This window comes from Ascaphus truei, chromosome 14 (assembly GCF_040206685.1).
Source record: "Ascaphus truei isolate aAscTru1 chromosome 14, aAscTru1.hap1, whole genome shotgun sequence".
Taxonomy (NCBI): domain Eukaryota; kingdom Metazoa; phylum Chordata; class Amphibia; order Anura; family Ascaphidae; genus Ascaphus; species Ascaphus truei.
The window spans coordinates 23,246,075-23,312,070 of record NC_134496.1 but is presented as its reverse complement, the minus strand read 5'-3'; the positions used below and the strand labels follow the sequence as shown (position 1 = coordinate 23,312,070).

The 65,996-nt window shown below is 46.5% G+C and overlaps 1 protein-coding gene across 1 annotated transcript; it reads right to left on the bottom strand.

The window, feature by feature from the left end:
- Positions 1-6,201: 6,201 nt before the first annotated feature.
- Positions 6,202-49,038, bottom strand: PCOLCE2 (procollagen C-endopeptidase enhancer 2). The gene is made up of 9 exons (XM_075570096.1): positions 48,721-49,038; positions 44,459-44,567; positions 32,307-32,562; positions 31,132-31,256; positions 29,619-29,755; positions 22,653-22,807; positions 11,277-11,360; positions 8,143-8,310; positions 6,202-7,083 (listed from the first exon to the last, which is right to left on the bottom strand). The coding sequence occupies exons 1-9, from the start codon at positions 48,795-48,797 to the stop codon at positions 6,953-6,955; spliced, it is 1,242 nt and encodes a 413-aa protein (XP_075426211.1). The 5' UTR covers positions 48,798-49,038; the 3' UTR covers positions 6,202-6,952.
- Between the last annotated feature and the right edge of the window lie 16,958 nt (positions 49,039-65,996).

Genomic DNA, 65,996 nt, shown 5'->3' with positions numbered 1-65,996 from the left:
TGATGCCCCCTACCGGGGCCTGTATCTTGGGAAGCAGGGGGTCCCTAAGCCAGAAATCAAGGCGGTTCAGCTCAGGAGACCCCCTGCTCCCGTACACTATTAATAAAAATGACATTAATGCAGCTTCATTACCATAGCGGCTATCTGCTACGGTAATGAATGATTTTTTTATTGATATGTGTGTTTTGAGACTAGTGTAGATGTGCAGGGGGTCTCCGGAGCAGAACCGCGTTGGTTTTAGGTCCGGGGGCCCCCTGCTTCCCGAGATACAGGTCCCATTACGGGGTGCCGGTATCTCCTATGCATGTAAATGTCCCAATCACGTGATTGGGGGATTTAAATTCTGAAGGGGGATACCGGCACCCCATAACGGGGCCGATATCTCGGGAACCGACGCGGTTCTGCTCCGGAGACCCCCTGCACATCTACACTATGAATAACATTTTTATTTTTTTTAAATATTTTTATTCCCGGCGATATTTGCACAGAGAGAGAGGCGGATGTCTCTGCAGCAGACAGATCTCGGCAGGGGAGCCCTTCTCGCAGGGCAGATCGTCTCGCCACCGGCAACTCGCCATGTTTGCTCAGGTTGCTCTCACTGGTATTCGGGTCTTTCTGCATACCACGAGAGAAAATCGGCAAAAAACATGGCGAGTTCAAACCCCTGGCGATTATTTTTTTTCAGGAACTCTCTGCATAGGCCCCTAAATCTCCGGCACAGATCAACAGATCTTAAAAATAAAAGCAGCGTTGGAAAGGGCAAGAAGAGATCGTTTGAAAAAGAACATGCAAATCATCCCAGACTGCTCATTAAATAATGTATGTAACACAGGCGGAATTTAGGGATGGATATTTTAGATGTCCTATAGCACCACGGACGAGATCCACAAAAGGGTGCTAAGCGTTAGCACGCCTAAAGCATAGCACCGTCTTATAGATCGGGGCCCATGTGGGGGAGCTTTCTGCTGCAAAATTCTAGGTGGCTGCACCTTTAAACATACAATCGTTAATAGCCTTTTTTTGAAGAAAAAAATACTTTGTCATCCATAGTGATTTTTGGCTGAATTTTTATACTGCAGCTTTCCAGATCTTCCCATATGTATATTTGATTTTGGGGAGTATAGAATTGATCTAACAGTTGTGTTACGAGAACGGAAAATTTAAAAAAAACTTTTCCGTCTCAATATCGCAAACGCTTCAGTGGAAATGTCCGGAATGTTTTATAGGAGATGAAATGCCATTTAAAGCAGGAAAAGTGGAAGGACTGCACTGGCTTTTTTAACCCTTTTGCAGCCGGAGGGCTAAGCAACGCACAACCCTAAAGAAGAGAAGTGGTGGAAAAAGGAGGTTAAACCCCGCAATACTAAAAGGAGACCCGTGAAAGGGTTAAAATGCCTGGGGCCTAAACGGGGTTAACCCCTTCCGCGCTAGAGGAGTCAGACACTCTTTGCAGAGTACCGTGTGGCTGACTTCTCCAGCACGGAACGAGTTAAACACGGCAACCCTGTACATTTCGCATACTTTCTTTATTTGACATGACTCGGAACCGAGGGGAGGGGACGGCCTTCTGTTTTACATGCGCCCCAGATCGTCACCACTCACGGCAAGACCTGCGGTTCATCACTCTTCATGGAACGTGTAAATCTGGGAGCAGGGGAGGCCAACGCCAGTCCTCAAGAGCCACAAACAGGTCTGGGGTTAAGGATATCCCTGCTTCAGCACAGGTGGCTCAATCAGTGGCTCAGCCGGCGGCCCTTGAGGACTGGAGTTGGCCGCCCCTGCCTTGGAGTATGAAACATTTACGCCTGCTCCTGGCATGCATATAGCACATCTCAGAACGGGCCTCTCTATTGCTGCACGCAGACTAAGCATTTCTTTTCAGCAGACACAGCAGTCGTCCACCGTGGCAAGTCTGCCGGCTTGCCAACTCGTCTGCGCATCGTAACTCCGCCACTGCAATGGTCTGGCGGAGATGATCTATGTGGATTGTTGAGTTCCGCGTGTGATTGATGCTGGCGGGAGGTGCGAGATTGGGATTGGGATAAGGGGTGGGGGGGGGAGGAGCGGAAATGGAAACAGTTTATAACATTTCTGAAGAAGAAATCCGGGTCGGGAGGGGGGATTAGTTGGAAGTGTTTTGGGGTCGTTCCAAACCGCAGTTAAATAAAAGGGGGGTGGTTTTCTTAAGAGCATCGTTGATATTTACTAGGAAACCCATCTTTCACCATTTTGCTGGTGCAGGGAACTGCTCTCCATCTGTAAGGGAAAGGGATAATGTCATTGTTTTTTTATTCGCTTGCAACACGGGCTGTATGGACGTACGGTACTAAGCGTCTCAAACAGCTTTGTTGGTGCAAAATTGGCATAGGGAAATCTCATTTTATATTGCACCTGTGTGTTGTGAGCACCCGTGTGCTAACCTGAAATGTCTCAATCTGCCGAAAAAAAGCCATAGCAGAGGGACTTGGTATAAACAGGGAAATGTTTATTGTGGGATCCGTATTTGGACTGAAATGTTGATCCTACAATAAACCTTCCGTTTTCACCAAGTCCTCTGCAGCGCCGGCTACGGCTTTCCTCGTCCGAACACCGCTCCTTGTGGCGGTCGGAACACCCATTGCAGTTAGCTGAATTTATGCGGGTGCTCCTTTTGAATTCATCATTTTTTTTTTCAATCTTCTCCAGTGAGTGTAAAAATGATGTATTTCTTTGGCGCACAGAAATGTACTTACTGCGCCGGGCGTACAGATGTTAATGGGATGTACTAAAAAAAAACCCAGTGTTTTGTGGCAAAAAATGTATGTGTTTAACGTGGCATGAACCCCAAAACCTCTGTTGATGGTGTGAGCGCAGAATGACGTTGCTGTGTATCAACCCAAAAGTGTTTTGCAGCAGAAATGCTTTGTTGCATAGGTTAACAAAATGTGCTCTTTGAACACTAGGCCTATTATAAATAACATGGCATTAATAATTGTTATTTACTAGAACTAGCTATAAATAAAAATGCACAATTCTGTTTTAATTTAAATGGTATCGATCAGGGAATTCAACACACATCGTGTGCTCAGAGAAACCTCTTGTGGGTATTAGAACCACAGTTAATGGTGTTGAAACCAATATATAGTCAAGAATTATACAGTAAAACAGATATGATAACAAATAGAATATAGGTGAAGTAATATAAAGAAAAATTCGTCATGATCCGATGTTCAACAATTCTTCAAAGCAACAAATTCTGCATCGTACTGTACGTGTGAAGTCTTCATACCTAGGACACATTATATGAACGTTTACATGACTTTTTAGCGCAAAAATGTAGACGCACAAATAATCTTAGTAAAGAGGCACTTCCGTGTGTTACAGAACCCAATAGCACTAAAGGAGCATGACCACAATCTCACTGGGATACATTTAAAACAAACCTGTATTTGCTATAGGGACGTCTTCCTCTTTCACATGTTGAATCCACTCTTTATATTTAGAGGTTGCTCATCTGTTGTAAATATTTAATTTATGAATGTCAATGGTATGTCAAACAGAAGAAGCTCTTTTTCCTTCTGCGTTGTGACAGTGACTATCATGGGTAGAGAGCGTCTTATCTTAAAGGATTGGAGCAGGTGGTCTCCTGAGCTGAACCCCATTACTTTGGGCTCTGAAGACCCCCTGCTTCAAACCTATTTAAAAAAAAAGAGATTAAAAAACGCATCGCCACACAGCGATTGCCGCTATAACATGAGGTTATTTGTAAGGCGCTCGTAGGGGACGACGCATTCTGCAATATCTCCTTTAAGAGCAGATTGTGTTACAATAGGGGCTTGTGTATGTATCAGAGTGTGCGCCGCTGCGTCACTTTCAGTGTGTAAACCTCCTACCTTAGCAAATCTGCAGGAGATACAAGACACATGAACACACTTGTTACATACGTGCAAAATCTTGTAAATGTGTTCTGGGTCATTTTGATAAACGACGAGGTATTATCTGGAATTCAGAAGCCGTTGTTAAAAATGTAGGATTTAGATGGCTAAAAAAAAAGGACTTTGCTTTGTTGTCCCGTGATATTATTTCCATAGAATGAAAATGTTGACATATCTGAAAAATAAAATAATATTGCTGAAGTAATAAAGCATCATCGCGGCTTTTTACTTTATTACGATTATTGTCTTGTTGACCGGGCCGACCTGCGTCTTTCCGACTTCAGATTGTCCATCGTACTGACGTAGCACTTGTTATTCTAAACACACACATTATCGGGCTGGAGCCACCCGTTGATTGCGTAGATTTGCATGCAGGACGTACAGCTGGAACGCCCGTTATTCTCGATCAAGTTAAGAATAACCCTGTACTTCTTCCCTCTGTTTAACCAACATTTCCCTCTGTACCAAATCCATAGCCAAGATTTGCAGATTCTGGCCATTTGTACAGAAGCTGCGTATGTGTCCAAAAATAAGTGAGTGCTTCAATGGTATGTGATGACTTTTTTTAATTGAGACCAACCGTAGCATATTTGTTTTGGTGCAAGCCATGTTCTCTTCTTCAAGTCAAGAGAGATCATTTTAATGGAGGTTTTTTTTGTGAGACGTAAGAATATTGGGGATAATTTATTTATTTATAAAATATTTTACCAGGAAGTAATACATTGAGAGTTACCTCTCGTTTTCACGTATGTCCTGGGCATAGAGTTAAAATGACAAATAGTACATGGTTACAAATACAGTTACATAAGTGAACAGGGTATACATTATATACAAGACATTGCATGCACAGTTAAAGATAATATATATTATGGGCGTATGTAACAGTTACAGACCAGATTAAAATGTGAGACAGCTTTGGCTTTGAAAGAACTTAAACTGGTGGTGGATGTGAGAGTCTCCGGTAGGTTGTTCCAGTTTTGGGGTGCACGGTAAGAGAAGGAGGAGCGGCCGGATACTTTTGTTGAGTTTTGGGACCATGAACAATCTTTTGGAGTCTGATCTCAGGTGATAGGTGCTGCATGTGGTAGGGGTGAGGAGCTTGTTGAGGTAGCTGGGTAGCTTGCCCAGAAAGTATTTGAAGGCAAGACAGGAAAGGTGAACTTTGCACCTAGACTCAAGTGATGATCAATTTAGTTCTTTGAGCATTTCGCAGTGATGTATGTTGAAGTTACATTGGACAACAAAACGGCATATTGAATTGTAGAGGTTGTCAAGTTTGCTAAGGTGGGTTTGGGGCGCCGAGCCATATACTATGTCTCCATAGTCGATAATTGGCATTATCATCTGCTGTGCGATACGCGTTTTGACCAGCTGGCTTAGGGAGCATTTGTTCCTATAAAGTACACCTAGTTTGGCATAGGTTTTGGATGTCAGGGTATGAATGTGCATCCCGAATGTTAAGTGGGAGTCAAACCATATGCCCAGGTATTTAAAACTAGTAACATGAGTTAGGGTGGTGTTAGCGTTGGTTCTGATCTGGAGCTCAGTCATTGGAAGCTTTTGAAATTTAATCTTGGTCCCAAATACCATTGTTACAGTCTTGTTAGTGATTAAAAACAGTTTGTTTTGGGAAATCCCATTTTCAAGTCTCAAAAAGTCAGACTGAATTATGTGTTCAAGGTCGGAGAGGCTATGGCTGTGTGCATCATGTTTTATGCATACTGTTTTATGGTGTTAAAAGAAAGGAATCATTTTAGATTACATGGTCTAGATTTTCCAGCCCTCCTTCAGGGTGGGTTTTTTTCTTGCCGGATTATTGCTATGACTTATAATACTGTTAAAACAGCAATCCTTTGTCCCCAGGACCGGATCAATGGTTTTCTGATCTCAAGTTCTGGAGATGTTTGCATTTGTTTGTCATCTTTAGACACACCCAAAAATACCACAAATATGGCCATGGTTTCACCATTAGGGAGTCACAACATCATCGCCCAATGACGTTGCCGCTCACGATTGGGCGCCAGAGCAAGGCTGGCCCCATATTGTGCCAACTGGACAACCATTCCTGCAATAAATGCCAAATATCTCAGGAAATGGTGGTTCCTCCGAGGGAACTGTAACATTTTCTCTGGGGGGACCCCAGTGCAAATTCCTACTTTAACCCCTTGACTGCTGCAGGATTATTTGCCAGCATCCCAATCTGCTACATTTCAATGTCTTGAGGAAGCATAAAGTTGACTATAAGCCAACACTATGTGGCTTATTTATAATAATGGATGACCCCAAAAACATTTTATATATAGATTTTATTAAGCATAGGTTACACGCAAGAACCCGCATTAGAAAAAAAAAAAATATTCCACTGGAGAAAATGCTCAACAGTCCAAAAAAGAAAAAAAAAAAAGAATATTATTATAAATATTGCACTTTGAAATTCCTTACGTTACACCACATTACTCATTCCTAAAACAAATAATATTTTTTTTCATGATTTTAAGAAGCGTATAAATAAACAGTTTTAAAGTAGTCAGAACCTAGAACAGTTCAGTTTATAAATCAAATAATCTCAATGTAGTGACAAAGGGGGGAGAGGGAGGAGGAGGTATGATACCTTTTATTGGGCCAACGAGTAGTTGATATGTTACAAGCTTTCCAGCCTCTCAGGGTCGGGGTTACCCGATGCAGGACCCGGAGAGGTTGGAAAGCTTGTAACGTAACTACGTATTGGCCAAATAAAAGGTATCATACCCACTCCTCCCTCTCCCTCCTTAGTTACTACATGGAAGAAAGGACCAACACGGCTCCCCACCCTTCTTGGCTTACTATGGAAGTAATCTCAATGGGAAAAGTTTTATATGGCAGCACATTTCCTACTGGAGCTGCGTAGAATTACAATGCACTGTATTATATGCCCTTCAGCAGTGATTGCTTCAGCACAGCCAAATGCTGCTAATGGTTTTGATCATGGGATCCATAACATCTACCTTCCTGAAACAGGAGAAGCACAATCGCGCTGGCTGAGAAGAGGGAAGGGTGCTCTAACATCGCTTGGTTTTCAACGTGTTCAGCATCTTCTGATTCTTCATCTTGAAACTCATGACAAAACTGCCGGGAAAAACCTTAGCTCGTCCTTCTTCATCAACTTGCCCCATGAAGATGTAATTTAATCCTATGGGGAAGAAAGCGACGGCAATGCAAGGTGAGCTTCACACTCCAAACCGGATTACTTTAATTATATACTGTACTGCATATGTTGCCAGTAAAGGTATAGTTTTATACAAAGTGTGTGATTACTGTTATTGGGTCCTGTGAGGGACTCCTCCCACGACACTGGGATCCCTCACAGGTGGAGGCGCTGCACAGAGAGTAGTGTATTATATCACCCCGGGCTCCCCGTAGTGGAGGGTTAGGCCCCTGTGAGCCAACAGGTAAAGGCAGCACCAGTAGCATCTTTACAGTATACCCCCAATCTCACTTAGGGGGTGGGGTGGGGTGGGATACAAGGGCTACACAGACATAGACACAAAATAAGGTATGGGGAGTAAAAAAAGTGCCCAAAAAACCTCCACTGTACAGTGTGGGGGGCTTCTGCCACTTTAACTCGCCATAACTTATTTTGGTGTCCGGTTGTAATCACTATCAGCTTCACATTGCAAAGCTAATAGCCAACCTCACACTGAGACTCAAAAGGTAGAAATAGCTGTCTGTGAGTAGGCTTACTGGCTCTGCACTTCTTTTACCCAGGCTGTGCTGAAAAGCTGTGTAATACGGCAGGCATAAGCTTATAGGGGTCCCTGTTAAAATGGACAAGAACAAAAGGTTATACTGTGTGCTCATTTGCATGTCATCACCCAGAATCCCTGGCGGCAGTGGAAGCACTGTATGCTAAGAGATAATGGGGAAAAGTAGGTTGCACACCTGTCTGAGGTGCGTGAATGTGCTCACAGGTGGTATTATTTGCTGTACTTAGAAACATAAAAGTTGACGGCAGATAAAAAACACTTAGCCTGCCCATTTTCTTATCTGCTGTAACTGAATCTATCCCTTAAAATGCTCCCTGTGTGAGCAGGTACTGTCAGAATTGTGGAGATATCCGGTGGCATTCTAACACGAACGTGTTGAAAATAACATGTTTCTCTAAATCACTGGTCCCTTTGGTAGCAAAGAGGATCCTTTCACTATTAATATCACAGCGATTGCTTTTCCATAGACCTAGATCATTACTGACCTCTTCTGATGAGCGGACACTGTTTGCAAACCACAATGATCTTGGCACTCATAGTCTTGCCAGCCTGCTGAATGGCGAGCGTTCCTTCCTTGTAAACATTGATGATCGACACTGTAGCGTACACGCTGCCTCCTCTACTCGCTGTTGTAATCACTGTGCCAGTTATGACTAGAGGAAGAAAAGACGGTATTGGTATTGAGAAAAGGACACCGGATCTTCTTGTACTATAAAAGTTCCTGGCACCCATCCTTGTTCTATCTGCATATCCACACCCGGCCTGCACCCACCCAGAATCCTGACCAGGCCTGAGAGACTGAGTCCAGCCTGCACCCACCCAGCACCCTGACCAGGCCTGAGAGACTGAGCTCAGCCTGCACCGACACAGCACCCTGACCAGGCCTGAGAGACTGAGCTCAGCCTGCACTGACACAGCACCCTGACCAGGTATGAGAGACTGAGACCAGCCTGCACTCACTGACCCAGCACCTTGACCAGGTCTGAGACTGACCCCAGCCTGCACTGACTGACCCAGCACCATGACCAGGTCTGAGAGACTGGGCCCAGCCTGCACTGACCCAGCACCCTGACCAGGTCTGAGAGACTGAGCACAGCCTGCACTGACCCAGCACTATGACCAGGTTTGAGAGACTGGGCCCAGCCTGCACTGACCCATCACCCTGACCAGGTCTGGGAGACTGAGCACAGCCTGCACTGACCCAGCACCCTGGCCAGGTATGAGAGACTGAGCCCAGCCTGCACTGACCCAGCACCCTGACTAGGCCTGAGAGACTGAGCCCAGCCTGCACTGACCCTGCACCCTGACCAGGTATGAAAGACTGGGCCGAGCCTACACTGACCCAGCACCCTGACTAGGTATGAGAGACTGAGCCCAGTCTGCACCCACCCAGCACCCTGACCAGGCCTGAGAGACTGAGCCCAGCCTGCACTGACCCAGCACCCTGGCCAGGTATGAGAGACTGAGCCCAGCCTGCACCCACCCAGCACCCTGACCAGGCCTGAGAGACTGAGCCCAGCCTGCACTGACCCAGCACCCTGACCAGGTATGAGAGACTGGGCCCAGCCTGCACTGACCCAGCACCCTGACCAGGTATGAGAGACTGGGCCCAGCCTGCACTGACACAGCACCCTGACCAGGCCTGAGAGACTGAGCCCAGCCTGCACTGACCCAGCACCCTGACCAGGTATGAAAGACTGGACCGAGCCTGTACTGACCCAGCACCCTGACCAGGTATGAGAGACTGGGCCCAGCCTGCACTGACCCAGCACCCTGAGCAGGTATGAGAGACTGGGCCCAGCCTGCACTGACACAGCACCCTGACCAGGCCTGAGAGACTGAGCACTGCAATGTATATCGTCAAATCTGATGTAAACTCATTAAGAGCTGGACAAGGAGGGGTTACAATTGATTAAAAAAAATAAGATCAACCTTGTTATCCATTCTTTAACCTTTTTTGTCAAAAGGTTTATTGAAAGACCACAATGAGGGGGGGGGGGGGGGGAATGTGTTTGTAAACGTTAAACCTACTCAAAAATCGTTTTTTATTTTTATATTCTAAATTGCTTTTACTTGATTATATATTTCATTGTGAAATCTTTCTCCCACAGAGGTTTACTTAGAGTTGGCACAGTGAACTTAGCCATGATACAGATTTCCTATAGCGCAGAAATGCAAAGTGAAGAAACAGACGATACAGGTTATTGGCTCATATTTTTAGAGTCTTTTTTCGTGTGTGGAAAGTATATGCTGCAGGGTGGGGATTTTTATTATTCCTTAACCCACCATAAAAGGTATTGTCTGGTCCGCAGTCTGCTTCCAGTTTCACAATACAGAGCCAGTTCAACCAGGCCAAAAGGATGAAAAAGGCTTTCCTTGAATCTGTTGCTAGCTCTATACTTTTAAAAGCCTAACTTGGCTGTACAAGATGAATGCAGAATAATGTATTTAGGGACATTTCTATGAAAGGGAGGAAGCCAAAGAAATGATAAGAAATTCCTCTTTAACTTTAAACTGCTGAAGTGGCTTTAGGGTCAACAGCATAATTCATAGGAGCCAATAATGACTTTTGGGAGTCTAGTCTTTAAAACAGGAAGATTACTACAGCCGTGTATTGACAATGTGTATTGAATACAAGAGGATAGATTGTACATCTTTTAGGGGACAAACATTAAGGTCCTTCATAGATTCAATTATAGTGTACAGAGTTTTCGAAAGATCAGACGTTTCTCCAAGTGTTCTGTGAAGACGAGACCTGTGAGGTCTCTGTACACTCTAATTGTATGTATGAAGAACAAAAATATTGGTTCCCTAAAAGGTATCACAAACTGCAATTCATCTTCATTTGTCCAGGAGCAGTACGGCTACTAGAACGTTTGACTACATCAACACAACAAGCTCAAACAGAGGTCCTTCACTGAAGCAGTGGGAGAGACCTGTAATGCAGCAGCTAAGTCACGGATCGTCAACTACAGTTCTCAAGGGCCACCAACAGGCCAGGTATTAGGGATTTCCCTGCTTCAGCACAAGTGGCTCAAGCTTTGACTGAGCCACCTGTGCTGAAGCAGGGACATCCTGAAAAGCTGACCTGTTGGTGGCCCTTAAGGTCTAGAGTTGCCTGCCCTTTATCTAAGTGGTTCATTAGTTCAACCTACAATGCCGACTCAAGACATGGAGAACACGTCACTCTGACCTGCCAAAACGTTCGTTCCATTTTTAGCAGTATTTAGCCAAATATTTAATCAGCAATCTGAATTGTGGGACTGTGTGGACTGGCTTCCCCATGACAAACCCGTCCTTGTAGCCCAAAAATACACAGTGTTCCAACAACACAACATGCCAGGAACAGGAGTCTGACTAGAGACCTGTATGAAGCAACAGTTCCCCTTCTGTTTGGCCGTTTGTGTTTACTTGTTTACTTCGGACACATGTTTACCGTTCCTCTACTGAACATCTCAAGGAATCCTTTGAGTTTGCAGATACTAATGCAAGACACAGCCGGTATGGGGTCCAAACATGGCCCAGTATTAATGGCACCTTACAATGACATGCTTTGTCATTTCCCCGAGTTTAAACACGCAGCCTCGGGTCGTTGAAAAAGTCATTTTATTGAACGTACCGAAGTTACTGGAACAGTAATTGCTCTCCAGGGTCCCAGTCCTTTTGCATTTTTGTTGGCAAAGTGCGACCGTTGGTTTCAGACCTTTAAACCAGAAAAACAAAGTATTTTAATATAAGCGTCTCTACTCACAGATATTATAGCTGGAGCACTGCATCAATTTTGGCAAGAAAGCACTGGTATATGTGTGTGTGTGTGTACCATTGTATTAATGTGTGCATCATTGTGTCTTTCTATCAGTGTTTTGTGTGTGAATCATGTCTGTAAGTGTATTACTATGTGTACATAATTGTAGGTGTGTCTGTGTGTGTGTGTGTGTGTGTGTGTATACATGATTGTTTGTGTGTGTGTGTGTGTGTGTGTGTGTGTGTGTGTGTGTGTGTATGTGTGTGTGCATCATTCTGTGTGTATCCTTATGTCTGAATCCGTGCAGGGCCGCAGACAGATTTCCTGGGGCCCAAAACTAGAATTTATACTAACCATCCTTCCCCCCCCCCTTGCGAGACCCCCCATCTCTCACATCCCCCCACCCCCCGCCCCCTCCACTCTCTTGCCCCCTCCTCCAATCCTAACATAATAACAGTATTACTGTGTGTGTGAATCATTGTGTGTGTATCCGTTCAGGGCAGCAGACAGATTTCCCAGGACCAGAATTTCCACTGCCCACCCCCTTTCGAGACCCTCCATCTCTCATATCCCCATCTCCCCCCGCCCCCTCCACTCTCTGGCCCCTCCCCAATCCTAACACAATAACCCAGGTGTATTGTAAGTCTTTATTTATATAGCGTCATTAATGTACATAGCGCTTCACAGTAGTATGTGTATTACTGTGTGTGTATCATTGTGAGTGCTAATAAATGTGTGCGGATAACCAGGTGCGGCACTATCAGTCGCTGTTAACGGGAGAATGCAATATTAACCCCTTCACTGCCCGTGAGGCCAACACCACAATACTCACTGGCCACTGGGGTAACAACGGGATTAAGATTTGTGCTTACAACATATTTGCCTCTAGTCTGTGTACATATTATCTATCCATAAACAATGTTATCGTAGACACATCGGGGCACAATTATTCCCTGTGCAATCATTCAGTGGTTTGGATCCTGTAACTGAATGTTGCTTTGCAACTATAAATGTCCACCAGCATCAGCCCCATGCTCTGGTGGGAAGGAAACTGTATCAACAAGAGTCTCCATCACCCCCTGTCCTGCTCCAGGCAGTTCCCATTCTCCCCTTGTATCTTAACCTATTGATCTGTTTAGCCACACTGTGGCTTATAAAGCATGCTCAGTATGGCTTCCTGCAAATGGGTTGCGCTCAACATCCCAGTATATTCCATTTCCCACCTAGAGAAACCACCATGGTATTACTCACTGCCAACCCCAATAGACTAATGTCTAAACTTGTGTAAATTTTCTGACTGGTAACAGTTGTATGGAGGTAGGTGGCACCTCCCCCAGAGCTCACTCCTCCTCACCTTTTTAACTTGGGAGGTCTTTTCACTTTGCTTCAAGAACAGGATCTACTATGGTTCTTTCCCCTCATATAGAGGTTTAAGGGAAGGGGTCACAGTGTAGTGTGGGATCTGCATTTTTGGTTATACATTGACGTTTGGTATGCAGGCTTACGACGCTTTGGCCAAAGGGTTTAACTAAATAACCAAGTAATTATTATTATTATTATTGAAGTATTTAAATGCTATACTTATTACCTTATATGTTTTGTCAATTGGATGTAGCATTGGGCACCCCTGTCTTTTGTTGTATGTCTAAACTTGTGTGACAGTTTCGCTCATGTCTACTCTCCCTAGGAGCCAGCAATGTGTTGTGTTGTAGGCCGCGTTGGCAGCAGAAGGGTTAATATTACACAATAGCAGCAGCCAGGAAGGTAACAGACTGCTGACTGCTTATTGAACATGATTTATTTACACTTGTTAATATGGCCTTCCATACTTTCCATGACTTCACTTCAGCCCTGCAGTGCAGTTACAAAGTCCCACACATGCTGAAAACGATGTCAGTCATTAAGCACCGTGTCTGGAGTGCGCACTTAATGACGTTTTTCAGATGGCTCAATTGAAGTCCATTTTACTTGATGAGAGGCAGAGAGAGACAGAGAGAGGGAGAGGCGCAGAGAGAGACAGAGAGAGGCGCAGAGAGAGACAGAGAGAGGCACAGAGAGAGGCACAGAGAGAGGCACAGAGAGAGAGGCGCAGAGAGAGAGACAGAGAGAGAGAGGCACAGAGAGAGACAGAGAGGCGCAGAAAGAGACAGAGAGAGAGTGTGTGTGACGGGCTCCATCATTACAACTGCAATTAAATAATCTCTTAAAGAGACACTCCTGTTCTGTTTTTTTGTTTGAAGCAGGCGGTCTCCGAAGCTTAACCGCGTTGATTTCAGCTTCGGGGACCCCCTGCTTCCCGAGATCGTTACCTACGTAGGTGCTGCTAGTATCTCTGCGCAGTTTAAAGCTCCCGCATCACGTGGGCCAATAGGAAGACACAAAGGGATGACGTTGCAGCTTCCTATTGGTCTGCTGGACGCTGGACTTATAAACCACCATATTGTGAACCCAGCCAGTGCTCCTACTGACAGCACCTATGGAGGTATTATCTAGGGAACCAGGGGGTCCCCGTAACTGAAATCAACGCAGTTCAACTCGAGAGACCCCTAATTCAAACCTATTTAAAAAAAAAAAAAACAACACAAAAAAGTGCCTCTTTCAGAGATTATTTAATTGAAATTGTAATGATGGGGAAAACCTTACACAGATGGGCTCCCTTAGACATTTCCTTGTACATGCCTCCGCTATGCGGTATACACTGAGGAATGTGTGAATAACAGGGGCACTCCTGGGAGATTATCCCACTATTATCCCAATCCAACCCACAATCTTTTAGCTGCAGCATTTCACATAGAATTTCCAATGAAACGCTCAAACTCGCAAGAAATACACTGACAATAGAAACAAAACAAGCTCTGGTTACATTACAGCTGGGACGCACGGTTTAACCCCTCGGCTGCCAGTAGGGTTTGCAACTCGCTGCATTCCTATTTCAGATGTGGGCACGCATGCAGGGTAGGCTCCGTTCACATGGGGGGGAGGGGGAGGGGGAATGGAGGCTTTGTAAAGATATAGCCATACATTAAAACAGTTTCCACTGCAGCCAGGGATTCTGGGTAATAACATGTAAATGAGCACCCTGTGTAACCTTTGGCTTCTTGTCCATTTTAACATGTACCCTTATAATCTTATACACAGCCTGGGGGTGTAAGAAGTGCAGAGCCAGTACACCTACTCACAGACAGCTATTTCAACCTTTTGGGTCTCAGTGTGAGCCTGGTTGCTGGCTATTCAATGTGAAACTGGTACTTGGGTATAACCAGACATTAAGATTATGGGGGTAAAGATGTAGCCACATTCTGAGTGCTCTGGTGGTGAGAACACACCTTACATTTTTTATCCCCAAGTTATATACAGATGTAGCCAGACTGCGGCCTTGGGATCAGTAAAAGCTGCAGTCCCCTGCAGAGGGTGGGGGTCCGTTTTGCCAAATAGGAGCCCCTACAGAGAACATGATGCACTGTTTAATGGTGGTGAGTATCATTGTACTCTCAACTCCACAGATAGACAATCTGCAGCCTGCCACAGTTTCTGAAATGTTGGTATTGCGTGGCGCCCCCCCTCGTCCTTTCAATGCACTGTAATACAGAACACGAGAATCTCCTGTTCCCCCTTCCTCTACGAAGGATTAAATGCAAGGGCCTAAGAGGTTGTCAGTGGGAGATTCCAATCACAATTTGTGGAATGCCATATGAAGGTTTTTTTTGGGGGGGGTCGTCGTTCTTGGAACAGCGCTTGCTGGCTGCAAATGTGAAGTCATATTTATAATTACTTAATACTACGGCATGGAAATCTTAAACAACTGACGCTTTTACTCGGGGGAAGAATAAACAGACTACGTTTGGTTCTGCTGCCATCCAGAATCCTAATTGGAATTTCATCATTTTTATACATTCTAGCACGGCCACATGTTACTAAATATTTTCAAATACATTGAAAGTTGAAAACAGCTCAATGAGACTGGGGAAAAAAAAGCCCACAGTAAGTATAGGAAAGTAATGTTTACCAGGCTGAAATGGAGCTGCTGAATTTGGTAAAACAGATGTGCTTGTGCAAAGCAGAGACGGGATGTCTGTATATACACAGGGCCTAAAAAGCTCAACCTGTTAAGGTTTTGCTAATGGGGTCTTGGAATTTCTAGCAGAGATTCCAGCTATTAGATACAAGGTTCCAGAAATACTGTAGACCAGAGGTCCCCAACTTCAGTCCTGAAGAAGCACTAGCAGTGCAGGTTTTACAGATACCCCTGCTAGAGCACAGGTGGTTCAGTCAAAATGATTGGGCCATCTGTGCTAATGAGAGGCTATCCTTAAATGCTGCACTGTTATAGGTCCTTGAGGACTGGAGTTGGGGACCTCTGCTATAGACAACCACTCTTGTGTCCGTTATGAGAGCTATAGTGTGCCAATAGTAATGGAACCAATTGTGTGCAACTTGTAACGTTGTGGGTCCATCTGGCAGTGAAACCCGTTGATGTACCTGGTACGTTATCGGCCCTGGCACGCCAGAGTATGAGGAGCCATGTACATCCGTCGGAGGGGGCACCAGAAATGGCGGAAATACAGTAACACTCTGCTACCTCCGGCTCTACAAAGGTTCAACTCCAACATGAATTGTGAAAGAGCTGTGAATAATATTCAACCGGAGTATTTCTTATCGGAAAGTTAACCCCTTGGATGCCAGAGGGGCCCAAGACGCATGGCTGAGCTGCCCCTCTGTCAGTGAAGGGGTTAAGTTTACGAGACAGCTGGGCTCCAGTGGTAAGGTAATAAGGGGACGAGCTGTTGGTAAATGGCTATTCCGGTTAATCTCACTTGACCTCTCGTTTCAGGTTCTCCTTGTCCTGCGTTTACTCCTGTTCTTCTCTGCGGTATGCTCCATTAACTGAACGCTAAGTGGGACTTTCCTTTAGATGTGTCTGCGTTTCATTGTCTTGTCTGTGTATCTTTTGAGCACAGACATTGTTACTTTGACTCAGGTTCTGTTCAAACACGCTTGGGAAAAGGGTTGCCTAAAGCATCCCAAATCCTGCAGATCTCATCTCAGAACCACACATCTTATTCAGATGTTTAACTGAGGCTACTCTGTGAATATCACGGTTTGGAGGCAGGCTACACCCCAACTGTGTACTGTATCCTAAAAGCGGTTTATGTCAAATAATAACTAAGAACCGTTTGGGTGCCCACTGACGTTGTTGCTGCTTCATGGGGTCTGGCATTTCCGGGGTCCCATGACGCAGTAGCTACGTCCTAATACCGGTTGTCTCAAACTCAGTCCTCAAGGGCCACCAGCAGGCCAGCTTTTATGGATGTCCCTGCTTCAGCACAGGTGGCTCAATAAGGGACTCAGTCGAAGACTGTCTCTTCAAATTGCGGTCGCTCTGTCGTGGAGCAGACTCGTAGGCATTAGGCAATTTGTGTTTGGCGAGCACCATCGCGCGCTGTATAATTGTGGTCCAAGAGATAATGGGGAAGGGCAGGGCGGCAGACCTGTCTGGGACACGGGAATGTGCTGAAATAATAGAGAAGTTACCCACAAAGAGGAGGGGTTTTTTTTTCAAGCATGTGAGGACTTATTGTAGGGTGATGCATTAATAAGTCACGTGTAGTAAAAAAAGCCATGTGGCACATTGTTATCTATTAGCCACGCTGCAGGGTCTCGTGCAGTTGTTGTATTAAGCAGGATTGCAGCGCTCATGCTGAATATGTGGCACTGATGTGAGACTTTTAAAAGGGGGAGAACGGAAGCCTCCTACTCTCTGCTGTCCTCCGAAATGAACGTGTAGGTCAGGGGAGGCCAACTCCAGTTCTCAATGTCCAGCAACAGGTCAGGTTTTAATGATATCCCTGCTTCAGCACAGGTGGTGCAGTCTTCGACTGAGCCACTGATTAAGCCCCCTCTACTGAAGCAGGGATAGCTGTAAAACCTGACCTGTTGGTGGACATTGAGAACTGGAGTTGGCCACCCCTGGTGCCGGTCAAGGTCATCTATTGTCTTGCAGGTGGAGGGGATTTAATTTATACTATGCCAAGTCCCTGCGGGCACCCACTCTGAACAAAGGGCAGTCTCGCCTAGACGAATGATTGAATTAATCGGCATTGCTGGGGTTGGGAGATTAACCCTTTGCGTGCCGGAGGTGTCTGGGCTCCAGTGATCGCCCTGTCGCTGGTGACGGAAGGTAAGGTGCCCTCCCCCCGCCTTCCCTTCCGTGTATGTAGAGCGCGTCAGGACACGATCTCCCCTGGTAAAATGAGCCGGCATTTTTTCGATGTGGCTGCTCCGTCACAGGGCTCCTGAAGTACCAGACCCTACAATGTAGTAACTATGTCTCGGGACCCAACGAAAGCCTTTAAACTTGATGGTTGATGCCTTTCAGATTTTCAGTCACGTCCAATTTTGTGCTTTTCATTATTTATTGATGGTTCTGGCAATGTTTGCAAACACGGTCATTTCAAGTTTAGGATTTACTGCCCTTATCTCTGCTTTCTGTCCTCTGTCATTTATTTATTTATAAAATATTTTACCAGGAAGTAATACATTGAGAGTTACCTCTCGTTTTCACGTATGTTATGGAACGTATTACCTTACCACTGAGGCAGGACAAACATACCCTTCCTTTAGAGTCACTTCTGCTTCTTAAAGGTTCAATCCGGCCACAAAACATACGTTTGTACAGTCTAATTGGCTTCACTAAGTAAATGTAACCATGCTAATAGCAAAGGTTTGGCTACTTTCATTTGGGGGGAATTAGTTACATGTTGAATTTCTGACAGGCCTCTGGATGGGGAAGTGTTGTGTTTGTCAATGCAGTGTTTTCGTTCACCGTATTGTATGTCTTTATTTATATAGCGCCATTAATGTACATAGCGCTTCACAGTAGTAATACATGTGGTAATCAAATAAATAACAGATCATGGGAATAAGTGCTTCAGACATAAAAGTAACATTAAGGAAGAGGAGTCCCTGCCCCGAGGAGCTTAAAGTCTAAGTATCCCACCCTGTCCTTATCACAGAGCCAATGAAGAGATGGGGAGGGGAAACCCTGGCTGTACAAGCACTCCCTGCACACACTGACATCACACACTGACATCACAGTGACATCATACAGAAGGGAGCAGCCTCGGGAAATCAAACCTCTCCCAATTCTAACATTTACACAATATTTTAAAAAGTTTATAGATGTCACATTAGGATAAATAAAAGTACCAATAACCCAGGTGAGACTCCTTCTACATGTCCCTGGAATTAGTTCACTGTGGTCCTAGAAGGGGCTGCCCCTTGAAAACAATGTCCATACTGAACCATAAATCGATTTCAGAATACTTGTCTCATGTTTATTTTAACTGCACCAGTCACACAGCACAAAAGCGGCAATCCATGGCCATGTTATCTTCCAGTTTTTCCCCATAGGTTTGAAGCCAGGGGTCTCGGGAGCTGAACCCCATTCCTTTCAGCTCAGGTACCCCCTGTTTTCGAAGGTACTTACCACTGTAGGGGGTTCCGGTAGCCGCTCCGCTCGGCTACCAGGGTTCACATATTGGCAGAGCTTCAAAGCTCCCGCGCCCTGCGGACCAATAGGAAGCCGTGACGTCATCAGGTTCGGCCTGCGTGACGTGAGCCTGCGTAGCTCAGCCGCAGCGGCTACCGGCGCCCCCTACAGAGGTAAGTATCTCCAAAAGCAAGGGGTCCCCAGAGCTGAAATTAATGGGGTCAGCTACGGAGAGCCCCTGCTTCAATCCTGTATTAAATATATAAAATTAAAACGGCATGAATTGTTCCTTTAACCTATTACATCACTGTTACTATTTCTATTTGATCCTACATAATGAACTTTGCTCCTAGAAAGGAAGGGTCCGTCTTAGTGTCATGTGTCCGGCAAAATGAAACATATTAACTCAAGTGCTGTACTCATTCACTGTGCTGCAATAATCCATTTTCATAGGATTAGTGAAACCTATATATTTATCAACACGCTCACTCACTGGATTGCTGAAGTGAAGAGGGCAAAAGTAAAGCTAAACCCTTCTGATCATGACTTAACTTTTACAGTGCCAGGGGTCTCCAAACTCAGTCCTCAAGAGCAGTCAAAGACTGAGCCACTGATTGAGCACCTGTGCTGAAACAGGGATATCCATAAAAGCCGGCCTGTTGGCGGCTCTTGAGGACTGAGTTTGGAGACCCCTGGTCTAGTGCCACTGGAGACCTCTGACCCCTCATGTGATCGCTGAGTGATCATATGATGGGGCTGGGTGCCACATCTGTTTTGATCGGGCTAGCTGTCCGACGGAGCAGTCAGTCCGATGTGCCCCTAGAAAACAAGCAAATGCCCGTGATGTACTACGTCATAAGGGCCTCGGCCGTCAAAGACTGTGCCACTGATTGAGCCACCTGTGCTGGAGCTGGAATATCCTTAAAACCCAACCTGTTTTGGGGTCTTGATGACTGGAGATTAGCAGCCCTGCCCTAGAGTGAGGTTGACCCTGGTGGGTAAAACAGGGCAAATATCTCGGGAGCTAGGGGAGGCGGTGGACTGAGGATCGGCTCCGGGGGTCCCTCGTGGTTCAGATAATACAAAATAAATAAAGTGGACGGCGGCTTTAGGACATATGTTCCACTTGACTTATAAAGCTACAACCGACCATTGTCTCACTGTAAAAAGAGACTGAAAGGTAACACGTGGGTGTCTCAAATAGAAAAGTAACTTGAACTCCCCCAAGAATTGTTGGTGAATAGAACATTCCTTAGGAGTGTTTTGTTTGTGAGTAGTTGCATAGGTCCACTGTCACCATGACAACTACCTGAGCCAATCAGAGTGCTATATCTGTGAGAAGTAAATGTATAGAGTACATATAACTAGAAGGGTAGTGAATGGAGCAGTGTGATTGGTTCAAGTTTAGCGCTGATTTATAATATACTTAACAGTTAACAGCTTCCTTGCTGCATACTGCTTTTCCATCCCTGACCGGGGAGCGTGACAAAAGTCCTACTGTTTTTTGGAAGAAGTCAATTCCTGCTCAGCATTATGGGAATATGCTTGAAGTCATTGCTAATCATTTTAGTGGCATTTGTACCCACAGTATAATGTCAAACCATACACAATCATTTACACAAGTGTGCTGCATAAATATTCAGCAGTTCGTGTATAAATACATGCATTTTTATTCTGTATTCCTGCTTTCCCATTTCCATCGGCATGAATAATTAACCCCCTGCTGCTTGCCATGACACAATCCCTGCTTGTCCAACCACTCACATTACGGGGGGCCCCAACTGAACTCTGGGATGGAATTGCCCACATTACAACGTTCCATCTAAGGCCGCACGTATAGTGCCCGCGACGGGCGACGGGACGGGTGACGTCACCCGTTGCCGCTAGCGAAAGTTATATTTTGCTTTGTGGCGGCGTTGCGGGCGTACTGGCATTTGATTGGTTCAGGGGCTGCCACATGAGGCGACAGCCCTTGAAAAATCAAATATTGTCAGCTACCAATTCGCGACGCGATGTCACATTGTCGCCGTTGCGCTTACTATAAGCGCACGCGGCGGCAATGCATTTGTTTTTCAGTGGAGTCGCTGGATATAATGCAGGTTCTGCTATAATTGAACCAATGTACCTCCCCCTCTCGTATGTACTGTTTTTTGTTTATTTCTGTACGCCATACCCATGTCTTTAAAACTATTCTGGAAAAAATTGTCAGATAACTCCAAAGTATTTAAAAACAACAGTGACTGACGGAGGAAAATGGAATGTCGTGAATCTCCTTAATTTCAGTAATCTTTGTTGATTAGTACCTAATATTGACATGCCAACTCACTGATTTTCTGTCTGTTCCACGGATTTAATTAATACTTTTCCATTAACATGCCATTTTATTATTTTCATCCAGGACCCCAAAATCGACCTAATGTTGGTCCTTGGGGATCTCTGCTACTGTATGAACAACAAGACCTCATCTTACATGGCTAATGTCTTTCTATGTGAAGCCTTAGGCTTTGGTCCCACTGCGGCCGGCGCCGCGCGCGGCCACGGACCACCAGCTGCTTGCCTCTGTTCTTGAGGTCCCCGCTGGCTCCTTCCGGCGTCGCTGTCTGCGTGCTGTGACGCATCAGCCAGCCGGAGCTACAAGGAGCTTGTGATTTCGGCGAGTGCCGCGTCACGTGGCATGCATGGGAACCAATCACGGATTGGATCCCAGCAGTCAATCCGATTCCCCCCCCGCTCCGATCCCCCCCGTTCCATTCACCCTCCCATTCCGATTTCCCCCCTCTGATTCCCCCCCTGCTCCGATCCCCCCCCTTCCATTCACCCCCCTGCTCCGATTTGCCCCCTCTGCTCCGATTTCCCCCTTCTGCTCCGATCCCCCTCCGATTCACCCCCCCATGTGTATTTGTGTGTGAGTGCCTGTGAGCCTGTGTGTGTGAGGGTGCCTGTGTGTGTGAGGGTGCCTGTGTGTGAGGGTGCCTGTGAGTGTGTGAGGGTGCCTGTGTGTGTGAGTGCCTGTGAGTGTGTGAGGGTGCCTGTGTGTGTGAGTGCCTGTGAGTGTGTGAGGGTGCCTGTGTGGGTGTGAGTGTGTGAGTGTGCCTGTGTGTGAGAGTGTCTGTGTGTGTGTGAGGGTGCCTGTGTGTGTGAGGGTGCCTGTGTGTGTGAGGGTGCCGAGAGTGCCATGGGGCTGAGGGGGCTGAGGGGCGGCTGCAGTGCTGCGCTGTGGGGCGGTCCCGCCCCCTCACATCATGGCCGCGCCCCCCCCCCCACCCGTTTTGGCCACGCCCCCCCGCGCCGGAAAAAAATTCACCGCAGATCGCGGTGCAGTGAATTGCACGCGCCGCCGGCAGGCAAGGCGGCCATGCGGGCGTGTGCAGCAGGGCCTTAGCCTTAGACTGAGTCCCCGCTAGCGCTGAGTGGGGTGAGCGGGCAGCGCTTACTTATATATATAGATGTATGCAAATCCCTGCTCACTCGGTGCGCGCATGCACGTGCGCGTGCACACAAGCTCATCCGCGATTGGCTCTTAGGTAAACAAAAAACCTATATTTAACCGCGCGCTCAACTACCCGTAATGCCCCAACCCTCCCCCGTCCCCCGCGCGCGTACATGCAAGACACCCGGCGCTCATGCTTGGAGCTCTCTCCAAGCATGAGCGCGCTCAGCGGGGACTCAGCGTTAGGAGGGAATGGAAGGTTAAACATTGTCTAATTTAGACTCGAGCCTTCACAGAAATGACAGAGTAAACGTCAAACAGTAAAACCTACTTGCGGTTGTGGGGGCGGCTGTTGTTACAGGAGAGGCTGTGGTTGTGGGTAACTTTTTAGGCCTGAATTTGTAATGGCCGATAAAACCATCAGCGGTTAAACTTAAATCGGACAAGAATTGAATGAGGAGTTCATTTCGCTCAGATACAATGGGCCTGAAAAAAGGATAGAAAAAAAAGAATGTCTTTGAAACACCACAACAGGAAAAAAAAAAAGAAATCAAACATTTGCCCCTCAAAAAAATCAATACAGGTTTCATTAAAAAAAAAATATATATTATTACAGGATGGAAGCAGGGGGTCTCCTGAGCTGAACCACGTTAATTTCGACTCACCTCTTGCTTCCCGAGATACTTACCTCCGTAGGGGGTGCGGGTATCTCTTTCCAGTTTAAACGTCCCGGTTACGCGAGCCAATAGGAAGTTGATCTGGATGACGTCACGGCTTCCTATTGGCCTGTGTGGCCGGGACATTTAAACGCCACCATTTTGTTAGGCACACCGTTTCTCTGGCTGCAGAGATACCGGCACCTCTGCGGAGGTAACTATCTCTGGAAGCAGGGGGTCCCCGGAGCTGAAATTAACACCGTTCAGCTGCGGAGACCCCCTGCTTCAATCCTGTAATACAAAATACATTTAAAAATGCTCAAAATGAAACCCGTATTGCTGCTTTAGCTCATCCCAGTCAGGCAGAACTTAAACACAAAGCTAGCTCTGTTTATCCAGGGGCTGCCACAGCTGCATGAGGCCATGAAAGACAAACTTTTGGTTACATTGTGCGGGTTTTTAAGTAACCCTCTTGGCTGAATCGGGAGTCATTACGGTATATCATATGTGTGGCATATTTTCTATTCCCGTGGGTTTTGGTCAGCTCTCTTTATCTAGTAACTGTTACATTGCAATTGCTTACGGCTTGAATTGATCTTCCATGTACGCCAGGGGTTGGTAAATCCAGTCCTTAAGGGCCACCAACAGGACAGGTTTTCAGGATATCCCTGCTTCAGCACAGGTGGCTCAATCAGTCCCGGCTTCAGCACAGGTGACTCAAACAGTGGCTTAGTCATTGACTGAGCCACTGATTGAGCCACCTGTGCTGAAGCAGAGATATATTGAAAACCTGACCTGTTGGTGGCCCTTGAGGACTGGAGTTGCCCATCCCTGATGCAGACAAAGATGCCAACCTCCGATGACCAAAATCCCTATAGTGTGGGGACACAGGGCCAGAATGACTTTTCAATGACAAACTTCTGATTTTCACCAGTCTATTTTACACAAGTAGAAACTGGTTGGCCGGCGATGGAACAGCCAACTCGTTGGTTGTACCCAATGAGAAAAGACTCCCGGCATAAAGGGAACCGGAACAGAAACCAGGTTATAGTGTGCTGTAAAACAAAATAAAGCGGGCTTAATGATAAAACTGAAGTCTATAATACGCTGATGCTACAAATCAGCGAGTTGACATGACTGTCAGCACCACACACACACACACACACACACACACACACACACACACACACACACACACACACACACACACACACACACACACACACACACACACACACACACACACACACACACACACACACACACACTTGACTATCCAAGCAGTGTCATTGTAAGATCAGTACATGTTTGCACTGTTTTCATGTAGACACATACTGTACTCTCCAAAGAGAAATGAACATCAGTCTTTAAATAGACGTTCTGCTGGGATGATCGAGTTTAACGTTAGGCTGAGAAAACAGCCAGTGCTTCTAAAATGACAGGGCTGCGTGTGACGTGTGTTAGCATAATGTACGTGCTACTCTTCTGTACCATCACCATAATTACTACTGTATGTAAAAATGCTGGGAGGTGCAATTTTGTGCTGGATTTTATTATATAGTAAGGGGGTTTTATCTCTCCAGTGCCAGGGACTTCTTCAATTTCTTTTGTTTAATGCATCAATCTGAACTGAATGAATGAAATGCCCTCTTCCCCCCCCGCCCCCCATCATATTTAATGCAAGGATGTTTATGTATAATCACAAAACATTATTGAATAGTTTTAGTTGCGTCTTAAACAAAGTTAGGCGTAGTTTCCAAACCATTGTAACTAAAAATGTGTAAATAGTATTCTAAAATTCTATGTAGCATAATTACAGAATGCGTGAATAGTGTAATGCAGGGGAGGCCAACTCCAGTCCTCAAGGGCTAACAACAGGTCAGGTTTTAAGGATATACCTGCTTCAGCATTGGTGGCTCAATCGGTGGCTCAGTTATTGACTCACAAACACCTCCTACTGACTCTCCCCAAGGTGCAGACTGGCACAGAGACGCAGAATGTGATACATCTCATTATAATGTGTGCACCATGTAACTCCTCCTACTGACTCTCCCCAAGGTGCAAGCTGGGGCAGAGACGTAGAATGCGATACATCTTATTATAATGTGTACACCATGTAACTCCCCCCAACTCCTCCTACTGACTCCCCCAAGGTGCAAGCTGGGGCAGAGACGGAGAATGTGATACATCTCATTATAATCTGTGCACCATGTAACTCCCCCCCAACTCCTCCTACTGACTCTCCCCAAGGTGCAAGCTGGGGCAGAGAGACGCAGAATGTGATACATCTAATTATAATCTGTGCACCATGTAACTTCTCTTACTGACTCTCCCCAAGGTGCAAGCTGGGGCAGAGACGCAGAATGTGATACATCTCATTATAATCTGTGCACCATGTAACTCCCCCAACTCCTCTTACTGACTCTCCCCAAGGTGCAAGCTGGGGCAGAGACGCAGAATGCGATACATCTCATTATAATCTGTGCACCATGTAACTCCCCCCCAACTCCTCCTACTGACTCTCCCCACGGTGCAAGCTGGGGCAGAGAGACGCAGAATGTGATACATCTAATTATAATCTGTGCACCATGTAACTCCCCCAACTCCTCTTACTGACTCTCCCCAAGGTGCAAGCTGGGGCAGAGACGCAGAATGCGATACATCTCATTATAATGTGTGCACCATGTAACTCCTCCCCAACTCCTCCTACTGACTCTCCCCAAGGTGCAAGCTGGGGCAGAGACGCAGAATGTGATACATCTCATTATAACCTGTGCACCATGTAACTCCTCCCCAACTCCTACTGACTCTCCCCAAGGTGCAAGCTGGGGCAGAGACGCAGAATGTGATACATCTCATTATAATGTGTGCACCATGTAACTCCCCCCAACTCCTCCTACTGACTCTCCCCAAGGTTCAAGCTGGGGCAAATACAAAGGAGCAGGATGAAAATGCTCTGATTCCCCCCCAAAATTGCCTGGATACATAGATCCCATAAACCATTGTGAAATCTTCTAGTATTTTTCTAAAACCATTTTCGGATTTTTCTAAAGGCTACTTCATAACTTCTTCCTTCCACTAGATATGAGCCACTGACTAGTTTCAATAACAGTAGGAGGTTCATAATGGATATTTGCAATTGGGGCTGAATTCTGAAGTCAGGCATGAAGCAGTGAAGGGAATATGTAGAGAATTCTTCCAGGGTTTAGGGCATGGTTCTGTATTCTCTCAAATCAGCTGTTTGGGCCATTGAAGGCACTGGCTATATAGAATATACCCCTTATCTTAACTTGGTCCTTTATGGAACTAACTATTTAACAAACTGCTAACACTGGGGAACAGGAGGACATTGAAAATGATTTGTTAGTTTATGGAAGCCAGCAATCTCATTTTTAAATGGTTATTCCTAGATTATAATTTAATTATCTGCCCTGTGAAATCCAACCGTAAACCTACCATTTGATATGCTGTAGTTATTATCATTAAGGAATACATTAGAACAAAGAAGCAAAAGGCTTCCATCGTTACCAGTTGTATAATGCGATTTATTTTTAAATGTGGCTCCATCCACTAGGCAAGTGGAAAATACAGTAACTTTGGAAATGTAATGCACTTTAGATTTTTCCAGTACCTGGTATATTCATTACTGTCCAGTTACACACATCAAAATGTGCATTTTTCCCATGTGCATTATTGATAGCACATGGGTTTCATCAATATATAAAATATATATAAATACAAATCAACATTATATTGTATTGTATGTCTTTATTTGTATAGCACCATTAATGTACATAGCGCTTCACAGTAGTAATAAACGTGGTAATCATAATATATTGTATGTATATTAAGTAGTATATGTTTCATATATTATCATGGTTCACAGTCTTAGGACTATACTTTAGTGACTCATTCACTAGGAGTAATTCACATACCCGGTATATAGTTTTTGTTATATTAAACTCCCTTACTCTTTATTATAACATGCGGTCATTATTAAACCATACTGACCCATAAGAAACCGCTCCTGCAAAGCTTCATTTGCACAACTCATGCCCTCGTGAAACATGACCAGTTGGATTCCATTACAACAATGGAGCAAACGGGATGTTACAGCCATTAGTTTGCTCTATTATACAGTGTCGTTTCCACACAATTAATTTAGAAAAAAGACACACGAGTTTCTATTTGTTACACAGTTTGTCATACTGATGTTGCTGCGGCTGCCAAGTGTCCAATATTGGACCGGACTGTCCTGTATTTGGACACTGTTCAGTAAAAAATGAAAGGTATTACTGGACATGTCTGTGTATACCGGTATTACTGTACCTCTTTGGACATGGTGACCTGGCCGACTTGGGGAGCCATGGGATTTCCCCGAGCAGGGAGAGAGCAGGGCTGTAGCTAGGGGGCTGGGCAGCTTCCTCCATCCTGATTGGCTGCATAACCCAGCAGCAGACAATCAAGAGGAGATATCAGGAGCCCGGAGGGTGGGGCCAAAGAGGGGGAAACAGCATGGAGCAGAGGTGTGTGTGTGTGTCTTGAGCGCGCCTCACCATTGTGTCCAGTATTTTTGGAGAAGCCACCTGGCAACCCTAAATGTTGCTATGCCTCAATTAACTTATTAAAGTGATATAGTGGACTGCTTCAGTCAATTCCTCTATAATGCAGATCGCAGGATCCTGTGGCATCAATGGGGTTACAGGGGTACTGTATAACAATTTCAGGTAATTTGCTTATGGGGGAGTATTTGCAAATCAAGTCTTGTACCACTTTGGCAATTAACATAAGGGGATGGGGGATTTGTCCGTGCAAAGTTTTCGTGAACACCCAGTGAAATCACATCGCACAGAGCAGCCAGAGTAAACCACACCCCTCACATGGCTCAGCTCACCCTGTTAACAAACCAACTTTAATTTAAAAAATATGCACCAATCCTGAAAGTTTAAACCAGGGGTGGGCAACTCCAGTCCTCAAGGGCCACCAACAGGTCAGGTGTTCAGGCTATCCCTGCTTCAGCACATGTGGCTCAATCAGTGGCTCAGTCGAAGATTGCACCAGCTGTGCTGAAGCAGGGATATCCCTCATACCTGGCCTGTTGGTGGCCCTTGAGGACTGACGTTGCCCACCCTTGGTTTAAACGCTTCTACACGCCACTGCCGTTGGTACACTATGGTCCTCGGGGAGACTGACCTTTAATTTGCTGTGTTGTTGAGATCCCATTCTATTGCTGACATTGTGAAAAACTCAAGATGCTCTTTGTCAGACTCCAATTCTAAGAACACCCAAATATGCCCCGGGATAACATTTCATTTCTTAAACGGCCTATCTAGTAGTGACAGGGTTAAATGGAGCTCTGGGGCAGATCGCAATTACCTTACCTGTGTCCATCAGGATACAACAATTTAAAAACAAATAATTAAGCTTTTTGAAACCAACACAATAGTCCAAAAGTACATTTGTAGGGGGCTGTGTTGCCTGTAACGTGGTATTGCTGTATTTGAATTTCCAGACAAACCAAATATTGCTTTAGTTCATATTAATATTATATTGTTACTAAGATGTCGGGCTCATTGCAGGAACCCACGCGCACATTGTATAGTTTATCCAGTTCATTTAGTTTTTTGTAAGCTTTTAATGTTTGGATATGTGAGTCCATTCTCTAAATTCCAATAACGAAATAAAATAACATTTACATAATATTATTAGCAACCTAAGATCGTGGGTTAGAAGTCTAAGGCCGCGCTTATAGTGCCGGCAACGGCTTGTTCACGACCGCTGGAAGTCAATTCAATGTGATTTTTTCAGCGGCCACAGCGTGACGTCGCCGTCGTGTCACAATAAGCGCGGCCTTATGGTGCAAAGGGGTTATGAGTACCATATTTTTTTTTTAAATCTTCACACCAAGCGAATCCTCACTAATTTTTTTTTTTCAAACTTACAATTCCTCTTCTTATTCTAAATAGTCTTTTAATTCCTTTTGGAAAATCAACTATTTAATTTTTTTTTTTTTTAAATAGGCCCAAAGTTATAAAACGTCACAATTCTAAGGCTGCGCTTATAGTGCCGGTGACGTCGCGGCAAAACAAATGTATTGCCGCCGTCGCGTGCGCTTATAGTAAGCGCGACGCTGGCAGCGTGAAATTTGGAAGCCGGTTAAATGTGATTTTTCAGAGGCTGTCGCCACATGTGACAGCCTCTGAACCAATCAATGGCCAGGTCGCTTGCGACGTCTCTTCAAAGCGAAATACAACTTTCGCGGGTGGCGACGGCGACGGGTGACGTCATCCATCGCGTCACCGTCGCACGCACTACAAGCGCGGCCTTATGGTGGAAATACTTCATGTTTCATTCACTCAATGCCTGGAGTTTGGCTAAGTTTTTACCAGTTTTTCTTATACGTAAGTCAACAGGTTTAAGAAACCCACAGAGAAGGATCCTGGTGATAAAGTTGCCTTCAACCTCGAGAGTATGTGGCTTATTCTATGAGCTCTGAAGGAACCGATTGCACCGCGATTAGCTGAAAACTCCCGGTGACTTGAATTGTCCAATCCCCGGGCAATGGACCACTGAGGAGCTTGTAGAATAAGCCACTTCGTACCAATGCGCCTCAGAAAATATCTCACATGACATGTACTCACGCAGGTGGACTGTCCCCACAGAACTTCCCGATTCTTTTGGCATCGTTCATTTCTCCGCCATTGAACACTGCCACATAATCGTAACGGCAGTAATTGTCCCTTTCCACATCAAACTTCTCAAACTTCAGCTCTATCACCTTAAAAAGAGAGGGGAAACGTGTAGGGTTTCAGGTCTCTAATCCCACGAGAGACGCCATTACCTTACTATGGTATCACCATGCAGTTTATTCATTGATAGCTCATGCATTAGTACTGTAGCAAATGACACAATTTTTCCTGTTACAGACAGATGTAGCCAAGCTAACTGATTTGAGTGACGTGGTCACACAACAGTGGTGGTCACAGCTCCTGCTGGATTAACACTGCTGGGGTCCCACTGAGAAGCATGGACCCCCCACAGCGTGATCGCAGCAGACACCGGCTCCGGCGCTGCAGACCTTTGCTTCTTCTAGCGCGGCGCAGCTACTGTTGAGTCTTGCTACAGCTGTACGGAACATTTGGCACGGATTGCTAAAGATGGTGGTTTCATTGACGTATAAAAAGAAGACAAATCGCAGCGACATGCTAATTCATATCGTTATGATATATTCGTTCAGTAGCTCTGTGCTCCATTGTTCCACAAAACCACTCACCAGTTCATAATTTAGGCACAAGGATTGCAAAGTGCTTTGGTAAATTGACACACAGAAAGGCATATTTGGTACATATGATGTATGCTTCTTGGCCAAACCAGGTTCATGCCGACCTGGCAGGTTAAATTATGCTAATACGGTGGAGACATTGAAAATGAAATGCATACAGTATTTAAATAGTAACAATACAATAAATACAGTATATTGTCCCCTATCTCTTCCTACTGCTCTACCTAACTACAAACCATGGTGTTTACCAACATATGTAGCACTAAAGCAGCCCAAGCTGCCATTGCCGCCTACGGAAGAGTCTAGGGGGCTTATTCTGTAATCTCTGTTAGCGCTGAACCATGCGATCTGCACGGAAAGCCCCATTGACTTGAATGCAGAACGCACTATAAAGCGCACTATAAAGCGCTAATGGAGTTTACAGAATAAGCCCCTAAACCTGACCAGTGGTAACTAAAAGGAGTAGATTGGTGACACTGGCCAGTCCGTTATCTGGGTTTGGTTAGGATGGCTTTGTTGAGACAACTCTTTATTTCATCTCAGTGGCTGTTAAGAGACCATTCTCAATGGTTCGGTAATAGTTACATCAAATCAGCCCTAACCCCCACGTACCTATCACAGAATATTTCACTCGTGCACAATCTATACCGTAGTCCGACAACCTTTTGAACAATCTGTTAAGTATTTTTTTTTTATTGAAATTGTGGTACCTAATTTATTTATCAGCTTGAGAGACAGATTTGCCGGTGACAACATCTTTTATTGGCCAATAGAACATTGCCATCGGCGATGTGGAATGAAACGTTTTTCTCATCTTAAAGTCCATTCTGTCTCTCAAGAATGGGATCAAGGAACTAATGAGCTGAGCTCACCTGATTCTTTGGAGCTATAATGTGCCAAGAGCAAGTGACTCCAGCAGGATAATCCCGATCCGGCCAGTTAGGAGTTTTGAAGGATCCTGAAGGTTTGTCCAGCCGTCCTCCGCAATACTGATCTCCTGCAAGCACAGACCACAATGAGACCAGAGATATTGTATGATAGGCCCCTATCTCCAGAGATTGGAAGGATATTACTATGGAAATGATGCTGGACTAGAAGGTAAAGACATCTCAATTTATCAAATGGACCTTTTACAATAGAACTCGGGCCATCTCTAAACAGCTGTAAATACAGATGCTGTAGTGATGGATCCTCCTGTTTGTTATGATGACTATGGAGTAGAAGAGGCACATCTGTGGTTTTACATGTTCAGGAAGCAGGGGGTCTCCGGAGCCGAGCCACGTTCATTTGAGTCCACTCCAGGGAAAACAGAATGGAAGATTAAATCTCCCACGTCACGGAAGCAAATAGGAAGCCATAACGTCATCTGACGTGGCTTCCTATTGGCCCAAATGATACGGTGGATTTAAACCTCATTAACAGGGGTGGCCAACTCCAGTCCTCAAAGGCCACCAACAGGTCAGGTGATAAGGATATCCTTGCTTCAGCACAGGTGGCTCAATCAGTGGCTCAGTCGAAGATTGAGTCACCTGTGCTGAAGCAGGGATATCCTGCAAATCTGACCTGTTGGTGGCCCTTGAGGACTGGAGTTGGCCACCCCTGACATATAAGGGACTGGCGGCACCTGCTCCAGTATCTATCTTGGGAATCACGGGTCCCTGGAGTTTAAATTAACGCAGTCCAGCTCCGATACCCCCTGCATACATACAAAATGAGGGAGGCCCAGAGAAAACTGCTGCTTTATGTTACATTTCAGCCCATTGTCTTGTGTATTAACCATATCCCTGCCAGCGTTTAGGCAAAGCAGCAGTGGGTTTGCTAAAGTTACACATTTAAGCAGCACATTACAATACATATATAGCCAAAATGAGGGTAGGGTGAGCCAAATAAGATTAATCTACCAAAATGTTTATATATTTAAAATACAGTAAATATATTTGCAGGGATGAAATCATACAGAATTGAGCATATTATAACAAACGTTTAGTGTCTCAAATCAGATATTATGTGTGTTTGTAGCTGCTAGCCAGTGTGCTGCAAATAATACCTCTCTCGTTTGGTTCTGCTGCAGAAAACATCGCAATGAAGCCATTTCCAGCTGTGTTGGCATCTGAAATCATTTGCACCAACATCTTGTTGCTGTTGGATACAAGGGCGCCAGGCCTAAAGGTGCCACAGAACCGCCCGATGCGCTGCCCATTGGCATGGCCATTGTACACATCCACAAAGTCATATCGGCACATATTGTCACTTTCCAAGTCAATGTAACGGAAAGACAGGACGGCCACCTTCCCCTCGGGCACCTGCAACAATAGGTAAGTTACGTCAACGTACAGTATATACTGACCTAACTCGCTTGAACTGCTCACCCACTGCCTTAATCATTCAGCAGCACTTACTGCTATTATTTAATACGATCACTTATTTAATCTGGGCCTATTATTTTAATGTAGTTTAATTAATAGTGTTTTAACGTTACAACTATACAATACGCCACGGACCAGTACCACTACTCTCCTCGGTTGTCTCTAACTACATGTAGGTACCTTCCCCCCACACAGACATCGAGTGCATGCTATAGGGACTTATCCGGCAGGCAGTGCCTTTACTCCGCCGGTGTGCTCTCTTTCTTCTGTACCTAATAAATACATATCTTTCTTATTACAATTCTGACCCTGGCTCCCTTGGTTGTGCGCTGCTGCTTTTGCATTTTCTATCTTTACTGACTGAGGCCTTCTCGATTCCTCTCCTCACCACCATGTTTAATGTGTGTGCTATAATTGAAGGTTTAAATGTTTTCCAAATTTAGACTCCAGCCCAAGAGAACAAGAGCAAATAAAGCACATACAAGACATGGCGCGTTAGAGGGCTGAGGGACCCTGGCAGAAAGTGACGGCAGCAATTGGCGAAACGGCATTGACCGCGGTATAAAGAAAACGCACAATCGCCACCATTTTGCCGCACACCCCGAAAACGCCAACTTTCTGTTAAAACAAATTTGTATTTATCTATTTATATAAAAAAGTTTTACCCGGAAGTAATACATTGAGCGTTACCTCTCGTTTTCAAGTGTGTCCTGGGCACAGTTATTAATGATTGGTTTCATACTATGAAATGTGTAATCGGGGTAAAATGCTGAGATGATTTCAATTATGTGAGGCTGCACCTTTAAATATTGCCGAATATTGCAGTGATTCTGGGTCAGGAATGATGGAAATATACAGTATATGTCTGATTGCGCCCGTGGGCTTATCTAATATAATGACACGCGTGGGCCGCAGAGCAGGGCGCTGTCATACATAGAAAAGAGGCGAGTTATATAGAAACAGTGGGGCTGTTAAAATGGATTAGAAGCAGAAAGTGACACCTTGTGAGTGCTCATTTGCATGTCATTACCCAGAATCCCTGGCTGCAGTGGAAGCACAGTATGCTAAGAGATAATGGGGAAGGGCAGGGTTGCAGAACTGTCTGAGGCGTGAATGTGATCACACGTGGGGTTTTTATTTGCTGCACACTGTACGGTGGAGGGTTTTTGCCACTTCTTTTACTCACCATAACTTGTTTTGTGTCTGGTAAAAACATAAGAAATTCAGCAGAAAAAACCCCCCAGTAATATTTGGCCCGAAGTGCATTACTTTGCATTGGAAGGACAGTACTGCTGGACCTGCGAGTCCCCCGAAACTGAACCCTGGTCCCTCTACCTACGGTATCCCCCCGTTTCCAAAATATTCATCTTTTTTTTGTGCCATGCGAGCACACACATACCCTCTCACACACCCACTCTCTCACGCCCACCCAACCACACACCCACCCACAGATACACACACATACCCTCTCACACACCCACTCTCTCACGCCCACCCAACCACACACCCACCCACAGATACACACACACACTCTCCCACACCCACTCTCTTAGACACACTCTCACACACCCACCCACAGATACACACACACACACTCTCTCAGACACACTCTCTCTCGCACACTCTCTCGCACACTCTCTCACACACTCTCTCACACACTCTCTCTCACACTCTCTCTCACACACTTCACACTAACGTACAATTATGGCCGCGGAGTCACAGAAAGAAAGTTACTATGTGATCTGCTGGTGATGTCGCGACTTTCTCTCGGCTGCCGGAATTACCCTGAGCCTGTGGGTGATCATGAGTCTGCTCAAAGAAAAAAACCCAGTTCTGGTAAGTATAAGATAAATAAAAATACTTACAAAAAAATAGCGAGCAGCCACATCCAGTAATGCTGCTTTCATTGTAAAGAATGGGCAAATGTATTTAAAAATGGATGGTAAATAAAAACACCACGTTGTGAGCACATGCACATGTCTCAGACAGGTCTGCAACCCTACGCTTTCCCATTATCTCTTAGCATACAATGCTTCCACTGCAGCAAGGGATTCTGGGTAATGACATGCAAATGAGCACAGTGTCGCTCTTTGCTTCTTATATATTGTAACATGGACCCCTATAAGCTTGTGCCTGCCGCATTACACAGCTTTTCAGCACAGCCTGGTACTGTATCTTCATTAACTGTACACTGTACGGGGAGTGTTCTTGTCACTTTCTTTTACCCACCATAATTTTATTTAATGTCTGGTTAAAACTGGATGAAAAATCTAACAAATCCTACACAAGTAGCTGTAGATAATAGATCAATATAAGTGATAAGGAGACAAGTCCTGTATGCTGCCTTCTATGGCACGTTCTATAGTGCCGGGCGCGTGCTGCGCTGTGCGCGTGCGCGGAATTTCAGTTGGCCGACGTCAGTCAGCCTTTCTATACAAGGCCGCGCGCGCACGGCAGGGAGAGGGGAGCCGACAGACGGCGGCGAAGATGAGGAAATTCTTCTTTTCGCGCCGCTGCCTGCGCTCGAATGTATGTGTGTGTGTGTATGTGTGTGTATGTGTGTGTATGTATGTATGTATGCGTGGATGTGTGTTTATGAGGATGTGTGTGTGTGTGTGTGTGTGTGTGTATGTATGCGTGGATGTGTGTTTATGAGGATGTGTGTGTGTGTGTGTGTGTGTGTGTGTGTGTGTGTGTGTGTGTGTGTGTGTGTGTGTGTGTGTGTGTGTGTGTGTGTGTGTGTGTGTGTGTGTGTGTGTGTGTGTGTGTGTATGTGTGCATGTATGCGTTGATGTGTGTTTATGAGGGTGTGTGTGTGTGTGTGTGTGTGTGTGTGTGTGTGTGTGTGTGTGTGTGTGTGTGTGTGTGTGTGTGTGTGTGTGTGTGTGTGTGTGTGTGTGTGTGTGTGTGTGTGTGTGTGTGTGTGTGAATGATTGCAGAAGTAAAAAAAAAAATATTTATTAAAGTTTTTTTTTTCTTTAAAAAATCTTATCTAGCACTTCCCTTCACTCACACAACCCATGCACACACATACTCACACATACACACACACATACACACACATACACATTACCTGCAGCTCCCGGCACTATATACAGGAAAAGCATGGTACGTGCACGCGCGTTCGCATAGGAACGCGCGGCCGCAGGGCCGCATCCTTTATATAACAGCCCTAAGAATTATTGGACAATACGGGGGTTCTTTGGGGTACAATAATGTGCTTTTATGCAGTACAGTATATCTCAATATAAATGCGGTTTATGTGATATCCTTATGACAAAAAAATGTTGGAGCAATGAAAATAGATCTCTCCTTCTGCTCCCTCTATGCTCATTTATTCTCAATATACTGTAATAACAGCAAAGACATTTTGCAATATCACAGGGAAAACGCATTAGGTTAAACAGCGAGCTGTTAGAAGTGTGAATTGCACACCCAGCTGTTCTCAATAAAAGGAAAAATGTGAAGAGAAAAAATGGGATCCATTCGGTTGAATATCTACCCGTTGAAGGACCCTATATCTATCTGTTGAGGGACCCTATATATACACCCAATGAAGGACCTTATATCTACCCGATGAAGGACCCTATACTGTATCTACCCGATGAAGGGCCCTATATATATATATATATATATATATATATATATATATATATATACCCTATGAAGGACCCTGTATCCCCCATTGAAGGACCCTATATCTACCCGATGAAGGACCCTATATCTCCCTGATTAACAACCCTGAGAGGTTGGAAAGCTTGTAACATATCAACTACTTGTTGATCCAATAAAGGTACCATACCCTCTTCTCCCCCTCCTCCCCCTCCTCCCCCTCCTCCCCCTCCTCCCTCTCCTCCCTCTCCTCCCTCTCCTCCCTCTCCTCCCTCTCCTCCCTCTCCCTCCTTTGTTACTAGTTGTATATCTGAGCAGAAATTAAAAGCCTGCTTTACGCCCAGATGAACCCACAAGGCAGGTCCTAGAGACATACACAATCGGAGTGAGATCAGAACCGGGCTCACGGTATTATATATTTAATTGTGCCAACTGGAGTGCAACTGGGAAAGTGACCCCAAATATACTGCACAACAGGAAACCGACGCCCCAATGTATATCCAATGTGACAAACGATTACGTTTTTATGTTTTTTACCAGGGTGGGAAGTAGGGGGCGCCGGAGCGGACCCGCGTGGGAACCCACTGGTGTCTGAGATAGTTACCGATGAAGGTAGCACTGGTACTTCCTGGCATTTAAATTCCTGGATCGCGGATTACGTTGCGGCTTCCTATTGGTCAGTGTACCGCAGGAGATTTAAACCCCATTTTTGCGGCAATGTGCGACCTTCACCTGTAAGTATCTCAGGAATCAGGGGGTCCCGTTTCAGCTCAGGGAAATGCATGCGGGTTCAAAAACAAAGATGGGGAGGAGGGGATCAATGGCGTAACTACAACCCGGGATTCCCGGGTATGTTCCGGGGGGCCAATCTCAGGTGGGGGCTGCCCGGCCCAAAGGAGTCGGGACCCTCCTTCCAGACTCTTGCAGACCCCCGCCCCTCCCAAGCGGTTATAGAGGCCTCGCACTCCTCCCCCCACAGCAATGGAACTCATGGCGGCGTGATGTCACATGGCAACACCCCGACATGGGATGCAGTAAAGTTGCCCCGGGGGCCTCTTTAGGCATAGCTACACCACTGGAGGGACTCCTGTTTTCTATAAGCATTGACTATAGTAAACCAGGACCTATCGGTGTAGGGCGCTCATGACTGGGTGGACCCCCTTCCCACTGGTAGGCCCTGATGGGTGTGATTTGGATCAGAACAATCGTCTGCAGAGTATCTGTCCCCGTCCAGATTATTTTCCTACGTAGGTAATGCGTGCACTGAGAAAAGATCACGCTGACACACGTTCAGTATGATAATGTCTGACTTTATTCCTACAGAGCCTGCGTTCATATACAGGGGCTATAGGGGAGGGGGTTTGTATGCAAAAGAGCTAGACAGCTCAGTGATTCTTTTGTTAGGTCTCGTCCTTGTATGGTCTTGTTGTTGTGATTTATGGTCTTGTTTTTGTAGTTTTTTGAACACATCATTGGAGTGGAATTCCTCGGTGCCATCTTCCATACTTGATGGGAGGGGTAGCTGTGGTAGCCATTTTGAGTAAGGAATCATAGCAAGGTACACATTACAGATGAAGAAATAGGCATTTTATCCAATCCATCACACGTGGCTGTAAGGGGTTAAGACTAGGGGCTTCAGGAATGGTAGAGGAAGTATTCCGGAGACTATATAGGCAGGCGTTAGGGTTGGCCCTTTCTTTTACTTCTGCCAGCTTTGCGAGTCGTCTCGCCCACCCGCCCTTTTTTGTTACTTTAGCATTGTGGGAATAATAAAAGTGATGTGTTCATCCTTGGATTGGGTGTTGGCATTGTCGGTTGTATTTTTATTGTACGTGTTGTAACAACTTGGCGTCATATTTACAAAAAGGAAACACTGTAAGTGAGAAATATGTATTGACTTTTAGAAGTTGCCAGACTGGGGCCCAGGGCAGCACGTGGAATAGGGTGTTTGGTGGAGGTGGTGTAATGGCCAGCATGGCCAAATGGAACGGGTGTTCTCACAAGCCAATATATCATGGGGACTGAGACAGTTATCTGGCCAGATAGGTGGTCACGAGTGACGTGTATGCGTGGGCTCAAGACGTAATGGGCAGTCTGGCGTGGGTTGGTGTTAAATGATTGTTATGATGGTTGTTATATAAATAAAGCTGGGCCCGTGAAACCCCCAGAAAGTGTTGCGTATAATTGTGTTGGTGTCTATTTTATGGTTTATGGGAGAACACGGGGAGGGGGGAGGTAATGGGGCATCTTAAGTCATGAATGGGGGACCTTTAACTTCTCAGTCTTGTACAGCAGCGTATTGATTACTTGGCTTCATCTCATCGTGATACTTCAGTCCAGTTTTCTAACTGTAATCCCATCTCCTGTGGATTCCTGTGGGCAACGCCACCACGCTTCTGACCTTACAAGCCAGTAGATCTGATAGTGGATGGGAAATTCCCTGAGACCTGCTGTCAGCTATTCATTAAACCTCTTTGTTTAATAGAGGGTCTGTGTAACCTCTTGTGTGCCTGGCAGAATAAATAGTGGAGTATCGCTTCCTGTGATTGTATCTAGGAAGTTATATAGATTCTGGGTGTACTTGATCAGGTTTTCTACCAGAGTTACTGGTATTTATACAGTCAAAAAAAACATTATTGTTGTGTAACCCTCTTGGAAAGTATACTGCCAATATACACACTGTTCCCTGGCTGGCTCCTCTCTGTGGTGCCCAGGATGTGGCTCTTTGATAGACATGGGTCCTCAGCCAATTATATTTGACTCGAGAGGAGGGACTGAAAGGGGGAGTCTTTAAGAGTCCCTGGCGGAGCACGATGGGGCAGAGCTGCCGCGACCCGGAGGGATCTTGGGCGTGATTCGTGGTGACCTCAGAACCAATTCGTGAGCAGGACGACTCAGCGGAGCTTCGTGACAAGATCAAGAACCCACTAGTGGAGTAAACGCAGAGCAGCACCCTACCAGGAAAAGGGAGGCATGAGTAATTAACAGAGGGGATCCTCACCACTGACCAAAGGTACCGAAGTCTTTGTGAAGACACAGGCCCGTTCAGTTACACACTTTCCATAAGAGTTACAATGGTGTGCTGGCACCCACACACAGGCCCCTTATAATACAGGGTCAGTGGGATTGGGGAGAGACACTGGTACACACGTGTGCAGTGACTTACGTGATATGTATTGTGCATGTAAATGGATGATCATCCGTTTGAGGATTATCAGTATATATAGCTTTTGGTGTTGTCTGACCTTTGGCTACGTGCTCAGCTAGTGAGATAACAGTCATGACGAGGCATAGGACTTAGGGCCACTGCCTTAGCCTGTAGACATCAGTCTAAGGAGAATAACGAGGGGTTACCGTTGTATCTCAATACTGGAGATGCCTTCCCCCACCAGATGACAATCTGGCATGCTCAATGTCCCACAAAGAAAGCACATATTGTGATCAACCTGGATCTACCACATCCAAGGCGAAATCCTTGTGCACTTGGTCGATTTGAGCAGGATAACCCTCAACAGAGCCAAAAGATCCAGAAAATCCAGTGGGCAATAGAGATCTCGAGTCGATGATCCCTGAGGGTAAAATTCGCAGATACATAACAAATATGCGTTTCCTGCAAAACATCTGTTATGTATGTAGAACATATGTTAATAAGGTAACACGAGAAACACGATGTTACTGTTTAATACACTTCTGGCCCTGTCAGGTCGTAATTTGTAACAATGTCAGGAATTTCCATGAATCCCCCCGAGATTTTGGATCACATTTCCAATAATAAATGATCCTTTACATCAAGTATTTGGACTATCTTGCGACGTTGCAGTTGTAGAAGGTGGTTTACATTCCGCTATTAATTTAAAATGTATTCGTGGAAAATGTTCTTTTGTTGTTGCCAGAAGTCACAGTGAATGGATGAGTTACAGTATATCCCTGTTGGAGACTTAAGTGGCGGAAGTCGTTTCCACACACAAAACTGATTCTCATAGGAACTTAAAAGTATGTTCTGCATGCTCTGGCCTCCTTAATCCCTCCTGCCCCCCCCCCCACCCCACTACCCACCCCCCTTAGACTGAGGATCCATTACTGACAGATGTCGACTCTGCTGTATATGTTGAATGCCCTTTAGAATACAACCAAACATCTAACATCCTATACTGTTTGTTTTTTTATCCGTTCTGTAGTATTCTATAATATTGGCTGCATTTTGTTCCAACTCCTAATGCCATTTTTTATCATTTGTTTTAATGTACTGAACATCCTTTGGTTGCTATAGCAACCATTTAGAAAGTCATATCCACTTCCTCTCTTGAAACTGGTTCTGACACACCTTTTTGAGCTCTGTCCTCTGGCAACAAAGTATCACAAACAGATCTGTTGCAGTGTTTCCAGCAGCAGTCTAGTGCTGAGCTGAAAGCTGTAACAATGTGTTACACTTAGCAATATAATGTTGCAGTGCAGCTGTAGCATTTGACAGACTGCTGTACAGTCAGAAGTCGGACATTTTGATAGCCCTGGGAGGAGGATGTTCGCCAATCGATCACAAGAGAACGAATCGATCGGCAGCTTAGGTAATTATTTCTCATTAAAGCTACTCGCATGATACTTATATTAAAACAAAAATCCAAACAAACAAAAAAGACAGGTGGCTGCAGGACTGCTGCTTAAACCTTCCATATACTGTACCATTAGAGAACAATCCATACATGTGTGTGTGTGTGTGTGTGTGTGTGTGTGTGTGTGTGTGTGTGTGTGTGTGTGTGTGTGTGTACGCGCATATAAACACATACATATACTTTGGTTACAGTATCTTCTATTCTCCTTAATGGTGTAGAAGTTTGTGGTGACACTAACCCTGCTTATACAATGCACCCTAATCATTTACCCTGAAATCTTTTGAAGTCTGTTTTTTTTGTAAATTCTTTATTTATAGTCCACATTGTTTACAACATTTAACATATGCACAACAACACAGCACAACTTAAGAATATATACACAACAACACAGCACAACTTAAGAACATATACACAACAACACAGCACAACTTAAGAACATATATACACAACAACACAGCACAACTTAAGAACATATACACAACAACACAGCACAACTTAAGAACATATACACAACAACACAGCACAACTTAAGACATATTAGAGTTTTTACACTTTTTCACTCTGCAGTCTGCAGACACCCGTACTCAGACACATTGTATAATATCGTAAGATATTAATTATATATTAGAGCGCCGGGTATACAATAACACATTAACTGACAACAACATTAATAATAATAAAAACAAACACAAAACCAACGATCTGACATAAATAAAAAAATATTGTAATTAAACAAACAAAAAATAAGATAAAAACTAGAAACAAGTCAGTCCCATAAATAGAAGTCCGGGTTATCCTTATTATTCTCACTATGGTAAGTGAGTCCCCTTCCAGATCCTCTCACCGTGTTCTATTAGCAGGAAACTCTGACCATGGCAGCCTAAGGCTGAGTCCCCGCTGGTGCTGAGCGCGCTCATGCTTGGAGAGCGCTCCAAGCATGAGTGCCGGGTGTCCTGCTTGTACGCGCACGGGGGAGGGGGGGGCATTGCGGGTAGTTCAGCGTGCGGGTAAATATAGGTTTTGTGTTTTGATAAGCGCCGATCGCGGCTGAGCGTGTGTGCACGAGCGCCGCGCGCACCACGTGAGCGGGGACTTACATATATCTATATCATATATCTCCACTCCCACTGTCCCATGGTGGGCACCTCCAGCTTTTTCCAGTTGGCAGCGATGGCACATCTTGCTGCATTTAGCATGTGTATTAATAAAGATTTCCTAATGCTGTGCCCTGAAGTCAGTTTTAAAGTGGAGACAATCGTGATTTTCTTCATTTCTAGCTTGTGAGGTTACCATAGTAACCTTAAGACTGCACTGGGCTCTGGAGAGAGCTCCACTTTCACCTGCCGGACACTTCACATTTAAAACGCTTATATCTCCTGGATTGAACATCTGATTGTAAAAACAAAAACAGCATGGGAAAGGGCGAGAAGAGATCTATTTAAAAATGGTGCTCAGTGCAGGATGATGCTTTAGTTCTTCCAGGCTGAAGGAATTTAATGCGTAAGAAACCTACCTCTTTACTCTTCTTGTTTATACTGGGTAAAACATAGATGTTGAAATCTTTTAAAAATTTGTGTTACCCAATTATTCATCAGACACAGAAGTATGTCATTGTTTTTGCTTTCACTTATATAGCACAAGGGTTCTTGAACTAGATTTCCAAAAGGACTCGAATCAGAGAAAGATTTAGGAGCCTACGGGCCACCAGCTTATTGTCATTTATTTGATACAGGAAGAATTATTATAATTCAACATGTTACAGGCATTTATAACATCTGCACTATAAATATTTACCATTACTTTAAATTACAAGTGAATCTCAGTGTGAAAACTGCATGCAGTGTGCTTAAGCAACCGGTATGAAATGAGCAGGCCCTTCGGGGGCTGGATTGGGCCAATGGCCACCAGTTGAGTCCTGACCTAGACTGTACCAACCATCTGCCATTCCTAGAAGGTGAGATAAAGTGATTTTGGCCAAGGATCTCAGAGGCAGTGACTACTAGGTTAGTACAGACCTGAGAAGTCCAACCTCAATTACAATCAGTCTCCTGAATTTTTAGCATCATTGAACTCAGAGACTTCAGTGGAGTCTCACTCTTATTAGACCAGTACCTTTTCCAATGAAATGCTAGTGCCCCCAAGTCTCGCTGATTTTGTTCCTTGAAATCTCCACATAATACATATGCAGAGTTACGTCAGTGGTATTTCAGCAGTATATGAGTATACCAAACAATACTGAGATTTATAAATGGATAATTACATGTTTTAGTTTCTTAATGAGAAACCCCCGGCTAAAACAACAACTCCACACATAATAGCTTCATTGCCTCTGAGGTCCTGAAGTGTTTCATTGAGAGCCTCCAATGTGTGTTTGTGGCACATTGTCCTCTCGTCCCAAATAGAAATGGGCAATGTGTGTTGGCGGATTTGGATCCCCAGCAGATCGGGCGGTTCCTTTAGTTTGCGGATTTCGGCGGATCCATCTCAAAAAAGGGGAGATTCGCGTTTTAAGGATTTTTTAAATGATTGTTACCAATACACTCAGCGGATTCCGCGACCCGTGGACGGATTGTATCCATTGGCGGTTTTTGATGAATCCACGCAGATTAACCCCACCGAAATCCGTTTTCAATCGGGGAAACGGATTTGGGGGGGAAAATGCGAGAAAATCCGGAAAACGGATCTCTCATCCCAAACAAGGATCTCGCGCTCTTGAAGTACTTTGGCCGATCCTGTATTCTCGCTAATGTTGAAAATTGGATTTTCAGAGTGACCACGATTAAGTGGCAGCTTGAGGGTTGTGTGATGGAATCATGTCATTTGTGATGTTATCAGTTATATCATTGTTGATGTATTTTGTGATGTAATTTGTGAATTGTATCCAAACATAGACAAAAACCTGCTTCTTGATCTCAGGAACCATCATGTGGTTCCGATATCTTAAGAGGCGTCCAAATGCATAGGGACCACACAGACAACTTTCCAAAATACAGCTCAACCGTTACAGCGCGAATCTGCTTATAACGCGATGCAAGCGTGGCTCCCAATTTTCGTATTTATGAATACTTTACAACACGATTATTGGTATCTTAAAAACTTTATTGTACAATGCATACATTTGTACATTATTTCTAACAGGATCCACCTATTACGCGATGTGATTCTTTGGACCCCAAACACAGCGTTATAAGGGGTTTGAGCTGTATATAGCAGATGTAGATATATATTATCCTTGCACATTGAAAAGTTTAGATGTAATTATTATATAACAGTAGGTTCGTAATGAGATTGTGTATCAGTGCCTCTCTGTGTGTATCAGTGTGTGAATGTGTGTGTACTGTCTGCAACAGTGCGTGTGTGTTAGTGAATTTGTGTAGCTTCCCCTGTGGGGTTGAAATTTACACTTCTATAAATATGTACCCTGTCTGACCCCCCAGTTCCCTGCTGTTACATACCATATTTTTTGGCTGCATGACTTACAATTATAAATGTCATTTATTATCCATCGTAATTCAACCTCAACAGGCTCAGGCATTCAGCTTTCAAATATTGGACCAGAGTTATCGGGCCCCCCAAAAAATCCCAATATCAACAACAACAAGTAAGCCTACCGTAATTTTCCAGGTGCACTTGTTGTTTGGAGGGTAAACTCCTGGAAAACCTTCACTTCCAAGAATCCCAGTGTCGCCAGTTAGATTCCCACCGCATGTGAAAGCGTGCCTGATACAGGAGGAAAAAAAGAAGCCGCTGTGTGTTCTGCGCTGCAAAGAATTGCACTCTGTTTGCATTCTGGGAATCAGAGGCTCCCATACACATGTACACTATGTATATAGCTTTACCTTCTGACCACACAAAGTAAAATTATATTTGAGAGTATTTTAAAAAATGGGTGTTCAGAAGCAAGGTTTTGTAACTCGGCCTTGATTGCTGCAGCTTTGGAAACACAGATGTAGCAGACATTGCTGCTCCCGGTAATGCGTTGAGTTAATACTGGCGCTTTATTTAACTGTAGCCAGGGTTAGATTGGGCCACCGGGAAACAGGGCAAATGCCCGGTGGGCAAGTGAGTCCATGGGCTGGTGCTGCCTTGGGGGGGCTGATGGAGGTTACAGAGGCCCTGCGCTCTTCCCCATGAGACTGATTACCGGGGGGAAAAGCGCGGGGCCTCTGTAAGTGTGCCTTACTGGAACGGCATCGCCTCCTGCAGCGTCACGGGATTATGGTGACCCGACGTCACATGGTGACGCGTTGCCATGACAAATGTGCGTCACATGGCGACATCGCCATGACAATGCGACGTGATGACACCACGTCGTGGGAGGAGGGCCTGTAAGACGGATATTGCCTGGGCTGAGATCTGTCTCCAATCCACCCCTGACTGTAGCGCCATTGAAAACATTGATTAAGGAGATAATGCATGAGTTATTTAACCCGTTATTTCAGGGTTAATAACATCTACTGTATAACTACACCCTAATAAAAACACTTTCTGCTTTACATGCCATGGTACAGAGTTTAAAAACCTACATTTAAAAAACCATGTATAATATTTTGTGAAACAAGCGTAGAGATCATAGAAAAGGTGTTACAATGCGGAGCGCTTTCATGTTGCTGCAACGCAAAGCTATGTTAAAAGGTGGGATGCACCAATATCAGCTGTTAACATGAGACTTGTAAGATGGGAAAATGACAAATAACCAATGAACTGAACATGCGAATTATACCTACGCAGGAACGAGCTCATTGCAAGCTGAGTAACCACACCGGAGTTGCAAAGCAGTTTTTTTTATATAGAAAACCGCCAATATTGGCCCTTTTTAACCATTGGAGTGCTGGTGGCACGTATGGGCTGGAAGTGGAAGAGCCCTCATCTATGTAATGTGTCCAATTTCAGAGTACCGCCCAAACACTGACTCCCAAATCATATTTCGGAAGAATACAACTCCTGTTGGAAGAGTGGATGACCTGGAATTTAGGAGGCGGGGGCCGTGATGCAGGCGGAGGGGGCCGGGGAGTAACGAGAGGTGGGCTTTTTGGAAAGTGATTTTAAGATTAACCCATATAGTGCTGGAGAGACTAAAATCTAAGTTGCTCCATTATAGGAGGGAGAAAGTGTAAATAAGGTGCAGTCGCTCCAAGCCGTTGTAATAATGTGAATGCCCTGATCCATGTGACGTGGTCTCATAACATCTACATGTTGGTTGGATATTTCAGATATTTCGATTTTTATAGCGACTGTTTTATCCATACATTTTTTTTTTTACTTTAAGTTTTTCTTTTGTTTGTTTATTTTTAAATATGATGCTTTGCTCGGGAGATGTAAGCGTTTGAAATATTGAGTGTCTGGGAGTTTAAAATGAAGCTCTCCCCAAGGTCCAATGGTAGCCTCAGAAGCTAAAGATGATATGATTTACTTACAGACAAGACAACGAGTATTCTAAAGCTTGCCTTAAACTATCCCGGTTACATTTTGGGTACATGCTGGGTGTAACCTGGCTAGTTTAAGGCAAGTTTAAGGCATTTTGTCATTGACTAATGACCCATCAGATTAACACAGCAGGGGTGTCCCATTCAGTTTGAATGGGACTGCCAGGGACCCACGCTGTTAATCTGATGGGCCATTAGTCAATGCAGAAATGCCTTAAACTTGCCTTAAACACGACCCAGCATGTACCCAGCATGTACCTGGTTCTTTTTGGCGATTGCCACTGGTTTGTGTTAGAATAACCTTCGGCACTACAGTATATAGGTTTCTAGGGGGGATTAGTCTATACACTTCTGTCAAATAATTTAGGAATAAGCATCAACTCCCATTCGCTACAATGAGACTGAGTGACAGCTTGTGTGTAAAGGTCTGAGACTGCATTAACATTGGGACTAATGCTAAGTAACGAAAGTTTCCAGTATGGCATTGTATGGGATTCTCTCGTTTGGCATTGAAGCCTTGCCATGTTAAAATGGATTAGAAGCCAAAGGTGACACTGTGAGTGATCATTGGCATGTCATTACCCAGAATCCCTGGCTGCAGTGGAAGCATTGCATGCTAACAGATAATGGGGAAGGGCAGGGTTGCAGACCTGTTTGAGACACGTGAATGTGATCACACGTGGGGTTTTTATTTGCTGCACACTGTACGGTGGAGGGTTTTTGTCAATTTTCCACCCACCATAACTTATTTAATGTGTGGTCCATAACGTCTGGATTTGTAGCTGACACATTAAAATGTCTCTATCATGTTGAACAATGATGTTTGTAACCAGCCTCTACCAATATGAATCTGTTAGTAAAGAGATTGCGTTCTTCCAATGTCCTTTTCGTCTACACCCATCAACCCTTCTGCAGAGTATTAATCACCGTTTCCCATATATCATCTAAATTCTTAGGAAGGCGAGTCACAATTTCACATCTGCCTGTCTTACAAATTCAACAGCTAGCCAGCCACTTTGTCTGCTACTGTGAATGAGCAATCCTCATCCATCTTTCCCTAAGCAGCCAGGGAGTATCATTTAATACTGCAGTAAGGAGCACGTGCTGGACAGGATTACACATAGCCTGTTGATTCATTGCATTACAGCTACTGAAAATCCAATGACTTGGGTGACAAAAGCAACCCTTTCAACTTTCTCCTAAGATATGCAAGGACCACAAGAAGATTAAAAGAAGAAAAAGATAAGACGAAAGGCAACATTATAATAAAAGAGACATGCTGAAAACATTCGTTAACACGTTCATTGCCAAACTGGCGTACTACATACGGTGTGTCTTTGCATTGCAATACCATTTAACCCAGGGGTGGCCAATGCCAGTCCTCAAGGGCCACCAGCAGGTCAGGTTTTCAGTATATCCCTGCTTCAGCACAGGTGGCTTTAGCCACCTGTGCTGAAGCACAGATATCCCCAATACCTGATGGGTTCTTGGCCATTGAGCACTGGAGTTTGGCCACCCCTGGTGTAGTACATGGAGAATGAGGCATGTATGAAGTAGAAGCATAAGGCAAACCTAGCACACTGCGATAATATACTGTAGATACAGAGGTAGCGGAGGTTATTGCTAACATGATATATTGTGTTATCATGGGGACAATGAAGTGTGCTGTATGGTGCACTGGCGGGTGGGCCAGATATCAGACAAGGGACAGATTCCCATGCGGAGGCCAAGGAAGGCAGAAGGTAGATGGTGCAGGGGGTTGGGGGGATAAGGAAAATGTGTCATATGAAGCCACTATCAGTGATGGTCATATTCTTGTGGCTAAACATTTGGACAAACGCTTGGGACACATATTGAGTAGGAGAATAAGCCTGACATCTGGAGACGGAGAGAGCCACGTGCGCCTGTAAGGCAGGTAAAGATGAGTGGTGTATGGGATAAGAGATGGGGTCTGTCTGACATATGGATCTGCAGTAGAATGAATGGGTATTATAATGGCTCAGGTGCTGCACTGTATGTGGTAGGGGGCTGAATAAAGTTAAAGGGTAGGAAAGTAAATATCGCATGGTAATATAATTAGACTATTCACGGGTAAGGAGATGAATATATTATAGGGAGGGGAAATAGAGAGATGAATCTGTTATCGTGCACAGGCGTGAATACATGGAAGGAAGACTTGTGATGCTTAAATGGGGCAGCTGAATGGATCAGTCACATATAGGTTACAATATAGGCAGATTGCATATATGGTGATTAGGGTTAAGCAATTATGGGACAAGGGAATACAAGTATTATAGGGTCATAAACCCAGCATGCACAGAAGCAGAGTGCGGAGTGCAACGCTTTACTCTGGACGAGCAGTGAATGGCACAGCAAGAGAAAAGTCTGTGAGGTTGGGGTGAGGGTCACCCCTGGACAGCTCTGCCACTCAGATCACCCCTTCTTACCTCTCATTGGGTTGCTGGCCATTGCTGTGTGCGGCCAGCAGCAGGGAGAGCAGGACGAATCTCAGTTCTTTCCTCATGTCTGTGACACTGAGCAGACAGCTGAAGGCATGAGCTGGAAGTCTGCAGGGGCTTTATAAAGAGGAGCACGCTACAGCCCGAGCATCTACTCATTTCTCTCTGGGAGGTTCCTTGGCACAGACAGACTCCTGATGAATATCCCATTTGTTCCTGCAGCCCAGAGGAGGAGGGGGATCTAGTTCTCCCTAAAATCTGATCCTCCCCTCTCCTCCCCCCTTCACTTTTCGTTCACAGGCTACCCTTAACCCCTTCACACCTGAGAGCAGCGTGTGTGCATCTGTCATTGGCAATAGTTGGCTTTTCGAAAGCTCAGGAGTGTGACTGATGCTGAGAAAACATCACTTGATATGACAATAGACTACCAACCAGTAGTTGACACAGTATGTCACAAGCTTTCAAACCTCTCCGGGTCCCTCATCGGGTTACCTGAGAGGCTGGAAAGCTTGTAACATCAACTACTTGTTGGTCCAATGAAAGGCATCATACCCCCTACACCCTCTCCCTGCTTTGTTACTACATGGAAGAAAGGACCAACACGGCCCCACCCTTCTTTGCCTTAAGTGCATTTAATTTTAAAGGGAAACCCTTATCTAGCAGAGAATAATAAATCACTGATACAGAATGGTATTAAACCAACCTGCTGGTTCCTCCTTTCAGCTGCTTTTATGCTTTTGATGACCAGCACATCACTGTTATCTTTATCTCACTCTACTAAGATAGCTAATGAAAGAACTTTGAACCAATATATTACGAGTTGGCCTGTTAATGCAGTACAAAGGTAGGGCGTTTTCATGTCCTCAGCTAGATCTCTGGGATTTGAGAAAACGGTTTACTGTTGAATTGACTTCCACAGCTTTTTCAGCATAGACTCCAGTATACTACTCAACACAGGAAACACTACCTTTGCCATCTAGTGGCAGAATATTATATTGCATTCTTCTAGTCGTGCTCATACCCGCCAATCCTTAGGCCTGGGACATAGTGTAGTGAAGAGCGCTGGGCAGCGCTGACGCTCATGCTCTCCTGCTCAAGCAGGAGATTTTTCGTGTCCCTGCATGAGCGTCAGCGAGCGCGCTTGTGTGCCGGGTGGGAGGCGGGGCTAGGGCGCCACGTCACGGCGCCGACGTCACGGACTGCCATTGGCTTCTGGCGGTCACGTGACCGGTCCTACGCTCCCCTGAGCGGCAAAATTTAAACTTGCCTGTCTCCTGCATTTCCACACGCCCCTGCACGCTTGCGTGTGTGCTTGCTTGCTTGTGTGCGGAAGCGCCGTCTAAAGCCGCGCTGATAGGGATAATGTTTCCCCTCAGCGCGCCTCAGCACGGTCTTTTTGACCATGTCCGAGGCCTTAGACTGTCCATGGAAGGACAGGCTGCGCTGAGCCATGCGGACGCTCCGCGCTGAGCCAAGGCATCCTCAATGAGGATGTCTTGAGAGGGGGCTCACGCGAGCGTCCGCAGGCGTGCTGAGGAGTTGGATTTTTCAGCCGACAGCCAAGCTGTTTTTCAGCGCGCTGTCAGCTGAAAACCTCCAAACACAGCAAAGCAGCGTCAACGTCACGGCGTCGTGACGTCGGTGTGTCGCGGGCTATTGGCCCAGCGGTGTCACGTTCCCGTCTCCCCCCGCCTCCCGATCGCGCACGCTGGCTCGCCTGCCAGTCCATGGGATCGATGCTGACCGGGCAGGCGAGCCTCAGTGTCAGCGCGGTCTGAGGCTCTATGGACACAGCCTAAGGCTACGGCCCTGCTTCAGCACAGGTGGCTCAATCAGAGGCTCAGTCCTTGTTTCTTTTTTTTATTCATTAACGCATTTGCCATCTGTTTTCTGTGTTTGGAGGTTGTTCTATGCTTCTATCAGCATCCAAGTCAGATTTCCTAATAATGCACATCTTAGCTTGGAAGTTCTGTGCGGTAACTTCTATCCCCAGTTTCCTTGCTTGCATGGTACCATGTTTGTGACCGACAATCCACCCAGCGCTCAAGTGATGTAAATTAATAAGTGGAGAACATACAGTGTAATAAAAACCAGAATCAAGTGCAAATAATGATAAAACAATACTTATATGTAACAGATGACAATGTCTCAACCCTTAGTGAATCTTCTCCCTTGGTTCTTGATAGCAGTTTTTGTTAGAAAATTCGGTGAGTCCAAGTCACACGTTGGTACATAAAAAAAGAAACACACCAGATAGTGCAATCCCGTATAAACCAATAGTAGGGGATGGGGGGCCTTGGTAGATGAAAACTCTTCTTAAAATGCACGCTCCCATTTTCGTGAGAATACACATGCCTTGAAACCCCCAAAGAAAGGGAGGTGGTCGTCCAAATGTAGTTGACTTAATGTGATTGCTTGAATGTAGAAAGGGGTCAGCTTCACACGGGGCTCTCACACAAAATACAGGAAACAGAGATGGCGACAGATTTGGGCAGATTGTCGTAACTCACATATTAACCCTCATCACGGGCATTGTACGGAATACAGCTGGCTGATTCTCTGGCGATTGAAGCTATGGGCGCCTCCATTCCCTACGAGAAACTATTCTCACTATATCCCCTGTATGTTGCGGATGCTAACATTTGGTTCAGTGGAAAACATCTCCGTCAAACGCCAATTTATGTTAGTGTGTTGGATGCATCATCAAATGTCACAATGAAGACTGAAACGAATTAAGGATGCAAGTTGCTCCCCCTACTTGCAGAAGTGATGGATATCCCTGTAGGAGGTGAAAATACCCGGGGGAACAGTACAGTGCAGCTCTGCCCTCTAGTGGAACAAATCTACGTGACAGCTAAATTTGATCAAGTCTGAAGTCCCTATTGCCTACGATTCATATATTTTACTAATAATAATCACTATTTATATAGCATTTTTCTCCCAATGGGACTCAAAGTGCTTCACAGTTACAAAAAGGAAAATAGAAGAAAACATTTAAGGTTATTAAAGAGACCAGACACAAGGAAAGATACTATACAGGATGAGACGGTACTGTAGCTATTAAATGCCAGACAGGTTGTGGGTCATTAATTAAATGCCTGGGTAACAGGAAGGCCTGAGCCTGTGTTTATAGATTCCCAGAGAGGGGGCCTCTCGCACTGTATGATTTTCTGTATAGATATTAACCATAAAGCTATAAAAAGCAATATAGGCATGAATCCGCAGGCCCTCTATGCCGTATTCTCCCCTTTCTGTTCCTCTTCTGTTAGGGCGGCTCCACCAATGTCACATTGCACAATAGTGTGATCTAGTCCCCCCGGGCTTTGCATTGTCAGTGGCACTTGCTTAGTCAAATGTACAAATTGCCTTCACGCTCCTCTGCACATCTTGATCACACAATTCCCTGTGCAATCCACCAGCTGGTTCCTGCTTTCAAAAAAATGTTCATGTTAAAATATTCTTTTTTTTTTGCCTTGTTTAAAAATATGATTTTTTTAAAAACTGCTTTATCAGCTAGTCTTGATCACTGCATATTTTAGATTGCTTCTGCATTCTGTCCTGATTACTTAGCTATGAGACCCTTATTAGCGCATTGCTTTGCAAGGCATTGCAGGTCCTTTCTGGCATTGAAGTGGTTAAAAAGACACAGAAAGATTGAATCAGGGGAACCTGGATTAAATCCCGGTGTCAGCTCCTTGTGACCTTGGGCAAGTCACTTTATCTCCCTGTCCCTCAGGCACCCAAAAACATAGATTGTAAGCTCATCTGGGCAAGGACTGTGTCTGTAACATTTCTATGTGCTGCGTACCGCGCGCTATACTGTAATTGTGACGCGCTGAGCCCCATTGGGAGAAAAGCGCTATATATGTTATAAAGCTATTCGTATTATAAATGTAATATATTGTGTGACAGCCGTTAAACCTTTTTTAGAATGAGGCTTTTTACCCCAAAATGACAACCCTTTGAAACGAATCATACAGTATGAAACAAATGTGTATAAGGACAAAGCTTTGCTGGCTCCTATTGGCCCAAAGTGGTGGAACAGTAACCTGAGATTTCGGTCTGTGCTGTAAGTAGAACCATTCAGGAGCTCCCTCATGGGAATGAGATAACCTCGGCACACACGGCCTTCCTTTGCCGTGTAAAACGTTTCCAGATTTAACGTGAATATTCATTTTCGGTCTCTTGGCGTTCTACTTCAGCTCAACATTTCTTCTCCTCTACACCATGCTCGGGACATTCTCGACCTTGGAATTTGTGAAACCCTGCATACTAATAAACTTATTGATGAGGAAGATTCCCTGGTTGCCTCTTGAAAAATGTATCATCTCCCTAAAAATAATCCGCTCACCCCAATGCAAGTCAACAGTTGTTTTATAAATCTCCATTTTCATCACACATTTCCCTTTAAGACGGAAAATCTTCATTCAGTAGAGCAGGGGTGGTCAATTCCAGTCATCAAGGGTCACCAACAGGTAAGGTTTTCAGGATATCCTTGCTTCAGCACAGGTGTCAATCAGTGCCAGCTTCAGCACAGGTGTCTCAATCAGTGGCTCAGGCATTGACTGGCCAACTCCAGTCCTCAAGGACCACCAACAGGTCAGGTATTGGGTATATCACTGCTTCAGCACAGGTGGCTAAATGAGTGGCTCAGTCTTCGCCACTGATTGAGCCACCTGTGCTGAAGCAGGAATATCCTGAAAACTTGACCTGTTGGTGGCCCTTGAAGACTGAAGTTGGCCACTCCTGCAGCAGATTCAATTTCAATTCGGCACGTCACGGCTAACAACATTAGTCATCAATAAGAGACAATGGTAAAAAATGTCAGGGCCCAAGCAGGGGGCTGCATGCACAGCCCTGAAGTAATGTGTGTAGGGTAACTCACCCACGTGGAGAAAAAAGAAAATCCCAGGTGAAACAAAGATGATTAAGAAAAGGAATCCTTTATCAACGACACAGCGATGAAGGGCTGATCTATCCCATCCCAAGCAGTTACAATACAAGTGTGTCTTCGTCAGGGAGCCCCCCGACCCACCTGTTCCCTACCTAAATCAACCTTTCAATACAATGTTCTAATTATTTAAATAAAGTACCTCCTCTAAAAAAAAATGATGAGGTACTTTATGTAATTAATTTGGATATGTAAATGTTGTTTTTAACCTGAAGAATAAAGGATTTATTTTGTAATCATCTTTGTTCGGGGGGTTTCTTTTTGCTCCACTGGCATTGTTTAGGTTCTGCGCCTCCTTATTGCAGTATCTCTCTCTGAATATTGACCAGTATGGGCCTGCCTCAGGCCACACATTAAAAAACAAAAGACGTGATGTATTTGCTCTAATCCAACATGTGAACGTATTGGTGGTTCACAAAAGATGGCTTGGTTGAGGTTCCTTGAGAAGTGGGTTTAGCAGTACTGCACAAGTAACATAATACTCTAATGCTCTTATAGTGCCCATGACATCGGCACGGTAAGAGATGTGTGCAGAGGTACGCCATGGAGACCGTTTTTAAGGTGAAATTAAAACAAGGCTTTATTGTGCCTGTTCATTTAAACACTGCAAGCACAATCATAAAAGAAAAACCTACTCCACTTTGGAGAAATCACTACACATTTTACTTCAGCCCTATCTAGCTTGGTGGGTAGTTAAGCTGCTTACCACCCCAAACACACACCCACACACACACACACCCACACACAACAGTCCCATAAGAAAGTGTCTTATCTGTTTCTTGTAGCTGTAGGGGAATGCCTCCCTGCTCTCCTGGGTGAGCACCCTTGCGTGCTATGGCAATGTCTGTGTCCAGGTATAGAGGTTTTGTCCCCGTTGTCTTGCTGTCAGCTTGCAGTCCCTCTGCAGCTCAAGACATCTGTTGTTCCCCAGGTCAGCGCAGTTGTGGACTAGGGAATCTCTGCAGTCATTTCCCTTTGTCAGCTCCCTTGTGAGCTAAGGAATATCTGCAGTCTTTCTTTCCTTGGTCGGCTCACTTGTGAGCTAAGGAATCCTCTTCCTGTGTCTCACATGACACTATTTCACAGAGCTCTGATTAGGCAGGTGGAGTCTGGTTGATGGCCTGTCACAATCAACCAGCTCTGTGCTGGATTTAGAGGCATTTTCTTTAACAGGGATAAGTCCCTGTTACAGGCACCTTCAGATATTTATTTAAAGCAGCAATTCACAGTAATTTAGTTTATCTTTTTAAACATGATCCAGAGGATCCTCCAGAACATAACCACATTACCTCGACTTCTGAGACCACCATCCTCCCCCCCCCCCATCTCCCTCATGATTTGCAGGATCTTTACTTTTTAATTTTTGATGGTATTCAGAAAAATAATCAGCACGACCACCAAAGTCACCAACAGACCGCTGCGATATAACTCCTGGTGACGTGACTTCTTTCTGCTGGCTATGTGACTATGTGGAAAAATGATATCCAGCGCTCGAAGAAGCTGGAGACCTGCCACAGCCTACAGAGAGCATACACCCTGGCACCCTACCTACTGAAACACCTACCCAAAACAGAGACAGACCGTTTGCCAGTACAGAATGAGCGCCCACAGCCTGGAAATACAAACAGGCAGACACAGACAGAACTGTGATGAGCGATGAGATGAGACTGCCAGCGATGTGAGCTAGGAGAGGTGTGTGAGAGAGATATGCAGACAGAAACAGAACTGGAAGCCCCAGGAGATGAGACTGTGCCAGCGATGTGAGCTAGGAGAGGTGTGTGAGAGAGTCAGGCAGACACAGACAGGACTGGAAGCCCCGGGAGATGAGACTGTGCCAGCGATGTGAGCTAGGAGAGGTGTGTGAGAGAGACAGGCAGACACAGACAGAACTGGAAGCCCCGGGAGATGAGACTGTGCCAGCGATGTGAGCTAGGAGAGGTGTGTGAGAGAGACAGGCAGACACAAACAGAACTGGAAGCCCTGGGAGATGAGACTGTGCCAGCGATGTGAGCTAAGAGAGGTGTGAGAGACACAGGCTGAACTGGAAGCCCGGGAGATGAGACTGTGCCAGCGATGTGAGCTAAAAGGGGTGTGAGAGACACAGGCAGACACAGGCAGAACTGGAAGCCACAGGAGATGAGACTGTGCCAGCGGTGTGAGCTAGGAGAGGTGTGTAAGAGAAACAGGCAGACACAGACAGAACTGGAAGCCCCGGGAGATGAGACTGTGCCAGAGATCTGAGATTGGAGAGGTAGAAGATGAAACACACTTCCTGCTGCGTTGCACACAATACTCTGAAGTGAGGAGCGCCCACCTGGAGAAACTCATAGCTCTTATCCAGAATTTTAATAATAAAGAAGAGAACCACAAAATAGCGATCCTCCTGGGAGAAGACGAAACCCCACCAGGACTGGCTGCACACTATATCAGCACCTGTCAAAGGCTAAGACTCCAACTAAACCCCACAGCCCTGTGTTTAACTGTTATACCATATACTGTGTAACATTATACCCCACCCCCTGTTATTTATTCTCTCTCTTAGACTTCCATGCTTCTGGGAATAAGCATGGTGATAATTGTATTAATATATTCATCCCAGTCTGTCATGTCTCAATGAGCTTTCCTGCTCTTTGTGGGAGTTGTTTCTATTGAAAAATAACCACAAATGTTCGTGTCTTCTCTCTTTGGCAAGTACCCTACAAAGCATGTGCTGTTTCTGGAAGCCAATGAACCAACATTGGAAGTCAGTAGTCGTTCTTATTATATACTAGCTGAGAGACCCGGCGTTGCCCGTGAGTTACATTTCCCGCTAGGAAAAGGTGGGGGGAGGGACAGTGGACAAGAGATGGGGAGGGGGGAGGTACAGTGGACAGGAGGAGGGGAGGGATGGGGACAGTGGACAGGAGGGGACGGGGACAGTGGACAGGAGGGGACGGGACAGTGGACAGGAGGGGACGGGGACAGTGGACAGGAGGGGACGGGACAGTGGACAGGAGGGGCGGGGACAGTGGACAGGAGGGGACGGGGACACGAGGGGATGGGGACAGTGGACAGGAGGGGACGGGGACAAAGGACAGGAGGGGGACAGTGGACAGGAGGGGGACAGTGGACAGGAGGGGGACGGGACAGTGGAAAGGAGGGGGATGGGACAGTGGACAGGAGGGGGATGGGACAGTGGACAGGAGGGGGACGGGACAGTGGACAGGAGGGGGACGGGACAGTGGACAGGAGGGGGACGGGACAGTGGACAGGAGGGGGGGGGACCGTGGACAGGAGGGGGGGGACAGTGGGAGGGGGACGGGGGACATGAGGGACGGGGACAGTGGACAGGAGGGACAGGGACAGTGGACAGGAGGGACGGGCAGTGGACATGAGGGTGGGGGCAGTGGACATGAGGGGGGGGGCAGTGGACATGAGGGGGGGACGGGGGACAGTGGACAGGAGGGGGGGACAGTGGACAGGAGGGGGGGGACAGTGGACAGGAGGGGGGGGGGACAGTGGACGGGAGGGGGGGGGACAGTGGACGGGAGGGGGGGGACAGTGGACAGGAGGGGGGGACAGTGGACAGGAGGGGGGGACAGTGGACAGGAGGGGGGGGGGACAGTGGACAGGAGGGGGAGGAGAGTGGACAGGAGGGGGGGAGAGTGGACAAGGGGGGGGTGGACAAGGGGGGGAGAGTGGACAGGGGGGGGAGAGTGGACAGGAGGGGGGTGACAGTGGACAGGAGGGGGAGGAGAGTGGACAGGAGGGGGAGGAGAGTGGACAGGAGTAGGGGGAGAGTGGACAGGGGGGGAGAGTGGACAGGGGGGGTGACAGTGGACAGGAGGGGGGTGACAGTTGACAGGAGGGGGGTGACAGTGGACAGGAGGGGGGGGAGAGTGGACAGGAGGGGGGGGAGAGTGGACAGGAGGGGGGTGAGAGTGGACAGGAGGGGGGGTGAGAGTGGACAGGAGGGGGGGTGAGAGTGGACAGGAGGGGGGGTGAGAGTGGACAGGAGGGGGGGTGAGAGTGGGCAGGAGGGGGGGACAGTGGACAGGAGGGGGGGACAGTGGACAGGAGGGGGGGGCATTGGACAGGAGGGGGGGGGAAAGTGGACACACACACACACACACACACACCCAGTGTCACACACACACACAGTGTAACACACAGTGTAACACACACACACACAGTGTAACACACAGTGTCACACACACACACACACACACACACACACACACACACACACACACACACACACACACACACACACACACACACACACAGTGACACACACACACACACACAGTGACACACACAGTGACACACACACACACACGTCACCTCTCCTTCCGGCCGCCGCCATCTTAGTTACTCCGCGAGGAAGGGGGTCCTTCCAGCGCCGCGTGGCAGCTGCAGGCTGCCTGGCCACTGCCTGTCCCCACGCCGGGGAGGGAGGTGAGTGGAGTGGGAGGGAGGTGAGTGGAGCGGGAGGGAGGTGAGTGGAGCGGGAGGGAGGTGAGTGGAGCGGGAGCGTGTGGAGCGGGAGGGAGGGAGCGGGAGGGAGGTGAGTGGAGCGGGAGGGAGGTGAGTGGAGCGGGAGGGAGGTGAGTGGAGCGGGAGGGAGGTGAGTGGAGTGGGAGGGAGGTGAGTGGAGCGGGAGGGAGTGGAGCGGGAGGGAGTGGAGCGGGAGGGAGTTGAGTGGAGCAGGAGGGAGGTGAGTGGAGTGGGAGGGAGTGGAGCGGGAGGGAGGTGAGTGGAGGGAGGTGAGTGGAGCGGGAGGGAGGCGAGTGGAGTGGAGAGTGGAGCAGAGGGGAGGGGGGGAGGTGAGTGGAGCACCGGGGAGGTGAGTGTGATTGGGGGGGGGGGAGAGGACAGAGAGAGAGGTGTGTCTCCGTGTCTCCTTTGGCCCGTCACTCCGCCTCAGGCCAATGAGAGGTGTGCGGGGGCGGGCGGGCCAAGGGAGCAATCTCATTGGCCTGGCCCAAGGTCCAATCTGATTGCCGCTAGGGACACAGGGAGGGACACAGGGAGACACATACAGACATAGCCACATAGGACGCTTTCAGAAATATATAGTAGATGTACTTGTTGTTGATGGAGAAATAAAAGTATAGCTATAATTCAACCAGCCATGTGAATCCTGCAGTCCATCATCTCCACTGAATTCCCATCCTTAGGCTTGGTCTGTGGAACAGTGCATGTAACATTGCTGGTTATGTATACTTATATCTTTTAACACAGCCAGCATCTCTTAATCACAGAAGAGTGTAGAAATGAAGGTCCACAAAATAATGGAGTTGCATCTATAACCGTCCATGCTCGGCTCCCAAGTAATTGACATCAAATGTCTCTTTAACTGGCTGACTCAGTGTTGGTTACCTTGCCAGGGTGCTGGATAAGTGCAGACTGGGCGTTGCTAATGCAGTGATCGGCGCCAGGAACTTTGTTCATCCAAACAGCATCTTTATTAATCACCGTTGTTAAAGTCCCAATCACAACATATTCGTTACATCTTGAATTGCATCATTAGTGTCCACTGCTTGTGCTGTTTGTATTCTCTTCCCTAGCTGCCCCAATCTTGGCCCGCTAGGGCGGTGCTAAGACTGGACTGGCTATGGGTTGCCCAATTGATCCCTCTGCTGTGTAAAGCCTCGTCCCCACTGCTCGCGGCTGTGCGCGCAACGACGTGTGTGACGCGAACAAAGAGACGGCACTCTATGATGCGGCCCCAGTCAGTGTGTGTGCACATACAAAGCACAATGGCGTGACCGCATGTAGGGAAGACAAGAATTGTATCTGTCCGTGCGGCGACGGCATCACATGGTCGACTGTCAACCAATGATAGTGCAGATAGTTTTAACCAATGAGAGGAAAGAGCTGTGCGCCGTGATGTCATGGCCGCGCCCCCCCCCCCCCCTCGACGCGTGTCCCATCATGACCCTAGACCACAGGTTGCGGCTGAAACTGGTGCACACGCCGCCAGGCGCTCCGATGCACGTGCACGCAGTGATTGGGGCCGTAGCCTTATGCTCCATCTCTTGTGGCCCCCTGCCGGGCCTTATACTACTCTCTGTCTGCTGTCAGGATCCCTGTCTCGGGTACTGAATGCCATCTCATGGCCTTCTGGGTGAGGGTCAGCTATGGACCCTCCAGTTGGGCTGATCCAGCTATGCCTCGGGACTGCACCTTGGGGATCCCCTCTGAGGCATTGGCTTCCTCTATGTGAATCATGAGAGTAGTGTGGAGCCATTCCTGGGTATTCTGTCTATGTAGGCACTGTTCCTAACTATAAAATAATAAAGGCGATCCTGAAACAGTATCCTATACGCTTCTATATTACCACCTATATACATTATTCACAGTGAGTTCCCTCTTCTTCAACTCTTCCTAGGACCGAACCTTCTAGAAACCTCTCCCTACTATATATATATATATATATATATATATATATATATATATATATATATATATATATATATATATATATATATATATATATATATATATATATCTCCTGCAATGATTCACTAGAAGAAGAGGGCGGGGCTGTGATTCTGCCTAGTCACCCAACACCATGTGACGGGGAAGGGGCTTTCCTCTGTGTGGGCCCACAAAGTTAACCCTTTAAGGCCATAGTAATCCACTTTGTATCATTTGGTTAATAATATAAGCGCTTGACGGCTTGTGCTACATTCCTGCTTTGTTCTACCTGCAGCAAAGAGAGACATAATCATTTACGTGTAGAACGCACAATAAAGTATATCACAGGAATATACAGTAAATACTGCTCCTGGCAAGAGGTAGTTAGAAGCTCATCGTTACATATAGGAAGACGGCAGCTGTACAGCCAATGATGTCAGTCAGGAATATCCAATGTACAAATATAATAAGACACATACTATACTGTAACATAGCGCAGACAGTGTACACAGCCCTGTACATAGAATTGTACAGGCACAATGAGTTCCTGCCTTGGAGAGCTTACTATCTAACTTTAGAGCGTAAGGCACAGGGAGATGGAGTGACTTGCCCATGGAGCTGACACTTGATTTGAACCAGGTTGACACACTTCAACGGCATTGACGTGACCTTTAGAAAAGAAAAGCTTGTGCGCTTCACCAAGTCACATAAAGGGCGGCCCGCAGCTGGGGAGGGAGCCGGGGACCTGCGGCAACTGCATTGTCTGGGGTCCGCCCCCCCCCCACCCCGCAGCCACAGGGCCCGGGACACTTGTCCCGGCTGTTCCTCCCTATCGGTGGCCCTGGGTGGAGGTATGGGGTATTGTGAAAAATAGGTATGGGGGGGGGGAATGTATGGGGGAAGAGGGGTGAAAGGCAGAAAAAATCGTACAGGGAAAGGGGGGAGGTGGGGAGGGCAAGGGAGATGGGGGGCATGGCATGGGGTATGGGGCTGTGAGGTATGGGGTAAGGGGGTGAGGTATGGGGTAAGGGGGTGAGGTATGGGGTAAGGGGGGTGAGGTATAGGGTAAGGGGGGGTGAGGTATGGGGTAAGGGGGGTGAGGTATGGGGTAAGGGGGGGTGAGGTATGGGGTAAGGGGGGTGAGGTATGGGGTAAGGGGGTGATGTATGGGGTAAGGGGGGTGAGGTATGGGGTAAGGGGGTGAGGTATGGGGTAAGGGGGTGAGGTATGGGGTAAGGGGGTGAGGTATGGGGTAAGGGGGTGAGGTATGGGGTAAGGGGGGTGAGGTATGGGGTAAGGGGGGTGAGGTATGGGGTAAGGGGGAGTGAGGTATGGGGTAAGGGGGAGTGAGGTATGGGGTAAGGGGGAGTGAGGTATGGGGTAAGGGGGAGTGAGGTATGGGGTAAGGGGGTGAGGTATTGAGTAAGGGGGGGAGGTATGGGGTAAGGGGGTGAGGTATAGGGTAAGGGGGGGTGAGGTATGGGGTAAGGGGGGTGAGGTATGGGGTAAGGGGGGGGTGAGGTATGGGGTAAGGGGGGTGAGGTATGGGGTAAGGGGGTGAGGTATGGGGTAAGGGGGGTGAGGTATGGGGTAAGGGGGGTGAGGTATGGGGTAAGGGGGGGTGAGGTATGGGGTAAGGGGGGTGAGGTATGGGGTAAGGGGGTGAGGTATGGGGTAAGGGGGGTGAGGTATGGGGTAAGGGGGGTGAGGTATGGGGTAAGGGGGGTGAGGTATGGGGTAAGGGGGTGAGGTATGGGGTAAGGGGGGTGAGGTATGGGGTAAGGGGGTGAGGTATGGGGTAAGGGGGTGAGGTATGGGGTAAGGGGGGTGAGGTATGGGGTAAGGGGGTGAGGTATGGGGTAAGGGGGGTGAGGTATGGGGTAAGGGGGGGTGAGGTATGGGGTAAGGGGGGTGAGGTATGGGGTAAGGGGGTGAGGTATGGGGTAAGGGGGTGAGGTATGGGGTAAGGGGGGTGAGGTATAGGGTAAGGGGGGGTGAGGTATGGGGTAAGGGGGGTGAGGTATGGGGTAAGGGGGGGGTGAGGTATGGGGTAAGGGGGGTGAGGTATGGGGTAAGGGGGTGAGGTATGGGGTAAGGGGGGTGAGGTATGGGGTAAGGGGGGTGAGGTATGGGGTAAGGGGGGGTGAGGTATGGGGTAAGGGGGGTGAGGTATGGGGTAAGGGGGTGAGGTATGGGGTAAGGGGGTGAGGTATGGGGTAAGGGGGGTGAGGTATAGGGTAAGGGGGGGTGAGGTATGGGGTAAGGGGGGTGAGGTATGGGGTAAGGGGGGGGTGAGGTATGGGGTAAGGGGGGTGAGGTATGGGGTAAGGGGGTGAGGTATGGGGTAAGGGGGGTGAGGTATGGGGTAAGGGGGTGAGGTATGGGGTAAGGGGGTGAGGTATGGGGTAAGGGGGGTGAGGTATGGGGTAAGGGGGTGAGGTATGGGGTAAGGGGGGTGAGGTATGGGGTAAGGGGGTGAGGTGTGGGGTAAGGGGGGTGAGGTGTGGGGTAAGGGGGGTGAGGTATGGGGTAAGGGGGTAAGGGGGGTGAGGTATGGGGTAAGGGGGTGAGGTATGGGGTAAGGGGGGTGAGGTATGGGGTAAGGGGGGGTGAGGTATGGGGTAAGGGGGGTGAGGTATGGGGTAAGGGGGGTGAGGTATGGGGTAAGGGGGTGAGGTATGGGGTAAGGGGGGTGAGGTATGGGGTAAGGGGGTGAGGTATGGGGTAAGGGGGGTGAGGTATGGGGTAAGGGGGAGTGAGGTATGGGGTAAGGGGGAGTGAGGTATGGGGTAAGGGGGAGTGAGATATGGGGTAAGGGGGTGAGGTATGGGGTAAGGGGGAGTGAGGTATGGGGTAAGGGGGAGTGAGGTATGGGGTAAGGGGGGTGAGGTAGGGGGTAAGGGGGAGTGAGGGAAAGAGGTACAGGCATACCCTGTTTTACATACACCCGTTTTACGTACACTCGCAAGTACGTCCATTTATTTTTAATTGCACCATACCCCTGTGTACGTACGCAGTGCTTCGCGAGTACGGACACCTGGGGGCAGGGCGCGTGCACGGTGGTGGCGTACGCACGGGGCGGCGCGTGCGCACCTCTGCCTTAACTCACCCTCCTTCAATCTTGTCCCACGGAGCGGCAGTGCAGGGGGGAGGAGGGGGGATTGCAGGGGGAGGCGCGCGCAAGGCGGCAGCTGCGTGCGCACCTTTTCAATGACTCCCCCTCCTTTAGTCTTCTCCAACGGAGCAGAAGTGAAGAGGGGAGTGCAGGGGGCGGCGCGCGCATGGCGGGGCTGCGTGCGCACCTCTTCATTGACTCCCCCTCCTTTAGTCTTCTCCAACGGAGCAGAAGTGCAGGGGGGAGGAGCAGTAGTGCAGGGGGAGGAGCGGGGGAGCGGCACGCGCACTCAACTCTGGAGTGCAATGGGGAGGGGGAATGGGGACAGATGGGAGGGGGAGGGCTATGCAGTACTGTCCTGCGTGTGCTCCTCTCACCTCCTTGCTTGCTCCCCTCTCACCTCCTTGCTTGCTCGCCTCTCACCTCCTTGCTTGCTCCCCTCTCACCTCCTTGCTTGCTCGCCTCTCACCTCCTTGCTTGCTCCCCTCTCACCTCCTTGCTTGCTCGCCTCTCACCTCCTTGCTTGCTCCCATTCATTGTGCTGAGGCTGACCCTACAGACCACCATAGTTATGACTCACCAATTCACCTCAGCCAATAGGGAAACAGCAGTTCCTGTACTGGAGCTCTGTACAGTACAGCACATAGAGGCTGTGAATTTCATCACTGTGCCAGCTGCCAAGCTGAACAAGGACCTGAGTACAGCACTGTAAAACATCAAAGTAAGTCAAATAAATGCACCCCACCTTCATGCCCTTTCTTCTATTTTGGTAAGCACAATCAGGATTTACAGCACCTCATAATTCCACCTGGGCTGCAAGCTTGCCAAGTGGCAATCAGTTTTTTTTCCTGTGCAGTATATTTTATTCCACGTAATGGCAGATAAAAAGAAAACTCGTAAATCGATTACTTTAGATATGAAGCTTAAAATTATTAAAATGTATGATGAAGGTGTTTCTCAAGCTGAGATCGGCCGAAGGTTTGGCTTCCATCGTTCGACAGTTAATACTGTCATGAAGAGTAAAGACAAAATCATTGCAGAAATTAAGAGTGCTACGCCAATTAACACAACAACAATTAGAAAAAGGGATAGTGTTGTTGCAGACATGGAGAGACTCTTAATAATTTGGATGCACAATCAGACTGCACGCAATGTTCCTGTAAACCAGGCAATTATTCAAAGTAAAGCCTTAAGCCTATTCAATGACCTGAAGGCTAAAAAAGGTGAGGCAGCAAAGGATGCAGAATTTGTTGCAAGCCATGGATGGTTTGATAGGTTCAAGAAGAGGGCTAACATACATAACATCAAAGTGCAAGGAGAGGCAGCGACTGCAGAAAGCTATCCACGTGACCTTGCCAAAATAATTGATGACGAAGGCTACCTAAAGGATCAAATTTTTAATGTGGATGAGACTGGTCTATTCTGGAAAAAGATGCCGGCAAGAACCTTCATCGCAAGAGAGGAGAAAACAATGCCTGGCTACAAGGCAGCTAAGGATAGAATAACCCTTTTGTTAGGTGGCAATGTTTCTGGTACCTTAAAGCTAAAGCCTATGCTAATTTATCGTTGGCAAAACCCTAGCGCTTTAAAGAACTATGTTAAAAGTAAACTTCCAGTGCACTGGAGGTCTAATAGAAAAGCATGGGTGACTGCAGCCCTTTTCGAAGACTGGTTTGACACCTGCTTTGTACCGGAGGTGAAAGCCTATTGCAGGGACAACAATATCCCTTTCAGAATTTTGCTCCTTGTAGACAATGCTCCTGGACACCCTCGATCGTTAAATGAGCTGAACCCTAACATTCGAGTGGAATTCCTACCACCGAATACCACCTCACGACTGCAGCCCATGGACCAATGTGTCGTAGCCACCTTCAAGTTGAACTACTTAAAAAGAACATTCAGTAAGTGTATTGCTGCAATAGACAGTGAAGAGGGAACAGGGCAAGAAGTCCTAAACAAATTCTGGAAAAGATACAATATTTTGGATTGCATCAAAACTGTAAGAGATGCTTGGAAAGACATAAAGGAAACAACAATGAAAGGGGCCTGGAAAAAATTATGCCCACACTTAGTTGACGATTTCAAAGGCTTTGAAGATTCTGATTCTGAAGATACTGTTACAGAAAATATTGTAGGGATGGCAAGGCTGTTAGAGCTGGAAGTGGAGGCAGAAGATGTTGCTGAACTTCTGGCATCCCATTCTGAGCCCCTCAGCAATGAAGATCTTCTGGAACTTGAAGAGGAGAGAGAAGAAGATGATGTGCAGGATGAGGTTGAGACCATCGAACAGCCTGAAGGCCTATCTTCAAAAATTCTCTTTGAAGCTTTCCGTCATCTTGATAGTGCCATGGCTCTTTTTGAAAAGCATGACAGAGACTTTGAAAGAAGTTCCAAAGTCAATGCAATCATTTCGGGGGGCTATGCCTGTTACAAAGAAATCTACAGAGAAAAGAAAAGAGCTACACTTCAAACCTCTTTAGACACCTACTTTCCTAAAAGGTCAACAGCAGCCAGTCAATCTCCCAGACCATCAACATCCACTGAAAGTCCACCTCGAGCATCGACATCAGCCCCAAGCCCTACTCCTATTATTATTTCTTCTTCAAGTAGTCCATCGAAATCGCCAGCAAGAAAGCGTCTAGCCCTTGATGACTCTACTTAATCTACATAACAGCCCCACACAGCAGAAATTAGAGAGAATTTGTTGCTGCCAAGGATTATATGGTTTGATTTTCTGTTGTTTGCTGTTCACTCGATTGGAACTCTTGCTGGTTCTGGACTCTAGCTACTTTGAGC

Bases quoted from the DNA above. Each gene is read 5' to 3' on its own strand.
- PCOLCE2 (XM_075570096.1), bottom strand. From the start codon at position 48,797: ATGAGGAAAGAACTGAGATTCGTCCTGCTCTCCCTGCTGCTGGCCGCA. The intron at 31,257-32,306 runs GTATTATTTGCA...CTGTGCTTGCAG, and splicing joins AGCAGAACCAAACGAGAGAG to GAGATCAGTATTGCGGAGGA. The intron at 7,084-8,142 runs GTCAGTAATGAT...TCTTCCCCATAG, and splicing joins GTGTCCGCTCATCAGAAGAG to GATTAAATTACATCTTCATG.